This window comes from Mytilus galloprovincialis, chromosome 7 (assembly GCF_965363235.1).
Source record: "Mytilus galloprovincialis chromosome 7, xbMytGall1.hap1.1, whole genome shotgun sequence".
Lineage (NCBI taxonomy): Eukaryota > Metazoa > Mollusca > Bivalvia > Mytilida > Mytilidae > Mytilus > Mytilus galloprovincialis.
In genome coordinates, this window is record NC_134844.1 from 71,064,373 (window position 1) to 71,136,461 (window position 72,089).

At 31.5% G+C, this 72,089-nt stretch overlaps 5 protein-coding genes and 2 long non-coding RNA genes across 9 annotated transcripts in view; 5 read left to right on the forward strand and 2 right to left on the reverse strand.

The window, feature by feature from the left end:
• Positions 1-4,045, forward strand: part of LOC143084262 (PAX-interacting protein 1-like) — a 48,067-nt gene extending 44,022 nt beyond the window's left edge. Inside the window, exons 26-27 of the mRNA XM_076260671.1 lie at positions 728-803; positions 1,306-4,045. Coding sequence (XP_076116786.1) covers positions 728-803; positions 1,306-1,388 — 159 coding nt within the window. The 3' untranslated portion in view covers positions 1,389-4,045. The remainder of the gene's footprint in view (positions 1-727; positions 804-1,305) is intronic.
• Positions 4,046-8,993: 4,948 nt separating this feature from the next.
• Positions 8,994-13,336, forward strand: LOC143083593 (uncharacterized). Of its 2 annotated transcripts, none has more exons than XM_076259858.1 (2): positions 8,994-10,045; positions 11,737-13,336. In XM_076259858.1, exon 1 carries the CDS (start codon positions 9,030-9,032, stop codon positions 10,029-10,031), a length of 1,002 nt encoding a protein of 333 aa, XP_076115973.1. In that variant the 5' UTR covers positions 8,994-9,029; the 3' UTR covers positions 10,032-10,045; positions 11,737-13,336. The 2 variants fall into 2 exon arrangements, with proteins under 2 accessions (XP_076115973.1, XP_076115974.1); XM_076259859.1 differs by having other exon boundaries at positions 11,740-13,336.
• Positions 13,337-14,274: 938 nt separating this feature from the next.
• Positions 14,275-15,846, reverse strand: LOC143081927 (uncharacterized). Its single transcript, XM_076257568.1, has one exon. It carries the CDS (start codon positions 15,758-15,760, stop codon positions 14,306-14,308), a length of 1,455 nt encoding a protein of 484 aa, XP_076113683.1. The 5' UTR covers positions 15,761-15,846; the 3' UTR covers positions 14,275-14,305.
• A 3,722-nt stretch (positions 15,847-19,568) lies between these two features.
• Positions 19,569-33,164, forward strand: LOC143083594 (uncharacterized). The gene is made up of 8 exons (XM_076259861.1): positions 19,569-19,698; positions 20,468-20,836; positions 25,859-26,287; positions 27,304-27,393; positions 28,474-28,567; positions 29,378-29,569; positions 30,491-30,652; positions 31,905-33,164. The coding sequence occupies exons 1-8, from the start codon at positions 19,629-19,631 to the stop codon at positions 31,906-31,908; spliced, it is 1,410 nt and encodes a 469-aa protein (XP_076115976.1). The 5' UTR covers positions 19,569-19,628; the 3' UTR covers positions 31,909-33,164.
• A 5,321-nt stretch (positions 33,165-38,485) lies between these two features.
• LOC143083595 (uncharacterized) lies at positions 38,486-46,227 on the forward strand. 2 transcript variants are annotated; one of them, XM_076259863.1, is made up of 7 exons: positions 38,486-38,563; positions 39,279-39,647; positions 40,466-40,954; positions 42,033-42,149; positions 43,303-43,384; positions 44,472-44,690; positions 45,876-46,227. In XM_076259863.1, the coding sequence occupies exons 1-7, from the start codon at positions 38,500-38,502 to the stop codon at positions 45,877-45,879; spliced, it is 1,344 nt and encodes a 447-aa protein (XP_076115978.1). In that variant the 5' UTR covers positions 38,486-38,499; the 3' UTR covers positions 45,880-46,227. The 2 variants fall into 2 exon arrangements, with proteins under 2 accessions (XP_076115978.1, XP_076115977.1); XM_076259862.1 differs by lacking the exon at positions 45,876-46,227 and adding an exon at positions 45,598-45,859.
• Positions 46,228-51,570: 5,343 nt separating this feature from the next.
• LOC143081930 (uncharacterized) lies at positions 51,571-66,816 on the forward strand. The gene is made up of 4 exons (XR_012980164.1): positions 51,571-51,683; positions 64,747-64,936; positions 65,869-65,963; positions 66,714-66,816. It is a non-coding gene; the product is annotated as an uncharacterized LOC143081930 (long non-coding RNA).
• Positions 61,121-62,618, reverse strand: LOC143081929 (uncharacterized). Its single transcript, XR_012980163.1, has 3 exons — positions 62,342-62,618; positions 61,531-61,618; positions 61,121-61,177 (listed from the first exon to the last, which is right to left on the reverse strand). It is a non-coding gene; the product is annotated as an uncharacterized LOC143081929 (long non-coding RNA).
• Positions 66,817-72,089: the final 5,273 nt, after the last annotated feature.

Genomic DNA, 72,089 nt, shown 5'->3' on the forward strand with positions numbered 1-72,089 from the left:
ATTCAGAAATGAGCAAAACTCATATTATAATTGAAAGGAAAAAACATGAGTGATTTATTTTTTTAAACAAATATAACAACCACACACAGCAACTGAATAACGTACTCTTGACTTCAGACAGGCACATAAATGGGTTCGTGTTAAAGCATGCATTCTAGGGAGCACTCCAAAAAGCTTGGTTTCAAAGTAAATGGTTTCCTCAATTTTGGGGTAAATGTTTTGTTATATATTATTAATTGCAGTATATCTAACATGCAGGTTTGGCTTTCAATGCTTTTGACCAAGTTTTATTCTGAAAAGCTTTGAGATGTAACAAAATTAACATGTATCTGATAGCAGCTGCCTGGATTTTTATTGAAAATACTAGCATTTCGAATTTATTTACAAAACCATGAACTTGCAACTAATCAAAATTTATCATAACCAATTTTTCGGCACCAGATGCAAATTTCCACAAATCATGTCGCTTAAACCTTACATTTAAATACGGAAACATGATATAACCAAAAATATAATTTGTCAAGATAGACTGATCTATAGCCTACATGCAACCTAAAAACTTGTTCATTAAACTTGTTGAAGACTTTTATGTCGATGTTTAGATATATTGCTTTATTATGGTGTTAATATTCTGCTGTCTCCTTTATGTATGCTGCAGATCTCTATATATTCAAAATTATTATAAAATATATACAATAAACAACCGTTACTATTGATTTTATTTTAGGGAAATCCAACCCATATTGTAGTTACTTGTGAAGATGATGTTCCTATGCTAAGGAATATTATTGCAAAGAAAATCAGTAAGTACAACTATATCCCCAAACATCACTATATTGTGTTACAAACTGTATTGGTCAAATGTTGAAAATGGATTTATCGTAGATACCAGGCTTATAATTTTGTACACCAGACATGCATTGTGTCTACACAAGACTGATCAATAACACTGAAAAAAAAAAACAAAATCCAAATAAAATATATGAAGTTGATACATGATTATTAGTGAGGGCTATTCCAGAAAAAATTGTATGGGGGGGTTGGAAGGCAGTTTTTGTCAGCACCCGCCACCCAGACAATTGTAATTGAGAATTATAGTGCATTATACTGTGAAAAGTTGCTCTGATACCCATCACCCATGTATTATTAATACAATGTGCCTTCCAACCCCCCCCCCCCCCCCCCCCCCATACATTTTTTTCTGGAATAGCCCTCAGCAAGTTTGACTTGTCTCTAGGTTTTGCATTTCAAATGTATTGCCTACTGCAAGATATTTTAATCATTTTATATCATTGTTATTTTCAGCAATCCACAATGCAGAATTTGTGCTGACTGGTGTAATGAGACAAACATTGGACTTTAAAGCTTTTGTGATAGATGTACATTAATGTTATTTACATGTGAATCTCCATTACAATCAGACCTTCTAGTCTTCCAAAGCAGCATGTATATAACATTTTATATAGTGTATCGATTATCAGAGTATCGATTATCAGAAAAAGAAGAATACTCATTTTATATTGATACAGGGTTGTGAGGATGTTGATACCATTCAACATAGTCATGACAGTAGAAAGTTGAGGCCTGTTCCATTGTTAAATGCAAAGGGAATGAAGGAGGCAATGTTTCAGAACCCAAAAAATCAATCATGCAAAATGTTCATATTACCTATGGAGTTAAATACAAAATTATAAGAAATATTTAACCATGACCAACCACAAATTATTGAATTAAGTGTGTCAGATTGTACCTCCCTTTCTGTATCATTTATTTGTCAGTTTCTGTACTGTAAAAAGTTTGTTCTTTGGTTGATAAAGGCTATTTTATTAAAATGAATTTGGGAGGGTGGTTACATTTTCATCCAACCATAATATCGAAATTCATATGTCCAAAAATAAAACTTCCCTTCTTAACCCTCCGATTTATTTAATATTTATTTTAATGGGAAATGCCTGGTATTGTCTGCCTCTTTAAAAACATTTTGAAGGATAAAAAGGAAAATTCTCATTATATCTCTTTGGTATTTGGTCGACTGCAGGTCTTAATTTGACTGCTGCTATTACTCATTATATCTTTGGTATTTGGTCGACTGCAGGTCTTAATTTGACTGCTGCTATTACTCATTATATCTTTGGTATTTGGTCGACTGCAGGTCTTAATTTGACTGCTGCTATTACTTATTATATCTTTGGTATTTGGTCGACTGCAGGTCTTAATTTGACTGCTGCTATTACTCATTATATCTTTGGTATTTGGTCGACTGCAGGTCTTAATTTGACTGCTGCTATTACTAATCACTTCTCATTCTCATTGTTAATATACTTGACTGGGTTATGCAGACATCAATTTTTCAATAATTTTTGTTTTAAGCTCTTAGAGCTGTTCCAGAAAATAAAATATCCATCCCCCCTTTTTTCATTGGTGGGGACGGGGACATAGTTACAGCCCTTAAATCATTGTCCATTTGTTTTTGATGTGTTTTTTTCATTTGATTTTGCCATGTGATTAGGGACTTTCCAATTTGATTTTCTTCTGAGTTCAGTATTTTTGTGATTTTACTTTTAACAAGTACAACAAATTTGATTTACACTTAAAATTTAAACACCTTTCAGATTTATATGGCATTTGTATATCACAACTCTTTTTAAGGGAACAGTCTGTGATACTGGCAAACATCCACAAAAACCAATGCATAGTCTGTTGTTTTGGTATAGCCAGAAAAATCAAACCATACTTCCATTTTATTTTAAAGTTGAGTTATGTCCCTTTAACTGTTTTCTATTTTTGAAGTATAATTTATATTGATTTAAGAGTATAATTCTTATAAGTCTCAAATTAGGTTTGATTAAACAAAGTTAATATGTTCAGTTCTTGATTTTGTATTTAAATAAATTTTTGCCTTAAATAGTACATCTTAATATTGTTCCATGCTTAATGTATGCATATATATAAAGATTGTATGCTTTTTTGTTATAAATCAGGCTCATTTTTGTTTTTGAAAAAGTTTGAATTTTATTCATACATTTATTATTGCGAATCTTCAACAAATGATTTTGATAGTGAACCTGTTTTTCGTTGTAGAAATAATTTTTTATTAGGTTTATCATCATGCATGTTTGCAATAATAAAAACATGGCCTTGATTTCTGAATTTACAAAATACAAGGAAGTATTGTGCACCCAATCCTCAAAAGAGAGTTTCATAGCTATTATTTAGTTTTCCAAATCAATGTTAACTTTAAAAAAAAAATGCGGTGATTTGTTTAAAAGGTGAACCTCTACATATAGTCGCTGGGCTTCTAAAATGTTGTATATCACTTTTTTGGCTAAAAATACTTTTTGACACCAATGTTCTGGGCTGGAGGAAATCTTTGGTATTACAAAATACCATGCAGTTAGACCAATAAAAATGTGTGAAATAAGACATATTACAAAATTGCCAATGTCAGTTGTTTGTAAAGTTTGCTTCCAAAATGTTGTATGAAAACTTGAAAATCGTTGTTGAATTGCTTTGGGAAAAAAATAATTGTACATTTCTTTATTTCTGTGAAAATAATTTAAGTTCTTGGATTATCCAGAAATGTCAAAGTTTTATTTCACTGCTATTTATAAAAAGGTTTAAGTTTACACACAACATTTTGGAAGCATGCATTTTGCCAAAATTTTCAAAGCCTGTTTATGAGATTTTCTTGATAAATTTGTAATTTACAACATTTTAGAAACCCAGCGACGACGATATGACTTTTTTGTTCTTTTCTGTGATGATATATTTGAAGACTTCATAGCTGTCTTTCATGTGATGTATATTATTTTTAACTGTACATGTGTTGATTTTTAGATTATGTTTATGATTTTTGAGCGATTTCTTTTCTACGCTCGCATGAGAAGTAAGCGTTGTAGACGGATTATTATGACTAAATGGAAGATCCAAATATTTGATGCATTTTTGTTGCTTTATTTCAAGGTTGTATTTTGTATTTTATACTATTATTTTGTCATAACAAAACCTCTCATGTAGGCCAATCAAATAAATTCTCAATACTTAATCTTTGTAAATGTTGTATGTTTTCTGCATTAGTATTGTTAAGGTCCTGCTGAAGTCTGCCTCAATGTGTGAGATATTTAACTGTGTTCAAGACCCATTGGTGGCCTTGGCCTGTATTCTTCTCTTTGGTGGGTTGTTGTCTCTTTAAGGTGGTACCCAACACTTTAACTAAAATTAATTTGGCTCGTTTAATTTTCTTAAAATTTTGACAAAGTATTTACTTTGACCCTTTTACAAAAATATAATAAATACAAAAAATTTGAACCAACCGTTTTATCAGAAAAATTACACTGGTTATATAGCAGTTTGTCAAACACTTATTTTGATCATTGAGAAGCTTAATATTCCCTTAACAACACAACGTAATTAAAACGTTTACCTGATTTTACAAAGTTATCTCCCTGTAGTGTTAGGTACCACCTTAAGACATTCCTTGATGATATTCTTATTTCCTTTCTCAATTTTATTTATAACATGTAAGACAAAACAATTAAAATATATTACTGGTAACAATATATTCACAATTTAAAATTTGTTATTTGAGAGTATCTTTCAAACCTCGATTTATGAGCCGTGATAAAGCCTTTTTGTGCAGATGTGGCGTAAATCAATTATCAATCAATCACTATATCAACGATTTATGACTTTTAAACACAAGTAAGTATACTACTGTTGCAGTTATTCATACCACAATATACATGTACTTGATATAGAATAGGGAATGGAAATAGGATCTGTTCAGGGACAACGTGACCTCAGAAAAAACATCACAAGGCCAGCAATGAGTCTTTAATGCAGAAAAACAATCTTGCATCTGCAGGCAGGCTTCAGCTTACCCCTAAACAACAATGTATACAATTTCAGCAAAAAAGACCCCACACTTAACTCTGAAACATACAGATAAACCATAATTGAAAAAAACACTTGTACAGGTTCCTGTCTTTGTACAGGTTCTACATTTGACTGGGTTAAACATGTTAAGTGAGAAATTAACCTTCCCCTATACCTCTAGTCAATGTGGATTAAGTATCTTTATAAAAAATGATTATTCATGCATCTGACACATTTATAATGACTAGTGTCCAATCATTTAAGTTAATCTCTAACAGTGCAAAAACAATTATTTAGTACGACCAGTTTTTTTAAAAAGTCAAATAAAACTTTATAGTCATTAAATAAATATTACTATTTTATAGTTTCTAATTACATAAGAATTGACTGCATTTCTGTTCATTATAGAAAAAGGGAAAAAAATACAATCAATCTTTCCTTCTGAACATGAGTTTTTTTTTATCAATTATTGTGTTATATTCATAGTGAATGCAGTTCTATAAATTGCCTCAAAACAAGAATGTATGTGTTAGTGCTATTTTTATACGTCAATATAATGTTATGTTGTATGTGTTTTGTTTGAAGATATTTTTGTTCAGACAATAACTTGTATAAGTGTATGGATTTCTATAACATTCAAGCGCAAGGTTCCAGTCCACTATAAAATTGTTGTGATTGATTTTGGGGGGTATTGTAGCAGTTTTGTTATTAGTAGCCCAAAAAAGGTAAGTTTTTACTAGTTCATAGAAAATAAATTAGTTTGCAGACAATCACTTTAGTATACGTGTATATATGGATCTACGAAATGAGTGATTTGGGATTGATTCAGTCGCTTGCCAGTGTAACGGTTTTGTTAATAAGAGCCAAGAGTATAGACATCTATGAACTTATACCACAAACTTCCAGGTGCAAATTTTAGGGGGTCATGTTTTGTAGTTTATGAACAATAACTTGAGTATAGGTATATTTATCGCTATTTTATTGTGCCGCAACATATACCATAAATAAAGTTGAAGATTTTTTTATGGGTTATGAACATAATGGTTCAGTTTAAAGGTGTCAAAAATGATTCTTTTGTAAAACTTTGTATAAATTGATTATTTCTTTTTTTAATTTCAATTCAAAGTCTTGAATTCTTGGTTTTTTAGCTCACCTGGCCCAAAGGGCCAAGTGAGCTTTTCTCATCACTTGGCGTCCGTCGTTAGCTTTCACAAAAATCCTCTCCTCTGAAACTACTGGGCCAAATTTAACCAAACTTGGCCACAATCATCATTGGGGTATCTAGTTTAAAAAATGTGTCCGGTGACCTGGTCAACCAACCAAGATGGCCACCAGGGCTAAAAATAGAACATAGGGGTAAAATGCGGTTTTTGGCTTTTAACTCAAAAACCAAAGCATTTACAGCAAATCTGACATGGGGTTAAATCGTTCATCAGGTCAAGATCTATCTGCCCTGAAATTTTCAAATGAATCGGACAACCTGTTGTTGGGTTGCTGCCCCTGAATTGGTAATTTTATGAATATTTTAGTTTTTGGTTATTATCTTGAATATTATTATAGATAGAGATAAACTGTAAACAGCAAAAATGTTCATCAAAGTAAGATTTACAAATAAGTCAACATGACCGAAGTGGTCAGTTCACCCCTTTAGGAGTTATTGCCCTTTATAGTCAATTTTGAACCATTTTTCGTAAATCTTAGTAATCTTTTACAAAAATCTTCTCCTCTGAAACTACTGGGCCAAATTAATCCAAACTTGTCCACAATCATCATTGGGGTATCTTGTTTAAAAAATGTGTCCGATGACCTGGCCAACCAACCAAGATGGCCGCCATGGCTAAAAATAGAACATAGGGGTAAAATGCAGTTTTTGGCTATAACTCAAAACCCAAAACGTTTAGAGCAAATCTAACGGAGGTTAAATCGTTCATCAGGTCAATATCTGTCTGCCCTGAAATTTTCAGATGAATCGGACAACCCGTTGTTGGGTTGCTGCCCCTGAATTGGTAATTTTCTGGAAATTTTACTGTTTTTGGTTATTATCTTGAATATTATTATAGATAGAGATAAACTGGAAACAGCAAAAATGTTCAGCAAAGTAAGATTTACAAATAAGTCAACATGACCGAAATGGTCAGTTGACCCCTTTAGGAGTTATTGCCCTTTATAGTCAATTTTAACCATTTTTCGTAAATCTTAGTAATCTTTTACAAAAATCTTCTCCTCTGAAACTACTGGGCCAAATTAATCCAAACTTGTCCACAATCATCATTGGGGTATCTAGTTTGAAAAATGTGTCCGATGACCCTGCCATTTAACCAAGATGGCCACCACAGATAAAAATAGAACATAGGGATAAAATACAGTTTTTGGCTTATAACTCAAAAACCAAAGCATTTACAACAAATCTAAAGAGGGTAAAATTGTTTATTAGGTCAAGATCTATCTGGCCGTAAATTTTCAGATGAATCGGACAACCCGTTGTTGGGTTGCTGCCCCTAAATTGGTAATTTTAAGGAAATTTTGCTGTTTTTGGTTATTATCTTGAATACTATTATAGATAGAGATAACCTGTAAAAAGCAATAATGTTCAGCAAAGTAAGATTTACAAATAAGTCAACATGACTGAAATGGTCAATTGACCCCCTATGGAGTTAATGTCCTTTATAGTCAATTTTTAACAATTTTCATTATGCCAAGTTCATTATAGATAGAGATAATTGTAAGCAGCAAGAATGTTCAGTAAAGTAAGATGTACAAACACATCACCATCACCAAAACACAATTTTGTCATGAATCAATCTGTTTCTTTTAATTAATATTTACATATACCAAGGTGAGCGACACAGGCTCTTTAGAGCCTCTAGTTTTATATGCTGTTTGAGTATTGTTTATTTTTTAGATTTTGGGTTTGTTGTAAATTGATCCAAGTAAAGGGTCCAAATGTTTTTTGAATTTCTTCAAACATTGGATCAATTGTGTTCTCTGATATGTTGATTCTTATCATGAAATTATATCTAGATTTTGGGCACAGTATTCAAGAAGGTTCAAATATTGGTCCAAAAGATTTTGGGCCCTGTTATCAAATTGGTCCACATTGAGAACCAATGTGTCTTAAATTAAACTGTCAGTGGGGAACTTAGTTTAACAAGGGAACTTTTCTAAAATACATACAAAAGTCTTCTTTTGAAAATCACTGAATGGAATTAAATCAAACATGGCATAACATTGAGAATGGAAATGTGACAAAGAGACAACAACCCGACCAAAGAGCAGACAACAGCCGAAGGCCACCAATGGGTCTTCAATGCAGTGAGAAACTCCGACAGACGTGCTTCAGCTGACCCCTAAACAAAAATGTATACTAGTTCAGGGATAATGGACGTCATACTAAACTCAGAATTAAAAATCGTGCATATTCCTTTTGAAATGCTGAGCAAGTGTTGTTATTATTAGAAATTGGTAGAATTTGAAGGTTCTGGTTCAAGAATTCAGACGTACCATAATGGTCATTAAATAATAATTATTGATTGTTGTTTGCCTAACGTTCGGTGGTAAATGTTTCATGCATGTTCAGGACCAGTACAAATTTAACTACGTCATCCCGTTTCCGGGACCAGATGAGATGTTCGTGCGCATGTGTAGCTTCAGTTCGTAGCTTTATTTCATAGAAGGCAGACGTGGTCTGTAATTGTAGCTTCTATAATGAAATATTTTATCACAATAACTACGAGGTAGTTATTTTTTTTTTGTTGTTTAATATGTAAATAAACTCGAGGGGTTTATTGTTTATATTAATTTTTTTTTATATTTTTCTCTGTTGTAAATTTACGATAAATAGACCGTTTTACGGCAGTTGATATTTTTTGGTTTAAACAATGGCGGATGCCATGCTCTCGAAAACTGATTCAAAATCCTTGAAGAAAGGTTCAAGTGCTTCAAATGAGGCAAAAGGTAAAAATCCTAAAAGAAAATCATCCGGTGATGATTCTCGTTCAAAGAATGACGATACAAATAGTTGTAGTAGTGGTGCAAAAATTGTCAGCTCCGGCGAGGCCGGAACTGTTGCTTCAAGACTTAAAGGTCTGAGTCAAAATACTGGCGAAGCAAGTAAAGAGCCCACTTTAGCTGAGGTTTTTTCAGTTCTGAAGAACATGCAACAGGAACAGAGTTCCCAAAAAACTGATTTTGTGTCTCTCAAGTCGATGGTCGACGAATTGTATTACGTTGAGCCTGAGGGTTACGATGAAAGCCAGGGTGCAGACCCTGAGGTTTATGATGAAAATAATAATGACAATAATGATCATGTTGGTGATACTGAGGTTGCAGAACCTCCAGCTAAAAAACAAAAAACTGTTGACAAAGAGGGTGACAATGTTTTTAAAGCTGCTGCTCAAGCTTATAGGTCAAAAGATAATGTTGATACAAGTGTAGATGACACTTTAGCTGACACGGTTAATGAATTTTTCCGTGAGGGAATATCTGATGAAAAATACAATGAACTGATGAAATCAGTAGCTAGACCAGAGAATTGTGTTTCTCTTACAAGGACTAGAGTAAATCAGCTCATTTGGGATTTACTCTCTCCTCAAACTAGATCTTTTGATTCGGTCATACAACAACATCAAGAGACTGTTGTTAAAGCATCATGTAACATTACAAAATTATTAAATATGTTGTGCAAACTAAAATCTGAATTGGGTGACGACTGTCAACAAGAAATGCAGTCTTGCATAGATTTGGGGATTGATTCCATAGCTTTACTGTCACAATATAACAAGATGACTAATATAAAAAGAAAGGAATATCAAAGATTTGATTTAAGTCCTGAATATCATCATTTAAGTTCACCCTCAATTCCTTTCACTGACATGCTTTATGGTGACAATGTCCATCAAAAGTCGAAAGAAATTCAAGACATGAACAGACTTGGTCGAAATTTAAATAATAATAATAATGCAAGAGGTAGAGGAAATGGTTTTTCTCGAGGAGGTAGTTTTGGTAGAGGACGAGGTTTTGGTAGAGGCCGTGCAGGGTCTCGTCGTGGTGGATACAGAGGTGGTCGAGGCCGTGGTTACGGCGGTAGAGGCCAGTATTCAAATGATCAAGGTGGTTCAAAAAACTTGAGAGGTGTTCCAAGTTTCCTGAGGAAGTAAATTATGCTAAACAGGTAAGTTTAGCGGGTGTCTCTGATATTAAACCTTTTACAGCAGGTAGATTGAAAAATTATGTTGAAAACTGGCAAAAAATTACTTCTGATAAATTTATTTTGGATACAGTTGAACACTGTCACCTTGAATTTATTGATAATTCAATACCCACTCAAAGTCTCACACCATATCAAAGAATTTTTGATAAAGGCCAGGAAAAGATTATAAATGACGAAATAGAAAATTTGAAAAAATTAGGTGTAATAGTGGAAGTTAAATTTGATACAGATCAATATATATCTCCAATTTTTACAGTTCCAAAGAAAAATACAAATGAGCATAGAGTGATTCTTAATTTAAAAGAATTGAATAAATTTATTTTTCCCCATCATTTCAAGATGGACACTTTTGAAATGGCTTTAAAATTGGTGAAACCAAATTGTTTTTTCAGTTCAATTGATTTGCGTCATGCATATTATTCTGTTCCTATAGCAGAGGAACATCAGAAACTATTACGTTTTATATGGAAAAACACTATTTTTCAATATACCTGTTTACCAAATGGTTTGCTATCAGCACCTAGAATCTTTACAAAGTTAATGAAGCCTGTTTTTGCAACTTTACGGCAATTTGGTTATATGAATGTAGCTTATATTGATGACTCTCTTTTGCTTGGAGATACTGAAGATGAGTGCATAGAAAATGTACAAAATACAAATGATTTAATGGAGTGGCTTGGTTTTATAATTCATGAAAGAAAATCTGTGTTCAAGCCTGCTAAACAAATTGTCTTTTTAGGCAATATTATTGATTCTGTATCTATGACAGTTGTGTTGCCAAAAGAAAAAGTAGAAAAAATTGTATTAGAATGTCAGAATCTGATCAAGAAAAACGTAGCTAGTATACGGTTAGTTGCCCATGTTATAGGCTTGCTAATATCCACTCTTTCAGCTGTGGATTTTGGTCATTTATATTACAGAAATTTAGAAATTGAAAAGATTCAGGCTTTAAAATTTTCATTTGGGAATTTTGATCAAAATATGACTATAACATTTGCCATGAAAGCAGATTTAAAATGGTGGGTTGAAAACTTACATTGTCAGAAAAGAGTCATTAATAGGAAAAATCCAGATTTTTCTATGACAACTGACGCCTCATTAAAAGGCTGGGGTGCTTTATTTAAAGACCAAAAAATTCAAGGAAGATGGAATGATGTTGAGCAAACTTATCACATAAATGTTCTGGAATTGTTAGCCATTTCTTATACTCTGAAGGCTTTTTGTAAAAATTATTCAGATATACATGTGAAGATTTTTTGTGACAATTCTAGTGCAATTGCTTATGTTAACAATATGGGTGGTATAAAATCCAAGCAAATGAATGATATAACCAAACTTTTGTGGGTTTGGTGTATTGAAAGAAATATATGGATTTCAGTAGAACATATTCCTGGTAAATATAACGCTGCAGATGTTGAATCAAGAAAAATTGACGATCATTTAGAGTGGATGCTTGATAAGCAAGTTTTCCATAAATTAGTGGAGATTTGGGGTACTCCAGACCATGATTTATTTGCCTCTAGATTAAATTGTCAAGTTAAGAGTTTCTCGTCGTGGAAACCTGACCCTGAGGCAGTATTTGTAAATGCTTTTAGTATTTTATGGTCTGATGAGGTATTTTATTATCTTTTTCCCCCTTTTTCTCTAATTAGTAGATGTTTACAGAAAGTTCAGAAAGACAGTGCAGAGGTTCTGATGATTGTACCATTATGGCCGACTCAGGCATGGTATCCAGTTTTACTAGAAATGTTGATAGACTTTCCAAAAATGTTGCCTCGAAAGAAAAGACTTCTGTCCATTCCAGGAACGGAAAAGATTCATCCTCTTCACAATCAGTTAAAGTTTCTTGCTTGTCGGTTATCAGGAAAAATTTGGAAAACCAAGGCATTTCAGACAAGGCTTCCAAAATCATTTTGGCGTCTTGGCGAGACAGTACGAAAAAGCAATACTCAACTTATGTCAAGCAATGGTTCCGTTTCTGTAGTAAAAGGAAAATTGATCCACTTCAACCAGCTTTAAATGAAGTCTTAGATTTTTTAACAGTGCTTTTTGATAAAGGATTAAGTTATAGTACGATAAATTGTGCAAGATCTGCATTGTCAGCCTTAGGAATAATGTTTAATGGAGTGACAGTTGGCTCTAACGCTACAATCATCAGATTTTTAAAAGGTGTTTATAATTTGCGACCTTCAGAACCTAGATATAGTGAAACTTGGGACGTATCTAAAGTTTTTAATTTTTTACGGAAGTTATCTCCCGTAAAGTATATTTCGTTGAAAGATTTAACATTGAAGTTAGTAATGTTAATTGTTTTATCCACGGCTTGTAGGACACAGTCGTTGTTTTTGCTATGTTTAGACAATTTAGTTAAAGGAAAGGATAGTTATACTTTGTTTTATTCAGGTTTATTAAAACAGAATAGACCTGGGTTTAATGTACATTTTGTTGAACTTTTTGCTTATCCTCCAGATAGGAGATTGTGTGTTTTTACTGTTTTAAAAGAATATTTGATGAGAACAGCTCAAGCTCGTGGTAATAGTCAGAAACTTTTTATAAGTTATGTGAAACCGTTTAAAGCCGTTTCAAGAGAAACAATTAGCAGATGGATCAAAACTGTGATGTCTAAATCAGGAATTAATTTAAAATCTTATTCTTCGCATAGCGCTAGATCAGCAGTTGTTTCTAAGGCTTTCCATAATCTGATTCCTGTGGAATGTATTTTACGAAGAGCTGGTTGGACCAGTGAAAAGACTTTTGCTAAATTCTACAAGAAGCCGATCGAGTCAGATGAACAACGTTTTCAGAGAGCTGTTCTGAGTACATAGAACTTTATTTGTAAATGAACTTTGTATATAGGAGGGATATATTTGTTGTTTTTTTTTTGGAGGTTTTTAATATAACTTTTTGACTTATCTCAGGGCTTGTGCTCTTTGAAGTCTCATCTGGTCCCGGAAACGGGATGACGTAGTTAAATTCCAAAACTAAACGAGACTTACCTTGGTAAAAGTTGAAGTTCAGTTGGAATTTAACGTAGTCATCTTTAGTTGTAGGGATCAGATGCCCTCCCGATATCCCTCCCTCTTTTTTGTGATGTTGTACTTAGTACTTTTGTATGCACAAACCCTTCGACTTTGAAGACTGAAGCTACACATGCGCACGAACATCTCATCTGATCCCTACAACTAAAGATGACTACGTTAAATTCCAACTGAACTTCAACTTTTACCAAGGTAAGTCTCGTTTAGTTTTGGAATTAACCATTAATACAATAAGTAGGTCTTTTAATATGAATAGGGTGAGAAGAGAGCAGAAAATTTAGAATGCCCCTAAAAATGGGAGAATTAAAAATAGGAATAGAAATTAAGCCTTGCTGCATGCCACATAATAAGGACCCTCAAAGAGTTGTTGCTAGTGTTGTAAATAGGTAGCAAGCGTAGTGATCTATGCACAAGAGACATCGGATTCAACATTTTAATTCATATCGGACATGGCTGGTGCAATAGGATTGTATTAATCGAAAAGCTACAAAAACCATTTAACCTCGAAAAGACATACAGCAGTCTTCAAAATCACTACATAGAAGACGTAAAACTAAGGCGATCATTTATACATAATGCAAATCATGGCGAAATGCTGGTATAATTGCATTCAAAACAATTCTCCACCTGATGATGTGGATTTAATGAACTTTATGTTACCGTAAGGCTTTCAAAGTGAATACAAAGTTCATACATATTTCGTTATGAGATGCCCGAAGCGAGACTTCTGATTAATGACACGCACAAAAAACAACCCACAAACAAATATGATGGAAAGAAACCAACAATAAAAAGGGATTATCAAGTTCTTTACTTTAGATAGACACATATAGAATGATTCGGGACTAAACATAGTTGTTAGAACGTGGCTACATCTCAGGTTTTGATGAGTCGGTGATAACATTCTTTTTTATTGACTGTAAATGTTAAGTTTTCTAAATTTCAAAAGTTGCACATTAAAAAATAAGCAACCTTGCGACACAAAGGTTCAAAAAGTCATTTGGCTTCAACAATAGATAAGCACTATACATTAGTTGAGGTATACATAATAAATTAAAGTAAATCAATAATGTTAATCAAAATAGCAGTAACTTAATAATTTCAAACAGAGAATATATGGCTTAAATGACTATATTTGAAAATGCAGCACTTTCAAATTTTATTATACGTTAACGAACAACAGCTAATCATAAATTCTCCGCCTGGTATTTCTGAAGACATCATTAGACATATCAATCAATGGTACGGAGAGTTTTATAGTTGCTTTTCTGTCTGTTTTCCCGGTACCGGTTACTGGTAAATCCTCCAAAAATAAGATGTATTTTGGAATGTATGCGTCCTCCAACATCTTTACTTCTTCGTCAATTTTCATAGTATCCCTGGTGAATTTTTGAAGTTCATCTTCGGTGACGTCGGTTCCTTTCCACGTAAGTACTGACGCACATGGGATATCATTGTCTGTCAGTGGATGTTTGATAGGAAAGACGACTACGTCCTTGACATCTTTATGTTTTTTCATTGCTACCTCGATAACAAACGGTGCAACCTTAGCACCAGATATTTCCATCACGTCAGAAATCCTTCCAGACACTACTAAGGAATTGTCGGCATTAATGTAAGCATAATCGTCAGTTTTATACCAGCCACATGGCATAATAACATTTTTGGTTTTCTCTTCTTTATTAATATATCCTTGAAATCGGACTGGTGTTCGAATATAAACTTCTCCACTGGCTTGTGATTTCACGATCAAACCATTATGGTCAACTACTTTCAAGTCAACTCCTGAAAGTTGTGCAACTCCAAGATATTTTTGCGACAATGTTGATGATGCAGTATATATTTGTCCTGCTCCAAAACCAAGTTCTGTGGCACCATACGCAACAGCTAAACTGTCGAATATCTTACCCAACCCATCAAGACATGTCGATGGAACAGGTTGACCTCCAGTAATAACAGAGCGTATTTTTATATGAATGTCTTGTCGATGCAGTATGTGTTGTAACATCGGCGTACCAAAAGATGCACAGAAAGGACGCTCTTTCTGCAGTATTTCTATCACATAGTTAGTCCCTGCTGACGCTGATGTAGGTGCAAAGGAGCTATACTGTGTTATACGCGTTCCACCAGTGACTATTTCCCAATGTGGATATCCACCCATCCAATAAAAAGGCCGACCATTGAAGTAGACTAATTCTGTTTTATCAAATGATTCAGTTTGCAGTAAGTAATGAATATTGTATCCGTTTAATAAAATGCTGTAGGGACTAAATTCCACTGCCTTTGGAAATCCTGTACTTCCAGATGTTGACAGTATAGCTGCAGTATCATCTGGGTCAATCTGTGGAAGATGAACATCATTTCCATCATTGTACAGGTCCTGCAATGTGAATCGTTCTACTGCTTCCGTCGGTGGTGAGTGCAAAACAGCCAATTTTAAATCCGGAATTTCGCATTGAGTCACTTGACCGTTTTGCGGATCAATTGACAAGAAATTACGAACGATTTTCAAGTGCCTGTCGCCTTCTCCTGGATCAAACATTATCATTTTGCAGTTGCCAACCAGTTGCATCATTCTTTTGAGGTCGGAGCCATCTTTCATATGAAATGTTAGATGAAGTGGTTTTGCCCTTGTCATCTGAATGGCAAATATACAAATCAAAAACTCTGCCGTGTTGTTTCCGCCAACACCAACGACATCCCCTTGTTGAATTCCATAACGAACAAGGCCTTTAGCCAAACTAACATATGAATAGAACGACGCTGATATGATCGATTCATGTGACACGAGACGGTATGCATTGGACTAGAAAATAGAGAACAATCATGAAAAAGCAAAGAATAGAGAAAAAAATTCCTAATCTTTATTTGACATATCATGAGACAATGAAAAAAATAGTCATACAAATCTTTTTCTATCGAAAGTTTCATAGTTAGACTTTGTAAAACCAAGAAAATGCCTGTACCAAGTTGTTATCCATTCGTTTTATGTGTTTGATCTTTTGATTTTGCCATTTGATGAGGAACTTTTAGTTTTGAAATTTCTTCGGAGTTAAGCATTGTTGTGATTTGATTTCTTTTCAGGATGTAGTGTCTGGAGTTAAAACATAGATGAAATACAGTTACCGGTAAAATAAACATTTGAAATTGCAATAGTTTGGGGTTTACAAAATCATTAACAAAATATAGGTAGTATAAAGAGAATATCATTTTGCATGTTCTATATATACCAACACTTTTGTTATTGTAAACATCATATTTGTCTCCCTTTTTGTTTGTGCTAATTAGTTACATTTTCACATGTTTGATATTTTTTTTTATAAAATTGACTTGACACACAATTGTCAATTGCAATAAAACCAGACGATAATTGATCTTACACCTGTCAATTCAAAGGTGATATCAATCACAATACAATCAAAGAATATATTTCAGGGTCACAGAAATGTATGACTCGAATAAAACAAACTGTCTTTGTCAAATATTGATATATTTGCATTGTGAATACATGTGCAATACTTTTTACGTTAATGAGGACTTTACATACTATGACAGTTTATTTTTAATAGAGGTAAGCATATCAATTTAACATCATGAAAGAATATCTAATGCAATTGTTATTCCTTGAAAAAAATTAAACAATATTTCCTCTTTTTTAACATATGTTATTGTACTCAAATAAACTGCGACATTTTCCAGAAAATCTCAGTAAAAACAATACAGGACACAAGAACACGTTCATGAACTAACTATTTTGTTTATTTGTAATAGTAGCACTTTAATGAACTGATTATTGACATGACATTAGTTTCGTTTACACTTTGCACTACTTATGAAGATAGGGGTGTCATTGTTGGAAAACACCCAGTAATTTTTGTTTGATGATTTCTAACAATGACACTCATATCTTCTAAAGTAGAGCAAAGTGTAAACGAAACTAATGTCATGATGAATAGTGCGTGTAGACACAGCTTTAAAGAAGACAATAAACTAAAATTATAAAATCCTTTTACATAGACATGTAAAGTAAGATCAGATTAACATATATTGAAGGTTATTGTTATATACGTTGGTAGGCGTCCACGAGAAAACATGACGTGGAAATATAATTTTGTTATTTAGAAAAATACATAAAAATTCAGCATTATCATAATGCTTTGGGCAAAATTTCGACTTATTGTGAATAAGTGTCATAATAAACATTTATATAATAAGCATTTTGATCAAATCTCATAAATCCATTATGAACATACAAACTAACGTGAGAATACACAAACTACCATGAGAACATACAAACTAACGTGGGAACATACAAACTAACGTAAGAACATACAAAAAATGAAAAAAAGAGTAAAATTCAAAAGGAGCGAGCCTTTTTGCTTAGGCAATATAAGTGTTTCTTGCAATGCATAAACACGCTCAGTCTACTCTCAGTCAATAAGATCAGTGGTTGTCCTTGTAAAACTTCACGAGATCCAGTAGATTGCAATATTTGGCTTTAATCACATGTTTGTTTATTTTTGTGCTTTCATATAAAGACACCAAAAAATTAGTTTTGAGCAAACTGGCAAATATTTAACAATGTATAATGGTTTCATATAGGGTATAACGTACTTGTCCATTGTCTTTGACTCCAGTTACTAATTCATAGGATATGGACCCCAAATCAAAAGACATTGGGTTTTCCTATGATTGGTCAAGGAATATACTTATTTCTAATGAATAAGGAGAGAAAACACTTTTGAAAATCCATGGAGCACCCCGACCAATTATTGGGAAAATCTTTTAGTGTTTCAGACCTAAAACCTTTAGAAAAACTTTGGCCGCCAACTACGATCCAAAATGTGTTGTAACCAAAAGATTCCTATTTTGATACAGAATTCATCAATATATAAACTTTGGGTAGTGGATGGCGGCCAAGATTATTTATGACAAAAATAATTAAAATTATGCGAAATTGACCTAAATTACAAATAATGTTTATTTAAGGGGCCATAGCTTCATACATTTTAAAGGAAGGTGCCAACAAAAATTGTCTTTATAGTATAATCACAGAAATTTTAGGTGAAATTTGTAATATTTTTGCCCGATTTAAAAAAACATTTAGGGCCAATTTTAACCCTTAATTCGTTTACCTTCTCATTTGCTCGAATTAAAATTGTTCCGAACATTTTTTCACATGATAGTTCATAAACCAGCTATTTTCTGATATAGATAAATTGATGTTTAAACAAAGGAAGTTTCACTTACACTCAACCAGCTCTTAAGATCATTCTTATCTCATACATATACATTTAGAAGGTCGATCACCTCGTTATAAGCTATAAATAGACTCAGTATACATACATATATATTATTGGATATCATACAATTAGTGTTATATGCGGATCCAGGGTGGACCCCCCTTTCGTTTAAAAAAAAATCATTAATTTTATAGGGAATAACTGAAGCATGACTGTAGTTGGTCCAGTCTTATTGCAGTCAGTGCAAACCCCCCCCCCCCCATTCTTTAAAAAAATCTGGAAAAATGATTGAATTTTTTATTGTTTTTATCAACTGGCAAGAAAGTGGAAAAACTGGACCGATCTTCAAAGGGTTTTTTGAAATATCTCTTTTTTGAGTGGTGTTATAAGATCTGTCTTCGACTTACCGTAACAAATACACTCATTTAGGAAGCCAAACACGATATGCCTTAAATTGACGAACAACGTATGCAATTGGACAAGTTTTCTTTATCGATTTTTATGTATAAACAAAAAGCAACTGTTTTGCTATATGGTGATTTTCGAAATTTGTACTATATAAAATTGAGAATGGAAATGGGGAAAGAGACAACAACCCGACCATAGAACAGACAACAGCAGAAGGTTACCAATAGGTCTTCAATGCAATATATTTAAATAATGTATGAAGAATTGAAAATTTCAATAACTTTCACCGGGGGCCTTACCAGGTCGCATTTGGACAGTCGTGGATTTTGCTGTGTGGTCTTTTGAGTATTTTTTCTTTTTTCCTCAGATAATGGCCTTGATGTTGCCAGTTCTTTGTCTTTATATCACGATTTATTTGTGTCAATGTTTGACGTATTGAATGTGAAGGTACATTTGGTTTGAAGTTCATAAATGGGTTGAGTTTTTGGCTCCCAAAATTATGGATTTCAGGATTCCTGGTCAAACATGTTCCACAAGAAATAACTGACAAATAAACTGGTATCGGTATTATCATACAAGTTATTCCGAAAATTAACCATTTGAACAAAATAATTATATGATATAAAAAAAATATACGAATTGGCCGTATAAGGAAACGGGAATTCCAATAACATGTGATACTTAAACAAAGCAATTTAATTTAAACAATACAAAACACTTTTAATCTACTTTCTAATCACTTATGCATTCTATTATTAGTAAATGAGATATATTTATATATTCGAAAAAGGATTTATAATTCTAAAGACTTTGTGAAATAATTAAGTGATTTAAAATAGAGATAACCGAAAGAACATGAATATTTCACAGTACATTCATAGTTTTTTTCATACCATTTCTTTTATTATTATATTCAAAATTTACGGTAAGCTTTAATTGTATTTTTTCTTCATCATTTGATATTCCTAGTACTAATCATGTTTTAGTATAGATGTATGCATTTACATAATGACACGTCCCATAAAATTCCATATGGCTTAGAGAGAACAAATTCAGTAGTTTATTTATGTGTACAATTGATGGTTTAACCAACCGCTACACGTTTGATACGAGTTACTGTTTAAATAAATTGTCTTACCCAGCAAGAACAAATAACCTTGTGACCACTTTTATATTTCTGTGTAGCAACATTCCAGCCCGCCTGGATTCGGAGTACATATCTCCTAGTTGATACGATATTCCAGAGGTTGTATTTTCTATCGCGATTTTCCTAGACAGAGGGTTGCTGATAGAGGAGCTTTCAAATCAAGAGTTCTAAGTGGTGAAGTTGAAATCATCCCTTCGTTAATTTTTCGAACGACATCACATGCTGGGTGACCATTATGGATTATCCGTTACACGGATGATAATCGTAATATGTTCAAATTGTCTACAATCCTGTCCCCTTATTCCCGAATGTGACTTACTAAATTAGACTTATAATCGGGTATATACTAACATGAACAAAAAGACGGGTGCAACATGTCGAGCTGGATCATCCAAAATGGTATCCTCGAAAATAAGTTGTTTATCATTGTTTATTGTATTATAAATTTCTGTAAAGACCAAAAACAACCTACTGGTACTGGATCTCTATTCGGAAATAAACACAAAAAGCTTTAAAATGGTTTATTAATTTTGATTTTCTTTTATAGAGTCATATTCCATTACAGTCCTAATTAATAAAAACATATCCGGGGTAATTGGAGAAGGTGGTACACGAGTAATGTGCTCATACACCAGGAACGATGCGACTAAAATTTTTACAATCGAGTTAAAAGCTAACAACGAAACAGTTGCAACATTTTTACCAGATGAGAAGCCTAGGTTGACAACAAAGGGACGGTATTTGGAAGGGAGAGTCACACTGATGAATATAAGTAAAGTTTCTACAGAAGCTGTCATGATATTCAATAATTTAACATGCGATGATCAAACCAACTATAGTTGTTCCATTGTTTTTCTTGGCCAAAACGGTAGAACAGAAGAAAGTCATTCAGGGTTTACAACACTTAATGTGAAAGGTAGTAAATTAATTGTATCATTACAAATAAAAAATTTAAAGCTAACTAAACGAACAAACCAATTACAAAGAATAAACAATTTTAAAAACCAGAGGATTTAATTGTAATATAGGCTATCGAAAATTAGCTATTATATGACCCATGATCATTTATCAACCTCGGATCAATGCCGATCGATCAAAATTTGTGTAAAGGGACCAGAAAGTAAAGCAAAGGCTTTCATCGTATGTAATATATATGCATGCTAATATATATATTATAAAATTTCAACCGCTCGAAACGATCCAGAAACAACAAGGGCAGTCGCATAAACAATTTGAAGATTCCCGTAAAACTATCGAACTGTCTTGGATTAAACGACTTCAAACAGCTTATCCCCTGGGTCTAAATGACAATATACTTGGACAAGGGAACATATCTACTACTTCTTTTATTGATATCATGAATATTATTGATAAAAACAACGAAATAATAGGTCTCATGGGAAACGTATCAATCGAAATCAACGAGTTAAACATCGTATAAATTATACACTTGGTAATCTATCTATATTTAAAAACAATGGTAGGCATCAATTATTATGTAAACTGGATCAAATACCCATTATTAAATTACACGATATTTTCAAAGAATGTGACACCATCTCTTTCTTCAGCCCACTGTATGAATATTCTCGTATAATTACAGCTTTTTACCAACATAGGCTGTTCCCGCGTATCGACAAACCTGAAGACCATAAACGTCTTTTTCTGAAAATTAAATATATTAGCAGAGGTATTGATTTTATCAACTTATCTAGTATATTTAATGACTCTACCGTTCAAAACTTTATACCTCCCTATTTTGATAGCATAGAACCACCTTTAGTTTCATACACAAACAAAAAAACCAGCAGAAGTTTAATTTTTAACCGGATTTTTGTGACAAAAATGTCGGTTATTGATTTGGGGATGTACGGCGGGCGGGCGGCAATCAAATGTTGTCCGTGCATTAACTCATGAACCGTTCAACCAAAGCTTTTAAAATTTTAATACGTTGTTACTGACAACTAAATAAAGGTCAAGTTCAATAATGGTGATTTTGACGTTTACCGTTCAGGAGTTATGGTTCTTGAAAGATTGAAAAATGGAGTTTCCAGTCGTGTCCGTGCACTTATGCATGAACTGTTTTACCAAAGCTTCCCAAATTTTAATATGTTGTTACTGATGACAAAATAGAGGTCAAGTTCAATAATGACGATTTTGACTTTTACCATTCAGGAGTTATGGTTCTTGAAAGATTGAAAAATGGTGTTTCCAGTCGTGTCCGTGCATTTTCTCATGAACCATTCAACCAAAGCCTTTGAAATTTTTATATGTTGTTACTGATGGCAAATCAGAGGTCAAGTTCAATATTGACGATTTTCACTTTCACCATTCATTAGTAATGGTTCTTGTGATATTGACAGGACACAAATAAATATTAATAAATCCGGTTTGCTGTCGTTGTGACAGCCCCTTGTTAATTACACGTCGGTTACATCAGACGTGAATATAGACAATAATACTCCCTTAACTTGAAACTGTGAATCGTCGAAGTTCAGATATGTTCCCTATTGTCATGTTATTACAGGAGACCTAAATACCGTCCAGGATAGAGAGGATAAAAACTTTTTAAAAAAGGACCAAAATATCGTCCTCCATCTAAAATAGATTGGAAAGAGTGTCGTCAAGTCACCAAAGATGCTCTTTCCTCGTTTTGTAAAAAGTGGTGTAAACGGGAAAAATCTGATAAAAAATCTCTTGATTCTTATTTAAATAAATGTTTGAATGTGGTAGATATTTTGAAAATAATTTAGAAGTAAATATTAGAGTACATAATACACCTATTTCCAGAATAAGAAATAAACTTCAAGAACTTTCAAAGCGGTTTGTGTTTGTACCGGCCGACAAAGCAGCCAACAATGTGGTGGTGGTATGCCGTAAATACTACACGGACGTTCTATAGAATGAAATTTTAAATTCATCTACATTCAAGTCCATCCGCTCCACAGAGAGTCATATAGTAAACAAACATATCACTACCACATCAAAGCTTAAGGCTTCTTCTGAACATTTGAAGGTCCCTACTATGTATTGGCTACCTAAACTACACAAAAAAACATTTAAATATCGTTTCATCTCGGCCTCTAGTAAGTATTCTACAACTAATCTTTCAGTGCTCTTAACAAGTTCATTAACTACTATTAAAGAGCTTATCATAAACTATTGTAATAAAATATATGAACATAGTGGAATAAACCATTTTTGGAGTGTAAAAAATTCTTCAGATGTTTTAGATACTAGTAAATGACGTGCTTTTGATGGTCCTTTTGATTCTGTTGACAGTTTTGATTTTTCCACTCTCTACACTACACTTCAACACTATCTTATTAAACTAAAGTTTTCCTATTTAATTAGATGGTCGTCTGGTAAAGCTGAATGCAAGTATATTTCCTGCAACTCATTTAAAGCCTTCTTCTCTAATGAGAAAGGCAAATATGCTAGATATACTTACTGGAGGTGTGATGAGATGATCGAAGCTGTTAATTTTCTCCTTGATAATATTTATGTACGTTTCGGCAACACAGTTTATCGACAGGTTGTAGGTATCCCAATGGATACTAATTGTGCCCCTCTATTAGCAGACTTGTTTTTGTACTGTTAGGAATCACAGTTTATAACAAAACTTAGTAAAGACCCGTCGTAATTGCATTTGATTGATAAATTCAACAACACTTACTTATGCATCACTTATCTTGATGATATTTTTTCGTTAAATAATCAAGAATTTTCTCAATATACTGCTGAAATTTATCCCAAGGAACTTACTTTAAATAAATCAAATTTATTCGGTAATAACTGTCCTTTCCTGGATTTAGATATTTCGGTTTTAAACGGAAAACTCCACAACAAAATTTACGACAAAAGGGACGATTTTTCGTTCCCTATTGTTAATTTTCCATTTTTAGATGGTGATGTTCCTATAGCACCATCTTACGGTGCTTATATTTCACAGCTCGTTTGCTATGCCCGTGTCTGTTGTGACGTTTTTGATTTTAACGAACGTTATCTATGTATTGCTGGAAAATTATTAAACCAGGGATATCGTTACCATAAATTACTAAAAACTAAATTTTTTCATAGATATAAAGTTTTGGTTTTGAAGTTTGGTTGTACCTGTAAAAAACTTATTTCAAACGGGATAGCACATCCTAATTTTTACGGAAATGTTGTTAGCTGTGCCCGGAAATTTAGCAATGATCCATGTCAACTTATCGCTTATTATAGAGAGCCGTGGTGTAGTGGTTAGAGCATCGGACTACTAACACAAAGGTTCCTGGTTCGATTCCCGTATGGGATGAAAATTTCAGGGACTTAATTTTCGGCTCTCCCTTGACACCATTTGCGAGTATGGTCTTTAGGAAACGACGATAGTCCGTCGGACGGGGACGATAAATGGCTGACCCGTGTTAAGAGAGAGCCATGTCTCTTACACGTTAAAGAAACCCTTGTAGATTTCGAAAAAGAGCAGGCTATTGCCGCTACAAGGCAGCACTCGCACCCGCAAAGTGGAAAGGGATTAATATAAGTTGCAAAACTTGTTTCCAAATCCACTATAAATAAATATCACCCCTAGTTTTTGGTGGGGTTCGTGTTGTTTATTCTTTAGTTTTCTATGTTGTGTCATGTGTACTATTGTTTTTCTGTTTGTCTTTTTCATTTTTAGCCATGGCGTTGTCAGTTTGTTTTAGATTTATGAGTTTGACTGTCCCTTTGGTATCTTTCGTCCCTCTTTTAAACTAACTTACCGCTCCTTTAAATAAACTTATTCTAAAAGGTTACATATTCAACACTGTAATAAGATCATTGGATATTGTTTTTATTGGGATAAATATTGATTTTGTTATCATTAAATTAGAAGCAAACTAAATATTACTAGTATGTTATATACATATACACATTCATGGATCTACAATATGTCGATACCTGTAACTTGGCATTGCACAAGGTCATGTTTTTCTCTGGCTGTTTTTGACGTCTTTACACTAAATCCATTGGATGTTGGATGTGTACGGATTGATAGTTTAGTCTTAGATGCATGATTTTTATATTAGTTGTAAGTGGCTTTAAACTAGCAGTCAGATAACTGCAAGTACTCTCAGATCTGTTAATAGAGTCTTTTTTGTCGGGATGTACACGTTCCCGGCCATGTCCACTTGTATTTTTAGACCATCTGATGAGCTACGCCTTTTTCAACTGATTTTTATAGTTCGTTCTTATGTTGTACTGTTATACCACTGTCCCAGGCTCATTGTTGTTAATGTCTGTGTCATTTTTGTCTCTTGTGGATGGACAGTTGTCTCATTGGCAATCGTACTACATCTTCTTTTTATGTAATATAAAATAAACTACTTGAACATAGCATCATTATGGTTGCGTTGTCTTAAAGTTGTCAATATTAAAACACAATAGCTTTAATATAACCAAAAATACCGAAACGCCTTCCAAGAAGCGTATTATCTACATAAGTCTAATCAGTGTCGCTTGAATTAAACCAGGCAGATGACAAATCAGATACGAAGTTGAAGAGCTTGAAAACACAAATTCTCTTAATCATCCCAAATTATGTGACATTGACTGAAAAGGATTCGATCTTAATAAAAAAAAAGTATTTTTTTCAAGGACAATAAGCATGTATACGTATGTGGTAGCTGTCATATAGTGTAGAACAAAACAACATCCATCTATTATGTTTGTAAAGAAAAAAATGAATCTTATTAATTTTGGTATGATAAACCAGAAATTATATTTATCTATCTTAAGAAAACAAGCAAACATGGTACTAAGACAAATGCAGCCCTATAAAAGACTTATTGTATCATAATATGCATTTGATAAACGTACTCCTACTTGTTTAAAGGTTATTAATTTTCAACCTATCTGTGATACGTCGAGCTCATACAAGTTCAAAATGTACTAAAATATTATTATGTTTTTGCAGTTCCACCGTCAAAACCTGAATACGTAGCGATTGTCGATTTACTAGAAGATGAATCAACAACTGCATTGCAGATTCGAAGTGAAACGTCTTCTCCAAATGATACTGAGATTTCCACTGTTAAGCAATCTACAACATCTGCCATTATAAAAGAAGGAGACATCATTACATGTATATGTGCCGGAAATGTTGGAAAGCCTCCAGGGAAGTTGATATGGCAGAAATATCGACATGGAGAAAAAGTTCCAATGAACTACACACATATTTCTACGATAGCGACCGAAGTTACAGACAAGTGTTCCTACTATGGCACCAGTTACCTTCAGCTCCGGGTAACTTCTTCGGATAACCAAGCAATCATTCGGTGTTTCATTGATTCGCCGTTGGCAAAACCATATATGTATGTGGAAATGAAACCAATAGACGTTACGTGTAAGTATTTGTCTAATCTCATAGTATATATGATTTGAAATTAAAAGTAACAGAATGTATAAGCAAACGTTATAAAAAGGCATTTACATGTCAGTTATAGACAATCAGGTGTACAATATCATGACTTTTGACAAGATTAGTTTTGAAACTGGTTTTTAAACCAAATTTAATCTTAACAGATGATAGATAAATTTGCATTAATAACCCCAAAAGCCAACTACGACTATATACACCCATGTATTAATTGAGTAACGGAAAGGACCGTATAAACTAAATTTTAAGCCAAAACAGGAACACGGACCTATTTAGGGTAGTATTCTTTTTGACGAATCGGTATCTTAAAGCGGCATCGACCCAGTGGTTGTTTAATCTTACCAAAACTATAGAATGTGTATAACAAATATGTAACTACAAAACTTGCTTCGATTTGATCACTTAAAACTAAAGTCAGTTGCGACAAAACGATTATCCGAGCTTCTTTATAGATAGTAAACTTCCAAATATTATGTAGATATAGTTCAGCCTGTATAAAGAGTATATACCTCCCAATTAAAAAGAAAGTCCAAAGCTTTCATTTCCCATCATAAATCATGTAATAGGGTGTTGATGCGAACATAGAAACAAGTAAATTAAATTTTCAAGTGGTGTAGTTAAACTAATACCTTCGGATAGTTTACGAGGCCATCACGAGAATCACAAGTTAATTAACTTTTAAAGAATACCTGTTAAACAGATGACGACATATGGCGTTGTCAGTTTGTTTAAGATTTACGAGTTTAAATATATATTTTATATCTTTCTTTGAAATATTTAGTTTGCCATGGCGTTTTTAGTTTTCTGCCACTTCCTGACTTATCAGATTGAATATCCTCTTAGTATTTCCCACCTCTCATTTAAAATTCTGTCTTAATATATCTCAAATTAAATAATATGAATATACTCCTTAATGTCATGAATATGAGTAATGATATTAGTTACCAATCACTCAATCAATCAATCTCAATTCTATTTGACAGCTTTTAGTAAGGATATGACCACGTATACTACCACAATTAGTCATTTTACTGGTTCAGAGGGAGCAACAGAATCACACAGTGGATACATATGTAATGTTTTAATATGTTTTTGCTGGTTTCTTCTGAGTATTTCAATAAAAAGAGTTAAGAAAGGAGAAATGGGAGTAATAAGTACACCTAAGACAACCATACAGAATGAACTATTTAGCATTTGCCATATTGATTGAAATTTGAACTTAACATCAATATACTGGATTAGAACACATTTTAATATGCATTTTTCTGCATTTGGCTTAATCATGTAATCAATATTGTTATAGAATATCGACAGTTTGATCCAAATTTTGACGAAACGTTTACTCTTAAATAAACTAATGTTAAACATTTACAATCTATTAATCTTGACATAATCAATTTCTTTCACATGACTCAAAATGAAACATAACAAGTGTTGCATATTTGTAACTTCTTTGTATATATTGCGTCTGCTTAAAAGAGTACATAATTAGTTTCAAATTGCTGAGAGTGACCATATGGTGTCGTCAAATTCATTTAATCCCCCTCCTCCAAAAAAATCAATAACACAAATTAATATGATATTATGAAAAGGTTCCTTTCAGTTCTTTGTTCTAATATTTGCTATTAGAAAAAGCGTTAGCATGTATAGAAAAACTTCAAATTTTATAGATTGTATTTACCATGTTTATATGGCCATTCGATGCACTGCTTAATCAATCAACTTTTTTTTTAATAATTTCTTAACTAATAAATGGAAATTTTAGTAAGATTTGCTATAAATCATGCCAGTTCCGAGGTTCTGAATACTGAACTGATGATACAGACGTGGACCGATAGTACACAGCAGCGGTATCAACCCAATGTGTTTTATGTATTCATGGTGAATTAATCATGCAGATGTCCTGACAGTATGTACACGTTAGTTCTACTAGTTTTGAATTTTCAAATATACTTTTTCTTCCAGCATCATTAAACAGACGTTGATTATCGAAATAATCAATTGCTGCACTTAAAGTGTGACCGTTGATGAGAATACACATTTGTTCACACACTATCTACTATAATTTGTGGTATGATGACCTTTTTTGTATCTTTATCCTAACAATATATCTTGTTTTGTTAATTTATTCTTGTTATCTTATCTTTTTGCAGATTTTGGTATTGTTATTGGTATTGTTATTGGTGTGTTGGCTTTGGTTTTATTGGTTGCATACGGAATTTATCTGTTCAAAAGAAAGCATACAGAGTAAGTACATTTAATTGTATGTAGATACATGTATAACATGTATAAGCGATCTTAAGTTGAAGACAATCTAATTAAAATACAGAGCATGCGTCTAAGCTTTGCTTACAAGTATTCAACAACTCTTTTTTACTTTCTGTTCTAAATTTTTTTACATCAGCCAATGCAATTTCTTTTTTCAATTGTTTAAGGTTTCAATCAAACCGTGACAAAACAAGATAACCTAAATTAGTCTGTAGAACAGAAAGTAGAATGAGTGTTTTCGTGCAGATCCGTGAAGGCATAGGTTTGAATCTCAGGATTTGTATTTTAATCGGATCGAGTGGACGAATACCTGAAAGAAGCCCATTAAATTGTAGAAAATAAACAAACTTTTTAAGTTCAGGTCTTGCATTACTGTTCGTTTTCTTGAAGCTGTAATCTTTTCAGGAAATATTTTTTGGAAAACAAATAATACGATTCACTTTGTATTGTTTGATTTGCCACGTATTTCTCTTCTTGAAATGAAACAATAAATAGAAATAAATTATAACGAATATAAAAAACACAACAACAATTGTATTAACATTAAAATTCACTAATTTGGTTTAAAGATATAGTCATATATAGCGGCAAAAAATAAAATGATGGTAAAAAACAATTTTAATCTATTTTAAATGAATATATAATTCAATTTTGAATTGTCTCTCAGAGAGAAACATAGTCATACAACATGACACCAATCACCTTCACATATTACAAAGGTATCTTTCAATTAGTACTTTGAATCATATGGTAATTTAAAATACTTAATTATATGCTGTTTATTTTCAGAGAATCAACGAACAGCAATTTGTGCATCATAGGCCCTCCCACACAACAGACAGGTCACTGTGAAATCATTTCTATGACTAATGATATTGACAAAGAGACATCAGTGGGTGCTGCCGTAACTATTGACGACCCAAGATTGCCTACCAATGAAAATCTGGCAAGACAAGAAGATAAGGACAATCAAACCCCGACGTATGTATTTGAACTTGATGTTGTACTATGTATTACTGACTGTGCAAGGGCTGTAATGCCAGTCAAGGTCGTTAAAAACTTCCATATATATATATATATTATGTGTTTTGTTCACTGGCATACAACAATAACAATGCGCTGTCGTGCTCCTGGAAAAGTACGATAGTCAAAACCGTTTGTTTGTAACGACCTTGTATGCTTTTCGCTTTGTAGATCCATCGAAATGAAGTGGGTCAATGATTTATTTTTACTTTTAATATTCTACCAACCATATTTAAATACAAAAGATTTCTACCTGATGATTTCAAGCTGTGAATAATCTTTGACATCCGTTGTTTGTCTTTGTCTTTTTTAGCCATGGTGTTGTCTCTTTATTTTCGCCTCATGGGTGTGAATTTTCCACTACCATTTGTACCTTTTGCCTCTTTTTTTATCCTGATCCCTAATTTTTGATATTCCCATTTAACACATTGAACCATTTCTGTCGAAAAATGTTTTCTGTTGAAATATCGATTCAAACTGACCTCAATCATCAAGACGGCTATGGGTTTATAACATGTTTAAGCAACAGCAGCATAGCTTACTGACACAAGGGTATCTTTGAAAAACATGGCGACTTATAGACGATATTATGGATTCTTCTACTTACCTTGGTATTTTCGTTAGGTTGAGGAATTTCAATGATAATTGTGTTCTCGGTTTGGTAAAGTACGCATACTTACCAATAGAAAAGTTGCAATTCGTCGATAACAAATTTCCGGTATTAATCAGGTTTAACATCCGTCCTTTTAAAACATTTACAGTCTCAGCAAAAATAATTTGCATTTATCTGAAATCAGAAAACTCACTTTCCTGTCATGCATTTAACATTTTATACTTAAAACACCCATTGTATAAATTGATTATATTATAATTTGGCAGCAATACTTCTCCTGTAACTACCGTATGTGTAAATGCCCAATTGAAAGAAGAAAAAAAATCTCAGATGCCAAACAAAGACAACAAAGACCAGAGCGGAGAAAGAACAAACACAAATAATCACAGTATAGAACAGAACATGATAGCAGAAAAGGAATCAAGTTTGTAAGTCTGATTCAATTTGTTGGAAAATTAATTTTATTACACAGAGATACTAATATAAAAATCCAAATATATTCTTGGTGCAGGTCTTAGTCAAATAAAATAATTAAGGCTTTTGTAAATGTAAATGAAAAAAGAAACATAAACCTTACATGAATTATAAATCGAATAGTCTTAAACGTCTAGAAGAACATTAGACATAACCATAAAAAAGTTGTGTATACCAACATTGGTCGAGAGGAAATTCAGATCTGATATCAGCGTTAAGTGAAATAACTTTTATAACGATATATTAATGCTATCTTTAATCCTACTGTTTGTATTAATGTCTTATAAGTAAAAAATATATAAAAAAACATGTTGAAAACAAAACCTACATACGATATATATTAGAGTAAGCGACAATGGATTATGAAATAACAGTGAGAGAGAGGCAAAATATATTAGAGCGACAGCCACACTCCTAGATCGAAAATAAACTGACAACGCCATGGCTAAAAAGAAAAGACAAACAGACAAGTAAAGTTGACAAGACAAAACTCAGAAAACTAAAGACTAAGCAATACGAACCCCATAGTGAATCAAAAAGTAAAATCACAAAAATACTGAACTCCGAGGAAAATCAAAATGGAAAGTCCCTAATCAAATGTCCCAATCAAGTTATTGAGAAATTTCTGTATGTGTTAATGAAGAGATACTCATGTATTGAATACAATTAGAATAATGAAAGTGCAACAGTTCTTAAAACATACGAAAATGTACCTGTTTTTCAAGTTTCTAAAGATCGCAAACGAGCAAAATCATAAATCCTTTGCAATTATTTTCCCATCAAAACAAAATTACTGCAATTGTTTCGTCCATTTCCCCTACCATTTCTCATTGTCTGAGTCTGAGTTATCTCATTTATCTTATAATATTACAAATTTGGTACAATGGTTGCGTCACAATACAAAGTTCAAAGTGTGGCCAGCCTTTCATGATAGCATAAGTGACTGAATCTACATCAACTGTGAAAGAAGTGAGGACACGACTTCGTTATTACATAGAAGCTTTTAAACCAAGATGCACAAGTGATATTATCACCATACTTTTGATTTCTTGACACTTTACCTGATGACGAGAATATTAGCTTACTTTTCTCCGGAAACAACCATCGTTTGTGTTAAAAACCAAAGAAGTACAGAATAAAAACTGTGCAAACATGATTTTGTTTAATCTAACTCTGAAAACTATTTTAATATTGTACATGTTGTAGGTAACAGGAAGGTGACGATTTGCAGAACAATATTCAAAACCAAACATTCATTAACAGGACCGCAGATTGAGTGTGCTCAGCTACGACAAAGAATACATACACAAACATATTGTTTATCAACTGTATTATACTTATACTGTAAACCTCTTTTCGCAGATACTTTTTACTTGTTTAGCATTTTATAGCCATTTTCGCTGCCTTTTAATTTCGCGATTTTCAAATAAACTTTAAGTAGTTAATTAAATGGGAAAAGATCCAAGTGTCTACTTTTCGCTGAAATTGATATTTTCGTACTTTTTCAAATCGCGAAAGCCGCGAAAATGAATCGTTTGCAAAAAATAGTTGGCTTACAGTATTCCGCTCGATTCAAAATTATGGGAAATGAACTAACACAGCTCAAATATTAGTTTTGCAAGCTATTTCTAAAACATTATTTTGAATCAAGGATTTTGTTAAACAAACACCCCGATTGTACTTTGTTAGATCAAAGGTCAATATTGATACAAATGATATTTGGTTTAATAAACCTTCCAATCTACACAGAATTTAATGTGATTTCGTTTTTTCAATATCAAAAATTCAAACTTTGGTTTAATGTTCAGTTAAAACATTAAACACGACCTTACTTAAATAGACATGTAAGATAATGTTTACGTTTTAGTTCAACATACGTTGTTTTGACATCAATTAAAAATTTTATGAGAGTATGAGATGACAAACGTAGGGAAATAAAGCATATATTTTGATTAATTTTGTAGTAAAATAACCATACGATTTTTAGTGCACCAGATCCGCATTTCGACAATACATGTCTCTTCCGGGATGCTCGAGACTGACATATGTATACATATACATTACGAAAATAAACATTTTTTGAGATATATTGTATAATGAACCTCTCTACTTTTTCATACATTTAAAATTGCCTCCTTTTTGTTACCAAGAATTAATAATAATTATACATACAGTCAACATTGTCACCTTTCCGGTTAACCAATAAGCTTTATATATTTTATTTGATTTTGAGTTGGTGGACATCTGTATTTCTGATAAGTTATGTTATGCTTCAATGAACATTTTTATTTCTTTTTTTTAGTCTTATTTGACTTCTTCATATGCCAAGTTATTGAATTATTCAACATTCTATTATTGTTTTTATGTTTTTCAGTCATTATTATTTTGTTGTAAAAATTTATTAATAATGTATTTTATTTAAATGATTTGTTTTCACTTTGAATAAGTAAAATGTCACTATTTACATTTTGTTTCTTCATTACTTATACATTGCTCATGATAATGCCAAATAGCGATTCTTCATGCATTTAGACAAATACTTGTTGAACCTCCGTTTTGTTTTTGTAGCAGAAAATCATGCAAACCGAAAGTCTCGTGTCTGAAAAAAGTATGATTGAATGACTGTAGTTTGCTTCGTGTCCAGTGTCCAGTAATATCTTGTGTGCATATTATTGACGAGATAATTATAGTTGACGCAAACGTAAATAAGCAAATTCTTGGGTTCTAACAAAACGGATGCATAATGATAAACGACTGGGTGCAATATATTGACTATTGCAAGAAAAAAAGCATTGCAATACGTTATCATATACCGATCGAGGAGTCTCTGAAATCTTTTTCTGAAGGAGCAAAAGTTTAATTTCATTTAGTATCTTGTGAGGAGTTGTCTTATTGGCAATCATACCACATCTTCTCTTTATAACTAAAGAAAAAGAGATACCATGAATAATTTGGGTAACCGAAAAAAAACTTTAAGTCGAAGACCCACTTCCCCTTTTCCCCCTAAAAAAGACCTCCAAAAGTCGAAAAAGCATTATTATCGAAAATTAAGAATTAAGCAACACGATAAATCCAAAACTCTAGGGCTGGACACATGTTATCCGACAGAGACAATAGTTCAATTCTACTAATATTGAGCTAATGGGTACTTACATTGACACATTTTTCAATAATTGAACTGAACTTTTTTTTTAAATTTGTAAGAAATCCGCAGAATTGAAAAAGAATCTACACAAAAAATGATACGCGTTAAAATTTAATAACTTAAAACAAATCAGGATATGAATATGTTAGTGTTTTCTATGTTAAAACCATCGCTAAATTTTTTATATCATTGGGCAGTAGGCAGTCGTCTAATTGTAACAACACTAAGAAAGAAGGGTTTTATTCGATAAGCGGGTCTTTACGACACATCTAAATGAAGTTATTAAAATCCGACAAATTCAATTTTAGCTGTTACGTTTCATTTGTGTTCTGGTTAATTTATAAATAGTTACAAAGAAAACAACACTTGAAATACTTATTATTTGTATTTCTCTAAAAATACGTGACTTAATGAATTCAACATGTGCTTTTGTTAACGATTATCTAATTTGGCAATACACACATATTTCCTGATCTCATTCAACACTAGATGTTTCCATCGAAATAAATTAATATACAGTAATTTATTTTTAGCAGAAATATCTATTTACAAGATATGTTACATACATAGTAAATATATATATGTATATCGGAAACTCATTATTTAGCGATAACAAGCATGACAAGTATATGATTAAATTTCATGTTTTATGTCAAACATCCTGTAATGTTGTCTTATGACATGTTTCCATTTTCTTTCAGCACGTGTGTTTGATTCATATCATTGGAAAACCCATGTCACGCTTCTATGAATGCGTATTCAACATGTTCAAAAGATTCCTTAACCATGATAATCTAATTGTATCTTCAACATAGTTTTTGCTATAAGTGTAATACTCAATGAGGATAATGACCTTTTTTGTTTTGTGACAGGGATATAAAACTGTAAAGAAGTGATGTGTGATGAAAAGAAGAGTTTAGAAACTTCCATTAAAGAAATCTTAAAAATCGGACACTTCGCTGATAATGTATAAGATATTCCTTCCTATATCTATATGAGAAAAAGACTTTTACGTACCCACATTTTCAGGCAATAGTTTTGAAATTGATTCCTCTACCATTATAGACATAGTAGGGATACTTTTTATACTAAGGCTTTTCTACATCAGGACAAATTAACCGTAGATGTATTTGACAAAACGTTTAAGAATTTTGGTTCTCAATGCTCTTCAAGCTCTTCTTTATTTGGCCCTTTTACACTTTTTTTGATTCGAGCGTCACTGATGAGTCTTTTGTAGACGAAACGCGCGTCTGTTGCAAATACTAAATTTCAATCCTGGTATCTACGATGAGTTTATTTTTGAAATTATTTTAAATCAAGTACGTTTTCCTTCGTTGAATAGCTCTGATTTATTGTTGGCGTTTTCATATATTGTTGGTCCGTTTTGTTTTAATAACTACGTCAATCATTGCATAATGATGTTGGATTTTAAAATATTGTAGACCTTGAATATTGATAAAAACAGATTAATTATCGAAACTGGCACAACAGTTTAAAGTACAATCAGTTGCGTTAAAGATGTTGCGTTTTAGTAAATTAGTAAATTACAAAATAGTGGTCTATAAAATTTGCATGTCGCATTCAGACATGCATTTATGGGTTCTTTGCATGTGTTTACGAAGAACAGAACAATGATGAAATAATCAATCCTTACATAAAAGATAAACTCTTAATATAAATATGACTTACTTATATTTTAACGTTTCCTTTATAATTTTGAATAAATAATGAAATGCACGCTTGAACGTTCCTAAAAAACGTAACACAAGAAATCTGCTTCTGGCGAACAAGATGTAATGAATATTATTCCAATAAAAATGTTCACTGACAAAGGATCTATGATATTGTTATATATCTCTATTTTTCTATGTCTGCTTGGTTCGCGGGGTTTCTATGCTATATTGTTGTATTTAGTTGATATAACCCAAACAAACCCATCCAAACCCTAAAAAAAAACCAAACAATAAAAATGTTACTGCTTTTCCCATATCATCATTGACTACTCCGAAAAGTGACGTATTAAATTAAAAGCCTGTTACTTTTGATAACTATTCAAACCACTGGGTCGATGCCACTGCTGATGGACTTTTCATCCCCGATTGTATCACAAGCCCAGTAATCAACACTTCGTTGTTGACATGAATATCAATTATATGGTAATTTCTATAGATTTACTGTTTACAAAAGTATGAATTATTCATGATACAAAGACGAAACGTGCGTCTGCCGTTTTGAGTTATAAGCCTGGTACCTTTGAACACTAATTGAATAGCCATAAGCAGTTGTCATGGTCTGGTTACTGATTTCCATATGTTGACAAATTAAACAGGATGCTCAACTTTAAACAATGCTATCATACTACTGTCTATCAGCACAACTCGTGTTTATAAAAGGACAAATTTTGTTCATGTACGCTCAAAACTTATCTCATTCTATGTCTTATAATTTTGTACATTAACACGCGCGTTTCAGCTACATTTGACTCATCTGTAGAGCTTGAATCAAACAGTAAGAAGCCTAAATCAGATAAGTAGTTTAAGAGGATTAAGTTCTGTTTAATGTCAATGCTATCTATGCAAAACCAGATATATATAATACGTTGCGCATCAAAACAAAGAAGGGTCTGATCACGATAACCAATGAGTCTTCTATCAATATTGCGTCAGCTAAATTTTACATTAGTTTGTATCTATCGGCATTTGATGCTGCAATATATATACTGTCTTAATGAACGATGTTTGACATTTTTGTCTTTTTTTCGGCCATGCTATTGTCTGTTTTATGACTATGTTTTTTCGACTTAACGTTTTAGATCGGCTCAATGGTATTCTATCTGCTTATCAACAGGCAACATGTTGGGCTTCTGTCTGATAAACTGTTATCAAATATATTGTATTGTTCTTAAGGATTTCAGCTATTTTTTAAAAGAGGGACGAAAGATACATGTACCAGAGGAGTAGACATATGAGAATAGTCAACATATGAAACTGAGCAACACGAACCCCACCAAAAACTGGGGTTGATCTCACGTCCTCCGGAAGAGTAAGCAGATCCTGCTCCACATGTGTCACCCGTCGTGTTGCTCATTTTCAACCCCGCTAAATATAGTCTAATTCGGTAAGTCCCATTCATCAATAGTGAAGGAGATTGTAGTTACGACATAAGAAACATATCCGATAACATCTGTGAAACGGTTTTTCCATAACGGTCAACCAACTCGTGATGGCGTCCGTTAATTTTACGAAGGGGTTATGTCAACTTCACATTTTGGAACTCTAGGTTTAATAGCTCCATTGTGAGCAGCAACCCTCTATCAAAGATATCATTATAGGAAATACAAGCGTGGGAATATCAAATCAATTGGGAAATATTTACTCCGTTTGCAGGCGCTGCTGGAATGTTGCTACATAGAAATGGAAAGTTGACAATTGGGAAGCTAAAATCATTTCGTTTGTCGTAAAAAAAGTTTTGTTTTCAACCGACCATCATTGTCAATTTTTAGATGTAAGTCAAGGTTTGATAGACAGTAACGTTTTCCCCATAGATTTTTTTCAGTCGAAATAAACTATACCGATGGACATCGTAATGGCATTATGACTCTTCATTTGATATCAATTTCAAGTAATACAGAAAACTGAAAATCTCTTATATTTTGCTTGAATCTGTAGAAGAAAAAAATTCAAAACATTGGTAACAACAAATTTGCATTTGCAATAATCCAAATAAACGTATAAACTATATTTGAGTGTGAATTCACATTACTATAAGACGTGTCATGGTACTTTTCTATCCCAAATTCATGTATTTGGTTTTGATGTTATATTGTTTATTCTCATCGGATTTTGTCTAATGCTTAGTCCGTTGCTGTGTGTGTTACATTTTAATGTTGTGTCGTTGTTCTCCTCTAATATTTAATGCGTTTCCCTCAGTTTTAGTTTGTTACCCCGATTTTGTTTTTTTGTCCATAGATTTATGAGTTTTGAACAGCGGTATACTACTGTTGCCTTTATATAAAAATTAATCTAAATAGTATAAAGTACATCAATAAACGTCAATGAACGGTTAAGGTGGTACCTAACACTACAGGGAGATAACTCTGTAAAATCAGCTCGACGTTTTAAATACGTTGTGTTGTAAAGGGAATATCAAGCTTCTCAATGATCAAAATAAGTGATTGTCAAACTGCTATATAACCAGTGTAATTTTTCTAATAAAACGGTTGGTTCAAATTTTTTGAAATTTTTATATTTTTGTAAAAGGGTCAAAGTAAATACTTTGTCAAAATTTTAAGAAAATTAAACGAGACAAATTAATTTTAGTTCAAGTGTTGGGTACCACCTTGAAATATAACATCATTGATGAAAAAAGATTATAATTTTTTAAAAGTTGTTGGTTCTTTTGTATACAATACAATAAAAACATAAAAAAAATGTATACGTAGTAATCTGATATTAAACTTGTCATGTTAAGATGAAAATAGACGGAAAACCCCAATACTTAAAAATACTTCTTCAATGATATTTATAATGAGTGGTAAGTAGTGGAAATCCGCACATATGATAAATTATGTTATCTATTTTTAATTAAATAGATGTATAAATGAAAAGTAAAACGTTGATATTTCATTATACTAGAAACTTATCAAACCAAGGCAACATGACAATGAACCAGATCAAATTCGTTGTAATTGTGTTTCTTTTAATAATAAGCGAGATACATGGTAAGAGTTCTTTTGGTTTACTATCTTCTTATGTATAAGCTTCCTATCTTAGGAACATCCCTTAATTGGGTAATGGAGAATATTTAATGGTAAAAATATATATAAAATGTTTTTTTTTTAATTTTTATAAGATAAATACAGAATCAGTTTATTATAAAGAATGTGTTTTCTATTATGCAACTCAAACTTCTAAAGTCGGCACGTTATTTGTTATCCTTTTATATTGAAATGTATTGTTGAACAAACCTTTTTAAATGTAACAAATTTAATTAAGACATTTCTGTAACAAAAACAGCATAGAATCCTTACTGGTCACATACGGGGCTACAACAATGTCTTTTTATTATGCTTCATCTTTTAACATAAGGTGTTCCTTTTTTTTTTTTTAAATCAGATTTGTTTTTTTTTCATTTTTATGAAAAAATAAAAAAAAAACTTTAGCTTTTCAAGAGTTGGATAACTTTGTTGTCAAAACTTATTACATGAAATAAATAAGACAGATTTACATACCAGAACTGAATATATTTAAACCGAAAATGTATTCTAACAAAACAGATACTGAAATGTGATAAAAACACTTCAGTATTTATCTTCATTTTATTTTCAATGGACTTCTTACAATGAAATAAATGAAACTTAAATAAAAACTGCATACAACAATGACAATGTAATGGAGTATCTAAATTACAACACTTGTTTATCTTTTATTTTTCAGATGCTTATTCTATTACTGTGCGAATAAATCAAAACATATCAGGAGTAATAGATGAAAGTGGTACACAAATTAAATGCTCATTCACAAGGCACAATGTTATTAAAATATTTGCCATCGAGTTCAAAGCTGAAAATGAAACTATTGTTACAATTTTACCAGACGATAAACCAAGATTTACAACAAAAGGACAGTATTTGGAAGAAAGAGTGACAGTGATGAATATAAGTAAATATTCTACTGAGGCTATTTTGACGTTCGTAAACCTAAACTGCATGGATCAAATTAACTACAGTTGTTCAGTTGTTTATCTTGACCAAAACAGTAAAACAGAAAGAAGAAACTCAGGAATGTCAACTCTTTTCGTTAAAGGTAATAATAATGTAGGCGTAAATAAAAAAGCTTACCATACCGGTGTGAGCCAAGGCTCAGTGTTGAAGACCGTACATTGACCTATAATGGTTTACTTTTTTAAATTGTTATTTGGATGCAGAGTTGTCTCATTGGCACTCACACCACATCCTCGTATTTCTATAAACAATATTTTATAGAAAAGGAAATTAAAATAAATATTAAACACATCTTGAAAATATCAAAATATACTATTCATATAACCACAGACTACAAGGATATGCATTCATAATACTTGTTGTGATTCATTATATGTCTACGATATACAACATGTATCATAATGATAAGATTTGTTTTTTGATTAAAAAAAAAAATAATAAAAAATAATGCTTGTACTTATTCATTATATGTCTACGATATACAACATATATCATAATGATAAGCAAACATAAATCATGGTTGATTTGAACTTTAGAATTTTCAATGGTAATTTTACATAACTTTAGTTGTATTGCTTTTTTAAAATGAAAAAAAAAAGACCAAAAATACGATTTTCTTATCTTTTCATGTAGTGTTTGTTGAACTTGTTTCTAAAAAGCGTGATACATTATGGCAAATGAATTTACAGTTGAATAAACAAAGTAGAGCCGTGCAAGGAAAACCCCTACTTAATTTGAAATAATTTTTTACGGTACACCGTTTTCGGAATTTATGTCATATTGCCTTAAACATTGGATCATTCCTGTGAACTATATAAGTCGGTTAATGTTAGAACAAATGTACGGTTTATATCGTCTGCCGAGAGAAACCAAGCTAACTAGTTATAATTTATTTTGCAGTTCCACCTTCCAAACCTGATGTTTTAACTATAGTTAGTTCACCAAAAGACGTCACAACTACACCGACAACGTTAGAAAATGCAACTTATCCTCATGTAACTGCTCGACAAAATAGATTTAAAACGACTATTAGCCAGATCAATTCGAACCAGCACACAACAAATGACGGGCAGTTTAAACATGAACCGTCATTTAACTCCACCATCTTACAGATAGGAGATGAAATAACATTTATTTGTACTGGAAATGTTGGAAATCCATCAGGTGTATTCATCTGGCAAAAATATAGGCATGGCGAAAATCCAACAAATTATACAAATATCACTACAACTATACAGGAGGTATCTGATATGTGCTCCTACAATGGAACAAGTACCTTGGCAATCCATGTAACTGCTGAGGACAACCAGGCCATCATTCGATGTATTTTAAATTCAACATTAGCGCTACCAAATGTGTATACAGATACAATACCACTGGAGGTTCAGTGTAAGTAGTTGTTCAATTTCTTTTCGATTATTACATTCTGCTACTTTTTTAAAGTAATTGAAATTACAAAAGTGAAACAAAATTGTGAACACTAACTTAGTTTTGTCTAGAAATGCAATATATGATCAGCTGGTATTGTACAATTAGATTATTCAATATGACCGGTTTCATAATATTCAATACATTAGTATGTTGTTTTTAATGCTGAATATGTATAATGGTTTGATTCTGGATTTTTATTTCCGCATATCTGTAAAATAGAAAAGGTTGGAAGATATGTTCTACAAATAAGTATTCTTTTTTTTATGACAGAAACACATTTGCAGTATATAACATGTACAAATTAAATGATTGTATGATATTATGGGAAATGTCTTGTGGTTTTATATCAGAGTAGCTTTCTTTCAATATCCAAATGTAAAAAGTCGTCATCAAAGATACGAGACTTACACTTTAGTACGCCAGACGCGAGTTTTGTCTTCACAAGACTCATTAGAGGCGTTCAAATAGCAATTACCTAGTTTACACTTTGACGTTTATATTAGTCACAAAATAGATAATTATTGATTGCGATCCTGTTTCTACTTTTCATATACAGATACTGTAGTAAATGAATATGTTTACAATGCTCCTTTCAAAAACACATCAATATGATCAAGATACCGAACATTTGTCAAGTGTTTTACTTTATATATAATCATGTCTTTAAAATTTCTTCTCCATGGGTGTTTAAAGTAATTTGATCTATGGAAAACATACATTAAGAACACTTAAATTCACTTATCAGTTCAGAATGTTTATGTATTTGAATCAACACAAACAACTTGATAGAATTAATATAAGCTGCCTTCTTTTATATTTCGAGAGCAGTATTCATACAAAGATTCAGCTAAAATAATGTATGTATGTAGGATATATGGTCTCCTCTACTGACAGCATATTGTTACTTTCATGAGCCTATCCATTGTGGCTGTATAGCACAAGTCGAATTCAACGCATGTTGCGATACATGCATGACGTATTTTCCGCACACTATTTTGGTGTTCATAAATTAATAAAATTCGTCTAATTTTAACAGTTCCTGATTATGATACTACAATAGAATCGAGACGAACAACGTTAGTTACTGCGGTAGGCAATGATGTTACAGATTCAACCAATCAACAAGAATTACAAAGTGCCGGTGGAGACATAGGTAATAATTGTTTTATCATGTTTAACATTTTCTATAACATAAGCATAACAAATGTGAAATTGTGAAAAAAAGTAGGATTTGAAATTTAAGTCATATGATATTTTGTAACCTTTCAAAACAGTTTTCTCTAGATCTTAGAAGTAAAAGAGGAATGTAAGATACCAGAGGGACATTTAAGGTAGCACAATACAAAGATTTTTTTACTTCCAATCACCAACCTTTGAAATGCTGTAACTTTTTTATGAATGCATAGAAAATAATAAAAGAGGTATATATAGATAGATAAAAGATTAATCTTTTAAATGCATGCAATATTTTTATTATGCGATCATTATGTAATCAATTATTATGTAATTAGTGGCAAAATCTGGGTAAGTTCACTTGAATGATTTTAGCTCTATCATCTCTTTACCTATGCAGAAAATTTTAACGAAATCTTAATCAACACATCCTGGGCTTCAAAAGGGTGTTTCAGATTGTCTCTATGGTATTTCATTCTCTCATCAATCTCCAATTAGAGTAAACATCCTAACCACATAAAAGAAGATAATGTTTAATTAGGTGTAAAATTTGTTCTGTACATTCTATCTGAAATCTGAGACACCCTTTTGTAGATAATGGCCATAGGAATAACATATAATAAAATCAACCCTCTAGGGTTACCTATGCAGAAGCTAATTTCATTTGAAAGTGGAAATTTGGTGAAAAATATTTTAGACACAGTTAACATAATAATTGGTTACATAATTGTTGTATACTACTAGCATTGCATTAATTTGAAAGAGTAATCTGTTAGCTATCCAAAACTACCACTTTTATAAATTTTCAAGCATTATTAAGAAAGTTGCAGCAGTTTAAAACTTGGGAGTTGGAGTTATAAAATCTTTGTATTGTGCTACCTTAAACTCACAGATCGAAAATGAACTGATAACGCCATGACTAAAAACGAAAAAGACAAATAATAGTGCACAAGACACAACTTAGAAAATTAAAGACTAAGAAACACGAACCCCACCAAAAATTGGGGTGACCTCATGTTTTCCGGAAGGGTATGCAGATCACGATACACATATAGCACTTATCGTGTTGCTTAGGTTATTACAAAGCCGGTAAATAGTTTTATTATAATATATGATTTTGTCTCTTTTCACAGGTATTGTTGTAGGTTTTGTTATACCTGTGTTGGTTTTGTTATTCATAATTGGAATTTGTTTATACAAACGAACGGGGAAAAAGTAAGTAATTGCACTAGATTTTTCATATTCATGATTAGATTTAAAACCGATACTGGTAGAGAATAAATCATTTACAGCTAAACAGCTTTGACAAGCACCATTTAAAAATTCATTAAACAATTATAAATAGTTGGCTAGACAAATGCATCAACTCATTGAAGGCTTTTAAGCAATAAATATAAAAATGGATGATGCCATGCTTATTTGCTTTTGCAAGTTTTGATTTTTTGACAAGTTTTAAAGTTGTTTTAGACTTATATTACCAACAGACTGTTGGTACCTCAAAGAGTATTGCTGTGAACCCTACTGACCGTTTTGTTAACATTTTCATATGAAGCAGACACAATCTTTTCAAAGACAAACAGATAAATCACTTGTAAAGTTATTTAAATGGTTGCTTATTATTTTATCCAAATGATCTTCAGGTAACGAATGCAACAGAACTATAAGGCCAGTCTCATATCTCGTTTGTTTCTTATCGTTAATGACACACCTGGATGTCACAAAACAGAATCTTTGACAAATTTGACGAATTTAACTTTCAAATTGTCATCCTAACTGTCCAAATCTTAGAAATTAGTTTACCTATGCCCCATTGCATTGCGTTTGAATATCCCAATTAAAACGTCAAGCTCAAACTCACATACATGTTCTCACAATACGTGTTTGAGCTTTCAATTTTGCCATTTTGCTACACGGGACTTATATCCAGGCTTACAAACTGTTTCAAAAGATTTAGTAGGAATCCGGTGTGTTATCGGCTTAACATATAATTTGGTTACCCGCATGAATTGACTGTCCTTTACGTTTGGTTTGTGTCTCCACCCACTTATGACACGTGTTTGCATATTAGACCTTTTTATGTCATAACAGTTTTCCGAAATGCATTTTTACCGACTATGTCTTTTTAATGATTTTGACATTTTCAGCTCCAATCAGTCTATAACCTTTGGGTGTTAATTCAATTTCATCAGTTAATGTTTGTAATCTTTATTTCCATTATCTTAATTGATTGGTGAGATTTGAAAATCAGAAAATTACTTCTACTTAAAGTAAGTAAATTATCATGAAATGAATTTTCTTTCAGGAAAGCCAGTCGATACCAGGTTAATGAAAAAGTTAATATTAGCCAATCAAAACAACCGATCCATTTTAAACAAGTTTCTTTGGCAGATAATTATGAGAAAATTCCGTTGAAAATTGATACTGGAAAAGAGACAACGACGGTTGACATTGATGACATTAAAAAGCAGAATATGGTATACATAGAAACACAGGAAAAAGATGATGAAAATAAATTTTCCACGTATGTATTAGAAACATATTTTTAAAAACGAAGCATGATCACTTTTATAAATAACCAAATTTGATGGGTCAATCTTCTAATACCTGGTTTCCAAATTAATGACAATGTCATTCACAAGATACTTCGGTCACTTATCATGCTAATATATAAAAAAAATGTCATTGATAAGGGCTTTTTTTGTAGCTGAGTAATATAAAATGTGGGTATAGTTTCTTTAACTTAAAGTTAATTGATATTGATTCAATGTTGCAGGTCAAATAGCAATGATCTTATTGTTAATGGCTATTTTAGCATTAGTTTAATTTCTTTAAAGCAATTGGGAGGAAAGACTTTGAATCTACAGCGCTTATCCTTAATGTTGATGTGATAGTTGGTACTTACGTAACGCTTTTAGAAATTAACAAACACTGTGTCAATCTATGTTTATCATGATATGTGTTATCATGTTCAGTATTTAACAACATACATTGTCTATACCAGCTCTTAATGAAGTGTATCAACTTTTTCTAATTTCATCAAATTCTACAAAAATGAAAGCATTGATATTGTAATAAAGATAGCTATAAACACGGTTCCATGCTTATGACAGGCATACAATTGTTGGAGTTAGTCGAGTTTGAGTTCATTACTTCAATGTTAGCTCGATTATATTGATAACAAATGTGTAAAAAAAATTAAATATAATTGGTACATTCAAGGCACGTCACACAAATAACACACATGTGTTAGTTTTTACCTAAATAGTAAACATAATATTTCTGCCAAACAGCCTGGTCTTTATTTCCAAAACGCAATCAGTGTCTAGAATTAGAATATAACAATTGTTATCGTTATGAATGTATAATTCAGGTTTCTTGATTGAACCTAATAACATAATAACAATAAACATTTTTTTACGTCTATTTAGGTTTCGCAGAAATTCCCCATTCCAAAATACAGAATATGCTCAAGTGAACGAAAAAGATAAAACACAGTATTTAAACAATACGCAGACCGAATCAATTTCTATTCAGAAGGGAATGCAATCTCAGGATTCAGAAAAAGACATTAACGACCATTCTGCAGAGAAAATAAACAAACAACACCTTAGTGGTATATCACTTGACATTAAAGAAACAATCGATTCGTAGGTAATCTAAAGGCTTACTTTTATATTTCAAAATCTCAATCTTTTTATTATAACAGATGATCCATGCAGAGAGGCTGTACAATAATTGACCACATGATTGGTTTAACAACCAGTCGGAACTTCTGTTAAACGGCGTCGATGTTGAGTTTTTGACAAACTTTGAGCTCACTTTTAACATAAAGATATGTAAATATGTTGCGAAAAATTGTACACTTATGTTGTTATAATTATTACATGTAAAATTCATTTTGTTTTTGTAACCTTGTAATCAGTCTATTTATCAGGGTTAGTTCTGTTTTGACTATATTCCTATTAAAATAGAATGATGGTGAAATTGGCTTTGGTTTAAATTTGGTAAAATCTCCCAGTGCAAGTTTTCTACCACTAAATCAAAAACCAAATTAATACGATGTGTATGTGTCTTAACTTACTAGCAACATACTTGTAGTTATAGACAGGAAATTAAATAGACATGTGATTTTATCCTATTCCTGAATGCTACATTATGTCTGTGTGTCCATCTGATGATCACGTCGACCCTGATTTGTTCAGGTTCTAGAGTTATGTGATTCCCGATTATTTTTGTTTACTTTGTATCGATAAACAAATAGTATCACTGTATGAATTAATGCATTGGTTACCGAATTTGGTCCCAAAACGAATTCAAATTTGGTTTGTAAAATATATGATTTTTTTGGAATCAGCGCGTTTACCGGCAAATACCATATGTCACAATTTGGCCGAGAGTAGCGGAGTCACCCGAGGATTGCCGATTGCGGCAGAAACATGACTATTGTGTTTTAGAATAATAGTTTGAAATTTAAAAGGACGTAAATCAATTGTATATATAAAAAAAATCAATTTCTATGGATGATTTGTGAAAGTTTTGGCTATTTCTATAGTATTTTATAACAATAATAATCGTCACGATGCATCTTCTAAAAACACTTTGACATTACTTTGTTTTAATTTAAATCATCATAAGAACATATCAAATTGTATATATATATAAACTTTTAAGTTTTTAAAGCACTTTACACATATGAAACATAATGAGTACAAGTGGGAAATATGACTTTAGTCATGACCCGCTGATAAGATATGTCCTATTACCTAATTGCATAGTCACATGCTTTGACAAACAATAATTTATATATAAACTATTTGTAAATACAAAGTGTATTATATCTTTAACAATATAGTTTGCGTAAATTTACATTATTTTTGTTATAAGTTTAAGTAGTTCGTGACCACAAGTCAATAAAACCACACGTGCGTAATTGAAAATAATTGTAGACATTTTCCAATGAAGAGGCGACTGAAAGACATTTTTATCAATACCAAATATATTTATCAAATATGGACTTTTGACGAGGTCAATACGTTATATATGGACCTGTTCAGATTATTTTGACCCAAGACGAAGTCAGAGTGTCAATATAATATAACAGGTCCATACATAACGTATTGACTGAGTGAAAGTCCTTAATTTTTATATTACATCTGACATGTACATACTGTATTAGGAAAAATACAAGACTTTTAACATGTTATAGAGAATATTTTTATTTAAAACTTCATAGCTTGTTGCATTAGGATTCTTATATTTTTATCGTCTGCATTTTACATACAGTTCTTGAAATCTGAAAAACTTGCAAATTTTCTTTTCTGATGCAGCGCTTCCTTTGTGGTTGTTATTGTGACCTCATGACGTCACAAATCTAAATTTAGTAATATTTTCATATAGACCATCAATATACGTATTAATAGAAACAAGGCTTCAAATACGTAAAATAATCCTTAAACACGTGATCGTCATATTCAATAAAAAGAGTAGAATGCTACACCACATGTAATATTGAATTATAAATCTTAATTGGTAACTGGTGCAGTTAATTCGTACCATTAATGAACTATTTGTTGCTTTTGTCATTTTGTCAAAGTGATATTGTTTTGTTCATTATCAGTTGTGTATGTTAATGATAAATATCTTCTTGTTATCTTATATGTTACATATTTATTAACAATCTTTTGTTGTTGTAAATTTTATAAAATAATCTGTAGATTTTCATAATTATTTTCTTACTTTTTTTCGATTTACTTTGTCACTTATGATAACATTTGTGACTTGGATGGATAGTTGTCTCATTGGCACTCATACTACATCTTCTTATATCTATTTCGTTGCTTTAAATTGATTTTGCATTCATCTATTTATAAGAAAAAAGAAAACAAGTCAGCAGTATTCTCTTACTTTACTTTGGTGACTATGTTGAACGCATCTATCTCATTGAACTAGAGATAAAGGATACTACAGATACAGTTAAGTCTGTCTCATATCTTGACTTACACCCAGAAATTGACATTGATTAAAAAAAAAATCTTATTAAGCTATGAAATAATAGATATTAATGCCTGAAAGTGTTAAAATTGATATTTTTTCACTTTAAATTATTATTGGATTTTAAGTCATGTTATCTTTTTGTCTTCCCAGATATAAGAAGATGAAGTATGAGTGCCAATGAGACAGCTCTCTCATTCAAGTCATAATTTGTAAAAGTAAACCATTACAGATTAAAGTACGATCTGCAACAAGGAGACTCGTCTCATATCGAAATATATAGTGGCCCAAAAAAATGACAGGTGTAAAACTATTTCAATGGGGAAAAAACTGTCTAATTTATATAAAAAACAAAAAACGAGAAACAAATACACGCAGGATTTGATATTTACCTTTCTATGTTTTTTTGTACTTATGCAAGTATATATAAGAAAGAAAATGTGGTGTAAGAAAACTATGCACAAGAGACCAAATGATTTTACCAGCATGTATTTGTAATAAAAAAAATCCGTTTCTGTGTATGCTGGCGGTTTTTTTTTGTAGCAGTTCAGTGTTTCTGTTATTCTGTTGTAGTCCTCTAATAGTTGTTGTGTTTCCATCGATTATGGTCTCTGACCAGGATTTGTTTTCACCTTATCGATTTATGACTATTGAAAAGCGGTATACTACTGTTGTCTTTATTTTTTTTACAATATCAGGGGAACACATATTTACTGCAATCCACGATATTATAGTAATACACCAAGACGTAACATAATCGTGTTTTTGATAAAAAAAACTCCAGTTTGGTTATGTTTAAAACGTTACCAGTATTTATATCTCTCTTACTATTGATATGCGCAATTAATGTTTCAATGTAAACGGTTTTATGTTGCTTGAAAGAGGTGTGCAAGATACCAAAGGGACATTCGAACTTATATATCTAAGATGTTGTCGTAACTACTTGATTTTCATGAAAACATGGAGTCATAATAGTATTACGGTAACTGATATAATTGTTTAAAATATCAAATGATTTGTTTTAAAAAATTCAAAATTTATCCTTTCTAAAATTTTCCATTAAGCAATTTATTTGTTCTAATCATGTCATTTAAAGTAAAATCGTTAATTTCGTCATGTTCTTATGACATACATTTTATCGAATTAATGTAAGGCAATGTGACGGCAACCGATCAATCCAATTAACATTCCCGACTGTAGTATTATCCAGTTTATTAAGAGTTGTTGCCAAATAAAAATAGACCAAGACCAATATCGATATTAAATATAGATCTCTATCTGTTGTTCTTAAAATTTAAACGAAAATTTCAAAATAAATAAAAAAATATCTATTCAATTTAAGCTATAAATAATGAAAATCCTGGTAACCTTTAAACCACTTAATCATTGGTATTTTGCCCAAACAAAAAAATATTTTACACAGAGATAATAAACATACTTGACTTTTTCTAAATTTTTATGTTCAATCATTGCCCATTTATTGACAATTCTACTGCAATATTATTTGTTACGACCATTTTTAATTGAATAATTCAATCCATTGTCTAAACTTGTGCAAAAAATAACGTATTAAGGGTCTTGTAAATGCAACACAAAATATCATCAAAACATATCATACCTCCCCTATTTCTGGGAAAATATCCAAGGAGTCTTATTGTATTAGTTTAATCGTAAAACTGCCCAAACAATTTCATTAAAAATAATTTGTTTCAATACAGGTGCAGATAGACAAAGAAATTCAAAGACAATTCCGTTCTCTCGTACTATACATCTCTTGCTTATAAATTTTGCCATAACATAACATCATATTAATGTTTACTTTCCTATTCAACTCAAAAAATATCAATTCGTTTTTTTAAATCAACAATCCACATTTGAGATTAATATTTGTCATAACACAATCACCTGCTTTTTCTTCTTCAATAAAAACAATTATTGTAAATCGTTTATACAATATTCAATAGAAATAGAAATAGAAAGTTTATTGAACATCTCATTCATATCTTGATACGTGTGCTTGTTTTTAAAATCAATGAAACAGATGGTTGGTAAAAAAACATATTTTTGTACTTTACGAAGTGAAGACATTTTGATTGAAACAATATACGTTAAAGAGTTCTTCAATCATGACGATCGTTTGGATTAGCATTTTCGTCAAACACCCGAAGCGAAATAATACAACAAGACTACAAGACAAGAGAGGGGCAAAAGACATCAGAGAGACAATCAAACTCATAGTTCGATAATAAACTGACAACGCTATGGATAAAATTGAAATAGACAAACAGACAAATGATAGTACACATGACACAACAAAGAAAATTGAAGACTAAGCTACACGAAAACCACCAAACGCTGGGGGTGATTTCAGGTGCTTCAGGGTAAGCAGAACCTGTCACATAGGTGGCACCTGTCGTGTTGCTCATGTTAAAAAATCAAAAATAATCTCGGCGGTTGAAGCTGATAAGACAAAATTAGGTCAATTTTTTAAATACATTTTCTGATCATCTAATATAGACTTTCATTGCAACGCCTACGACCTCTATCGTATAATGAATTATTTTCATAAGTAACAAAACAGGTACAAACGGTATAACAAGAACTAATAACTCGTTCAAAGCACATGGTAATCAATGTTATTGCATAGCAATATAATATTTCCCACAGAAAGTAACTAAAAGTTAGCGTGCAATAAATTCTAATATTGCACTAGTGCAATAAATCTTCAAAATTCATGACGTCACTAACGACAAAATCTTAGTTTAAACATGTTTTTACCTTTAAATATCATATTGCTATAGAAAAAGGGTTATTGCATGACACACTCGCAAGCTCGTGCAATATAAAGTTCTACTCGGGACAATATTCCCCAATATTCATGCAATAACCCTATAATATTAAGATAATGATAAAGCATATTCATTAGATAATATGAACACGTTGTCTTTGTGCATCATTTTAACATCTTGGTGTTATCTTAAATCTCTGCAAATGGTAGAACATAAGTTGCGTTGTCTCTGCAAAATTGCTTTTACATTTTCCTCACTCAAGACGAGTAAAATCCAGATATACGACTCTGTCAAATCTGAACTGAAAGCACATCAATAGAGAATGCATTTATATCTCCGTCTACTCAAGAAATAAAGTCTATTTAATCTACATTAAAAATAAATAATATAAATTCGTTTCAAAATGGAAAATTCACATTAAATGAATATTTGTCAAACACAACCATTTTTTTATTTTTTTTTTATTTTAAGAAACAATCCTTTTAAATTCGTCTAAATATTCAATTAAAACACACAGGGTGCGTTGAACTTCCGCCTTCTTCTTTCTTGACACGTGCGTTAATTTGTTATACAATGAAACAGATGGTAGCATGTCACATGAAAAAAATTATGTATATATGTACTTTATGAACAAACCTTCAGATATTTTTTCCTGAAACAACATGCATTACAAATTTATTTCAACATGACGATTGTTTGGATAAGCGTGTTCCTCGTTTTGCTTTTTCGAAACGGTAAGTAATCTGTATCACCCTTCGTTTTTTTAATTCTGAGAATTATTAAATAGTGCAATCATGAAATAGTTAGCTATGTGTCATTTAGGACAACAGATACTCTTAAACTTATTTATTTCAACGACTTTCGTTAATAGAAAATAACGCAAACATAAATCTTCGCTAATATGCTTTATTTGGATATTTACCATATCAAAACAACATTCACAAAGTAGAGACAGGGACCTATAAACGGCCCTTTAAAGGTGTTTTTTTTTTTTGTAAAGTTATTTTCTTTTTTCTAATATCAAAATATATAAACATTTTACAATTACATAGCATACTTGATAAAATTAAGAGATACATAATCAGGATTCTATCAAATTCCGGCTTGTGTTTATATCTTGTCCAAAAACACAGTTATCGCCCTTGATTTTTGGTCACCTCGAATATAGTCCCTACTATGGGAAGTGTGTTACTTGTCAATTGTTTGTTAACCTTCAAAATGTATTTCTTCATGTTTTATGCCTCTAGTCGCAAGTAGGGGATGAAATTACACTGTGGCTCATGAATTTGAAAGTAGAGTAGTGATTTGTTCAGCTGAAAAAGGTACAAATTAGCATTTCGGAAGCTGTCCCGTAGTACTGTGGATTCGTTTGTTTCGTGGGTACCAATTTTTTGGTGGATTAAGGAAAATTTGCATCTTCGGAGAGATTTAAATTCTTGGTATTGCCAAAAACTTCAAACACTCCTATAGAAAATTTGTCTATCATTGAACATTTAATTTCGTGGTTAACGAAAAATAACGAATCCACTGTAGTATGTTACACAAACGTTTACAGGGGCGGATCCAGCCATTTTAAAAAGGGGGGGGGGGGTTCCAGCTATATGCTCCCATTCAAATGCATTGATCGGCCAAAAAAAGGGGGGGTTCCAACCCCCGGAACCCCCCCTCTGGATTCGCGCCTGCGTTTATTTTATTTTTTTTAGAATATATCAAATTTAAGCCAAACATGTTTTAAAAGCAAAAGAATTTTCAAACTAATAACATGAATAAGTAGAAAGAAAAAGGAAAATCGTTTAAAATGAAAACAGCAAACATAGTACTAGTGTGTCACATGTGTGAATGAGATATGAATTTGAAAAACACTTTCTCTAATGTTGTGGGCTTTTATTATTTCCATCTTGTTCAAGCGTGAGAGTATATATATGTCTCGTATCGTACTAAAGAATTATAAGTTATACGCGAACAATTTTGACAATTTTGACAATTTTACCTTTTCTGTTTTGTTCACGCATAGTTGTAAATATAATGGAATTTGATGCGACTGCCATACGAGTAAGAGGTTTAGCGCTATAAAACCAGGTTCAACCCAATATTTTCTACATTTAAAAATGCCTGTACCAAGTCAGAAATGTGACAGTTGTTGTCCATTCGTTTAAAGTGTATAATCATTTGACTTTGCAATTTGATTGGAGACTTTATGTCTTGAATTTTCCGCGAAGTTCAGTATTTTTGTGATTTCACTTTTTTCTGTACATAGTCACAATTGTTATTTGTTATATTTGTCCAAAAAGATAAAAATATATTTGTATGTTTCACACGAAAATAATGTGATTGATTTATTTGATTCCTTTCGGAAAAGAGCAAAATTTTCAAAAGCGTCTTTGTAAATCTTTGACAACGGAATCGGAACTATGACGTCAACATGGTAAACAGTTATCCGTTTTGAATTTCCTCGGATATCAGTATTTTTGTGATTTTTCTTTTTATCCTACATTTCTTTACAATAAGCTCGTTATTTCTGAACTCTTGGGGTTTGTTTATCGTTGGATTTTAACCACTTTGTTGTTTAATTTGATAAATTATAATTCCGTTTTTATCAAATTTAAAAAAACCAAAGTTAAAATCCAGCGATATTCATGTCTTACTTGTTCTGAAACTATTAAGTTCCAACAGATGTATAACATAAAGAGCAAATAACCCCAAGAAAACATAAATATAAAAATAAAGATTACAGAAAAATTTTCCACTTCGTTTCGATTATAATATTGACTATTTATAGAAAAAAAGTATATGTGAACTTCTGCCTGTTTTAATGCTTGTTCTGTTTTAATTAATCTATGAAACAGCTGGTTATGTTATGTTTTTTTTGTTTTTATGTTTTTTAATATTCACTGATATATATAATATGCTGACAAGAATTCTTTGTTTTTGTACATGACTTTTTTTGTACTATTGATTTTATTCTGAAGCGTAAAAGATATCAAAAAAACATAGTTTGTTAATGTTTGACACAGGAAGCTGACTTTTGACGTCAAACCGTTAAGATACAAAAACAAGATCAATGGTTAGTTTACTCTATTTTTAAAAGAAAATAATGTTTACACAAACAACAAATTGATTAAGCACTTTAAAGATTTAGCGCGAGAAAAACGCTTTAATTTATTTACCTTCACAAGTATGCTTAAACGTTAAAATTTGATAGCCATAGATTCGTAAATAGGATGCAACATCAGCATGTTTATGACACAAACAGACATAAAGAGTATAGCAAAATGCATATAAGGTCAACTCATGGAATTGGAACATTTCATGTCTAACTTTCTAATTGTTTCTTTACATGAAATCATAAGAATTGTATATTGCTCAAGGCAAATTCTTTTTAATTTAATTTTAACACTAACGATGAACTCGCCATAGAATCGTTTATAATTACATTGGATTGAAATATATTAATTTGATTTATAAAAGTACCTAATCATTATTCATGCTATAGCACATGTAGTAGACGAATATAAAAATATCAATGAAAAATGTAAATTAAACATATGTTTCTCATTAATTGATTAATACAATCACAGAAGGTTTATTTTTCTACGCATTTTATATAGACAAATCTGCTGCTTTGTACAAATTAACTACTAATAAATGAATAAATGAAACCAGATTATGAAATGTCCCTTTAAGTATTTTTTTAAAGATATTTTCCCTTCCAGTTAGATAAAGTTAATCACTTGACATGCCTTCATATTTCATAAGCAAACTTTTTCAAAAGCGAAAATGAACGATGGCCTGCATTGTTTTACCAAAGGGGAAACATGAATTTGAAAAAGCTAAAATGATCAATTTGCAGGAATAAACTGTTTCATACGTTACTACATTTGTAGTACTTTGGTTCTTACACACTGTTATTGACTTATTGCATTATCAGTTTACCAGTAGTCGTTCATCGATCAAAATATTTTAAATCAAAAATTATTGCGATGTTTTTATTATTACGAAAAATGCAACAGGGTTGTAATCGCAATAGTTTAAACTCGCATTTTGAATTTCTTTTAAGATTTATAATGATTATATACAATTTATTTCACTATCGCAAAAAGAAAAAATGCATTTTAGTCAATTGTGACATTATCACAATAACAAATGTACGCAATAATTTCTGAATTTACAGTACGGTATGCCAGCCAATCTGGAGCCTTTGAGATTAACTCCAGTCTTTGGTAGGGTGAGACCATTATACTGTGGATTCATTATCAATCGTTGGATACACATTTTTGTAAAATTTCTTTGTTAAAGAGAAACCACGAATTTTAATGTTCAACGAATTGCAAATTTTCTGTATGATAAAATGCAGACTTTCGGAAAACAACGAAATCGAATATCCACGAAAATGCAAGTTTTTCCACGATGCACAAAACTTTGTAACAACGAAAGTAAAAATGAATCCCCTGTTTTCAAACTCAAAAGTCAAAATCAAACTAAAAATGTCATGACAAAAAATCAAGCAATCAATCTAAAGACAAATTTTAAGACTGAGCAACACGAAGCACTTCAAACACTGGGATAATATCATGTTCTTATCATGCTTATGAACTGTACGTTAATTCAGCTTCACATGTTGCACGGGTCGCATTGATGAAGCAAGTACAATTTTGCGATGGTTCTCAATCGCTGATGTCACATGTTAGGAAAAGAGAAGCTAAAACATGTAAAAGTGGTTAAATAATCGGAAAACATTGGTCGTTATTTATGAAATAAAGTATTTCTCACCTTTCAACAAACTCATGTTTTTTTTTTCTTTTCTTAAATTTGAACAATAATATTTGGCGATATGTCATCATTTTAGATATTTGACGCTTACATTACATAAATCCATTAATTTTTCAAACTAGGAATAAGTAAGTCGGATGGGGGTTATTCTGTCAAAAACATAGATAGGAGTTCTTCATGTTTTATCATCGTATTTATATCAATCTGCCATGTCAGTATGTAAGCTCTTCATTTCATGAGGAAATCAACCAATCAAATGTTCAATTTATTATAAAACATCCAACACTTATGACATTGTATGATTCCATATACCCAACCATCCCCTACTTCTGGTTCTAAAGCATAACTGTCAATACCAACCATAACATTATTGAGGATTTTTTAGAAAACTTTACATTAAAGTCACACATAATCAAACTAGTTAGGATTTTTATGTATTCGAAATGGTTATTCTTGCTTCCTTAGTACATGTAGTATATGTAGTACAGTTTTCTCCATTTCCATTCTCTGAAATAAAAAAAAATTTAAACATTAAAGCTGACACATAAAAGCTCACAATTTTTGTTCAATTGAAAAAAAATCAATTTGATGAGGCCTCTTGTAACACCTTAAAACTAAAAGTCTATTTTAGTTACATACTATGTAGATTTGCATATTATCAGGAAATTAAGATTCAATTTTTTTTTCTAGAGTTTCATGATATTCTGTTGTGTGGTTTTAGAAGAGTTGTTATGAAAAACTTGCAGTAGTATATTGATGCAAATGAGTTCAAAGGGTCATAACTCCTAGAAACTAGAGACTCTTAAGAGCCTGTGTCGCTCACCTTGGTCTATGTGCAATTTAAACAAAGGACACAGATGGATTCATGACAAAATTGTGTTTTGGTGATGGTGGTGTGTTTGTAAATCTTAATTTACTAAACATTATTGCTACTTAGAATTTTCTCTATCTATAATGAACTTGGCCCTTTAGATACAGAGGTAAATATTTTGTAAAAATTTACAACCAGATGCTCCGCAGGGCGCAGCTTTGTACGACCACAGAGTTCGAACCCTGAACATTGGGGCAAGTATGGACACAACATTCAAGCTTGATACAGCTCTGAATTTGGATTGTGATTAAATCGTTGACACAACACAAGTTTCTGACACATAATGAATGTGGTCTAGAAACTCAAACTTAAAAACTTTAAATTTTAAATTGGACATTACCTATTGTATATATGGTCCAATATCCAAAATCAAAATACATGGTTAGATTCAGCATATCAAAGAACCCCAAGAATTCAATTTTTTATAAAATCAAATAAAGTTCAATTTTGGACCCTTTAGACCTCAATGTGAACCAATTTTTGATAACCAGGCCCAAACATAAAAAATCTAAATACATGGTTAGATTAAGCATATATCAAAGAACCCCAAATATATCCAATATTTGTTGAAATCAAACAAAGTTTAATTTTGGACCCAAATTTGGACCAACTTGAAAACTGGGCCAATAATCAAAAATCTAAATACATGTTTAGATTCAGCATATCAAAGAATCCCAAGGATTCAATTTTTATTGATATCAAACAAAGTTTTATTTTGGACCACGATTTGGACGAACTTGAAAACTGGGCCCATAATAAAAAATCTAAGTACATGTTTAGATTCAGCATATCAAAGAACCCCAAGGATTCATTTTTTGTTGAAATCAAACTTAGTTTAATTTTGGACCACGATTTGGACCAACTTGAAAACTGGGCCCATAATAAAAAATCTTAAGTACATGTTTAGATTCAGCATAACAAAGAACCCCAAGCATTCAATTTTTGTTGAAATCAAAGTTTAATTTTGGACCCGATTTAGACCAACTTAAAACTGGGCCAATAATTAATGTACATGTTTAGATTCAGCATATCAAAGAACCCCAAGGATTCAATTTTTGTTAAAATCAAACTTAGTTTAATTTTGGACCCTTTGGACCTTAATGTAGACCAATTTGAAAACAGGACCAAAAATTAAGAATCTACATACACAGTTAGATTCGGCATATCAAAGAACCCCAATTATTCAATTTTTGATGAAATCAAACAAAGTTTAATTTTGGACCCTTTGGGCCCCTTATTCCTAAACTATTGGGACCAAAACTCCCAAAATCAATCCCAACCTTCCTTTTATGGTCAAAAACCTTGTGTTTAAATTTCACAGATTTCTATTTATTTATACTTAAGATATGGTGCGAAAACCAAGAATAATGCTTATTTGGGCCCTTTTTTGGCCCCTAATTCCTAAACTGTTGGGACCAAAACACCCAAAATCAATCCCAACCTTCTTTTTGTGGTCATAAACCTTGTGTCAAAATTTTAATGATTTCTATTCACTTATATAAAGTCATTGTGCAAAAACCAAGAATAATACTTATTTGGGCCCTTTTTTGGCCCCTAATTCTTAAACTGTTGGGACCAAAACACCCAAAATCAATCCCAACCTGCCTTTTGTGGTTATAAACCTTGTGTCAAAATTTCATTGATTTCTATTAACTTATACTAAAGTAATTGTGCGAAAACAAAGAACAACCCTTATTTTGGCCCTTTTTTTGGCCCCTAATTCCTAAACTGTTGTGACCAAAACACCCAAAATCAATCCCAACCTTTCTTTTGTGGTCATAAACCTTGTGTTTAAATTTCATTGATTTCTATTCACTTATACTAAAGTTCATGTTCGAAAACCAAGAATAATGCTTATTTGGGCCCTTTTTTGGCCCCTAATTTCTAAACTGTTAGAACCAAAACACCCAAAATCAATCTCAACTTTCCTTTTGTGGTCATAAACCTTGTGTTTAAATGTCGTTGATTTCTATTCACTTATACTAAAGTCATTGTGCGAAAACCAAGAATAATGCTTATTTGGACCCTTTTTTGGCCTTTAATTCCTAAACTGTTGGGACCAAAACACCCAAAATCAATCCCAACCTGCCTTTTGTGGTCATAAACCTTGTGTTTAAATGTCGTTGATTTCTATTCTCTTATACTAAAGTCATTGTGCGAAAACCAAGAATAATGCTTATTTGGACCCTTTTTTTGGCCCCTAATTCCTAAACTGTTGGGACCAAAACACCCAAAATCAATCCCAACCTTCCTTTTGTAGTCATAAACCTTGTGCTTAAATTTCATAGAATTCTATTTACTTATACTAAAGTTATAGTGCGAAAATCAAATGTCTTGGACAACGACGACGACAATGGTGCCAACGTGATACCAATATACAACTAACCTATTCTGAGTTACATTGTTCTATTTTTTTAAAGCAAAAAAATGTACTTGAAATACAAATTGCCAAAAAAATATTTCCATACCTAAAAAACTGATCAATCCATCCAAGGCTTCCAGCTTTATGGAATTACAAATAGAAGAATCTAAAGTTTGACTCAAATCAGCTTGCTCACTTTTACTTATTTCCTGACTACATGTATCTTCTAGGATTAACAATGGAACACCTTTCACTGGTATTGTCTGAAATAAAATAAAAATATAAGGAGAAATTACAATAAAAGTATAATTCTTTACTACATATATTTGTTTTAAAGTGTGTAATAACAATGAATAATTGTATTCTTTAAGCTTCATGTTTTTCAATTTAAGTGATATAAATCTAATATATTTTTTTAGAATAAATCATTGTTTTTATTGTTTTTCAGTAAATGGCTTTAAATGCTTGTATTTTGGACATGTAAATTAAATAAATAGGAAATGTGTCCATGGGACACTGATGATGGTTCTGCTTACATATCATATAGCGCTATATAGTAACATAACTGAAGTACAGTAAAAGTGACGCTACCCAAATTTAGTACTTGATCTGCATTTTGTGGTAAAAGGGATTTTGTATCAGTTTCATAACATTTGGTTATGGCAAACTTAAGTTTAAGAAGGGAAACAAAAAATCAGCAATTTTTCCATTTTTAAAGGAGTATAACTCTAGATAAAAGTTTGATAACATTTGGTTTGAATAAAACTAAAGAGAGAACGGACAACAAAAACCAGTAATTTTTTCCATTTAGAAAAAGACATAACTCTAAAAAAATCAAAGTGACACAACCAAAATTTAAATTTCATCTGTAATAAGCATTGTGTATAAGTTTGATTACATTTGGTTAAGGTAAAACAAATTTGGGAGGTAGGTACAGACCGACAAAGGTTAAACTTAATAAGAATTTAGGAATGAAACTTATAGTTTGGGTTTTATTGACTTAACAGTATAATAGATAGTTAAAGACTGTTTAGCACTTTTCTTTGAAATTTTATAGTGCTTTCATGATTAGGATAATTGTCCCTATATTTAAGTTATTTGTTTTAAGTTTTTTGTTTATTCCAATATTTCCAGTTAAGGATATGTATTGCCATGTTTTATTTATTGGATGTTTATTCCAATTGTTCCTGTTAAGTATTTCTGTTTTCCAATTTCAATTGAATTTCCTATGTTCCATTTTACAGATATCTATTCCTTGTTTTCATGTTAAGGACATTTTTTCTTTGAATCCTGTTAATGATATCTATTTCCAGTTTTTATGTGAAGAATATTTATTCCAATGTTTCTTGCTAAAGGTATTTATTGCAATGTTTCATGGAAAGGATATTTTTTTCTATGATCTATAGTCAAGATATTTACTTCTAGATTTCATGTTAGAGATGTTTATTCCCATGTTTGAGGTCAGGAATAGTTTAAGGATAATTATTTCCTTGTTTCATGTAACGAATTTTTATTCCTATGTTTCATATTAAGGATATATATTCCCATGTTTTATGTGAATAATAATTAATCCCAGATTTCATGTTAAGGATATCTATTCCTATGATTTAAGTTTAGGCCTGTACAATATTAGAATGTTTATTCACAATTGTCATTATAAATAACAAAGCTTGTTTGAGTCAGTATTTTTCAGCCTCCTTAATTGACATCAATACTGGTATCAGATCTTAGAGAGTTCAGATTTGAATATTCCAGTGAAGCAGTGCAAGAATTTTGGGGTAACCCCTTGTTTCATTAATTGAGAAGTACTGGGACTATTCTTTATAGTGTACTAGATCTACTTCTGAATCTTAATTACAGCTCTTTTATGAAAGCATGCGAAGCAAACCTTTGATCAAATTGCTTGCTATGTTTGTTTGGATTTATGCATGTATGTTTGCATTAATTTTTGTTTGTAAACAACAGGTATGTAGTCTGTTTCAGTCTGTCTACAATATACTGGAATTTGATGTTAATTTCTATTGTCCAATCAAGTCACAGTATATAAAACAGACTGAAACTCTCCCTACATATTTTTGCAAACATTCAAGCAAATATAGCAAGTAAGTCTATGAAAGTTTTGTTTTGCATGCTTTTATAGAATAGCTGTAACAGTGTTCTGTTATTGTGTTTCCTAGATCTTGCTCTTTTGATTGGACCTGAATCATCTAGAGCTGTGACTTGATCTATTTGAAAAAAAGAAAGAAAGAAAATGCATATTTGGACAGTGAAGATCATAATTAAATCAGTCTGTATTTCTAAATAAAATCCTAAAAAAATAAAACTAATACTAGTATGTGCCTAAAATAATCATACACAAGCCACACTTTAATCAGAACTTTTTCAACTTTAAATATTTAAAAGACAACATACACATGATACATGTATGCAACTTAAGGAAATCCACTGTTGTTCAGTTGCATAGATTTCAACAAAATTAATTCATTTTTATGTCTTCTTCATAATTTGTTTTTAAAGAAATAAACATACATGCAGCAAATGTAAAATCATTACCATATATACTGTATATAATACAAACCTTATTTAAATTAAGAAGTTTAAATGTTGCACTGCTTTGTTTTGGCAATATAGTAACCTTTGTCTACAGTCTTTGCAAATACATGTACCTGGAATTATAAAAGAATCCTTAACTGTTTTACATGAACATTTTTATGGTCATATGTTTTTATAATTATTGTTCAATTAGGATTTATTCAAAAAGTATATACAGTATTAAATTTAGCATGTCACTTAAATGTATGTGGTTAAAACTTGACCTAGTCAGCACAGCATCTTAATTCACATACACAAAAAGGAAGCATAACCTATGTGTGTTATTTTGGTCTCTTGTGGACAGTTGTCTCATTGGCAATCATACCACATCTTGTTTTTTTATACAAACATGTACATCATGTACATATAAATGTGCTACATATGTAGACAATTTTTCATATTTGCATTTTCAAAGAAAGTGACTTAAAACCCACTCAAAAAGGTCCTTATAGAATTTTAAACATGTGGTTGTTAGATATTTTATATTTAATGAAGATAAAAATGTACTTCCCTTGCAAGGAACTGTATACAAAGCAAACATACACTTTGAATAAAATAAATTTGGTCATCATGGTCATGAAAATAGATTGAAAAAGTCACTGAAAAAGTTGGTCAGCATTTCCACCTGGAAAACAAGCTTTTTGCAACTTTCCTAGATCATGAGCAAGGCCTATACAATTTGGACAAAGAAATAACATGGAAAGAAATGGGACAGCCCCCCTTAATGGCTTATGCCTAAAGGAACACATGTCTTTGCAAAAAATAGAAATTTATAATTTAGTTTAAAATATGCTTACCTGTTTCAAGTTGAAGGACTAGTCCATGAAGTATATTTATAGTTTCCACATTAGACAGTGACAGTTCTCTCATTTTTTAGCATCAGACGGTTCATGTCACAGGAGTTGATCAAAACGGAACTTCACTAAGTTTCCCCCTTTTTCTTTTTTCATTGTTTCCAAGTACAATGAACAATGGCTTGAACATATTTGTAAATTTCATGAAGTGACGGGAGCAAGTCACATTCTGTACAAACAGCATCTTGTTCATCATGGTCATCATCAAAATTTTCACATGTTCTCTCAAGTTTATGACTTTCATGTCCTCTGAACATATACTGACATAGTAAGGCAGCAACCATTTGATTTTCTGGGGGGGGGGGGGGGGGGGGCTATGGTTTTTTTTGGAAAAAAAAGTTTGTTTCCAAGTTTTGGTGAAAAAAATAATTTGTTTTGGACCCTGAGTAAAAAAAATTGTTTGTTTCACCCTCAGCTGCCACTATATGTAATGCTAAAATTGAAAGAAAAAAATTGTCTTCGGTTTGTCGCTAAAAAAATAGATTGTTCTTCGCCGAAGGCGAAAAAAAAAAGTTTGCACAGAAAAAAAACCCATAGCCCCCCCCAGAAAATCAAATGGTTGCTGCCTAAAGGCTTATCATTGTTATAAAACTGACCAGCCATTATGAAGCATGTATACAGATATATTTTAGAATTAGATGTAAAGTGTAAAATATGTTGATTTAAAGAAGCAAAACATGTTGCAGACGTCTGTCTCCATTTTTTTTTTGCAGATAAACAAAGACTTTTCTATTTTTAAACTTTGGTGAGTTCTAAAAAGGGAAATAACTCTTGTAGATTTCAGGCAATTTTTGGCATTTTTATCCAATTTTTATAAAAAAAATCTAATGAGCCCCAAAAATGTTTTTGTAGAAATGAGAAATATCAATCTTTTGGAATAAAAGCTATTTTTCAGTTTATTCAGGAATGGATGCGTTTTTTCATAAATTAGGGGAAAAGTTGGTTCATAATTGCATTAGAATATGTTAAAATTCATACAACTAACCTAGATTAAAAATGTCAATTTGAGTTTAATATCAGAAAAAGTGAAAAAATGTCACTGAACAAGTATTTAAAAGAAATTGATATGATATTGTAAGACATAATAGTGTCCTATGAAAAAGTGTCCACATTTTTCATTGAAATTTGGTATTTAATAATGTCCATTGCCATGGAATGGTGTCCATCAAAAGGACAGATTTTTACTGCTAACAATATGAAATAGTGTCCACCCACAGGACAAATTTTCAAAGTAGTTGCTATTAAATTGTGTCCTCCAAGGGAAGTAATACAAAGGTCATTACAAAGTTTTATTATACTTTAATTTTAATTAAAATATGAAGGATTGATGAGAAATTGATCAATATACAAATGTAAACAAATAAATAATGGATGGAAGTGAATATAGAGAAATTTAAGTTCTAAGAAATTCCCAGCAAATGGTAATGACAATGAAAGAATAACAATAAGAAGGAAGTGTAAAATCAAATATGAAGAACTTTATTATATTTATTATGTCAGAGAAGAAGGCAATCGAAAATAAATAATGTCTATTGCCATGAAATATTGTCTCCTACGTGAACAGCATTTTACAGCAACAGTTATGAAATATGGTCCATCTGGAGAACAAATTTTCGTAGTGAATGTTATTAAAATTGTGTCCTCAAAGGAAAATAAAATGGAACAGGATCTAACATATATATAAGTATATTAAAAAATATAGATATGAAGATAAGGATGGTATGTGTGCAAAATGAGACAATTTTTATGTCAAAGTAACAATTAATTCAAGTTCGTAATTAAAGTTAAAATGTGTCCAGTAATAACAAGGCAATGGATATCATTTAATACTTTAATAATATCAAAAAATGCCCTTGCGGACACAATGTCCTGTGAAAAAAATGTCCACCTGGACAATATTATGGTAGTGAATAATGTCCATGCTCATGGACACTTTTTCATACCTGAGGACATGTTTTCATAGGAAATTGTGTCCAGGACACATTTAAATAAGTAAATATTGTCAAAATGTGTCCGGTGGACATTTTTTCATGGAGGACATTATTTAATCCTACAATATAAACTGCACCAAACATATTATGCTGTATATAAGTCACTGTAAGAAAAGCAAAAATCAGCTATTTTCAACATTTTAAAGCCTGTTGCCATGGTAACCATACATAATTCAGGGTGACATGTACAGACTTTTTTCATATTTTATATCAATGTTTGTTGTCAGAAAGTTTCAACAAAATCGGTGACCACCCGTGCCCAACTTTGGTTGACGGTTACAGAGAATGGGTGTTAAATGTATCATATTTATTGAATATCACATATATTCATATTGGATTCTTTTTCTTTTTTATAAGTATTTGGATTGTGTTCGCAACCATGTTACAGACAAAAAACAATTTACGGAAGACTAGGAGACGACGGAAGTCCAGTAATTCCAGGTCTCGTAAGAGAAAATAATCGAACCACTAGTGTTTTTACATTGCATGGAAGACTTCTCTTTTACCAGGAATGTTATGCAAGATCTGGACTTTTCACAGTTATAAGGTGAACATACCCTACTCATTTCTTTAAAATATAATAAACAAATTATTTGAATTAGTCGTTGGGCAGGAAATGCCTCTCCACCATATCACACAAGTTCACATGAGGTGATAACCCTGTTGAATTTTGTTTCCATTTTATAACGAATCACTTTTAACTGCTATTGTACATTATACAGCTTATAATGATAGGTGAATATATGAATTAAGTGACTATGTCAAAATGAATTTCTGTTACGTAATGTACAACGAATATGTTGTTTTGTAAGAAGAATGGTTTTCAGACGAAAAATGAATCTAATCGCAGATTATAAAATTACAAATAAAGATTTTATTGCCATCAGATTATAACTGAAAAATACATGTATATGGCAACTTGATTTGAATTTGATTTCAATTTAATCAGACATTGAAAACTCATAGAATGTATATGTGGTTATAATCAAGCTGAAATGCTTTTCAATATCACAATTAAGTTGTATCGGATGGGCTTATTGACAGTAAATGCCTCCATAGCAATGTTCACGATAGAAAATTTGGAAATTTTAAATCTGATGCAAGCGTTGAACAGTTGATTAAGCAAAAAAAGACGAAGCGAATACTCCACCACTGATCGTCAATCTGTTTTAAAACATGTTAATTACCATTTGTCCAATGTTTGTCTCTTTTGTGGTCTATTTTGTCGTTTGAATTTATGAAAAAACATCAATAAAAACATTAGGTCCATACGATTAAAATACTGTTTTATCATATTAGTTTGTACAAACATGCTAGGTGAGCAATTCACGCTCTCTGTAGCCTAACAGTCTTATGTCGGAAATTGTTGATTGTTGAACATATATGGTCGTAAAACTTCTAAGTTGAAATATGTTAAGACGTTATATACTTTGACTTTTATATATGCTATAGACTGATGAATGGTGTTTATTTTTATAGACGGAATAATGGTACACACGATACATACTCATGCGGTAAAACTGTTGTCACAAATGGATTTCCAGACGTTATAGCGTCATTTGTAACAGATTTAAGTAAGATTTTTTGTTTACGTTTCCCGTAAATGTCATTAAGATACGATTAGTAAATTTACAACTCACCATATTAGATACGAATGGCGTAATGTCTTAAGACATCGTTTCAATGGTGAATTTAAACAATAAATTAAACCTTGAAGAGATCTTACTAGACATGTCACATGTTCTGTTTCCGTGAGTATGAACATGATTATTTTAGTTCCTATAATTAACACACACAGAAACACATAGTACTAGTTGAAAAAAAGGCATAGAAGTGTTCTTGTTGTTCATGTAATTTGGACGATCGTTTCTGTGTTTAATAGGATGTACTGTCCTCGACTTTTGATTTTTGTCATAAGAATACAAGAATTATGAGTTTTTTATTGTCCACTATGTATATTTTTCTTTTTTCTTGCTATTTAAAATTATAATAATTTATTTGTGCTAAAATATGTTTACTGATAATATTTGTTGTAGCATTTTTTCTCTAAAATTTTTAAAATTATCCTACGAAATTTGCTATATAAAAGTTGCTTTTAAAGTTTTCAGATACCGGCTTTCGTCATAGAACATAATTTTTTCCCGACAAATAGCATTGTAATTTGTTTAACAATGATTCTTATCTAACTGTGTTTTATTTATAACATTTTATTGAATTTTATGCTTAGTTGTCAAAAACAGAGATTCTATACGATTTAGATTTGGTCATTGACTGATACATCCAGGCCATATAAGGGATATCATTCAGATTTCTGATAATTTCAGAGACCTTTGAGAAACCCCCTACGATATGTGATGTATGTGATGGTAATTTCATTCCGACTATGATTCTTCGAAAAGGTAAGCGACTTGTACAAATATCGACTTTGTTTTTCACTAAACGCTATTTTTCTACGCATTATTTTCTTTCAATCTCAACTTATATTATCAATTTTACACAATGCATACTAGATCTTGCACTAAATAAATTTTATTTTTTAAACGGATACGATACCCAAGCTATTCATTCTAAAGCAATACCTGTTGTGACAAGAAAAAGAATTAAGAATATAGTCAAATGTCATCTATATTTGTTCATGAATTTCTTCCGAGATAGAAGAACAGTTATTGATTTTGACAACAAAAATTCCCCATTACAGCATATTTATATCAATTCTCATTACTTTCAGATGTCCAAGTCGGTAAGTTTCTTTGTATATTTAAATTTATATATATAAAAAAAAAAGCCACAGAATAGTCAAATAGTATAACTGTTTTAAAAATTTCATTATGTGAACTATATGATTTTGTTTTACAAGTTGAATGAATTGAACACATTGTGTAAACATAATTTTGACTTCTTAGACCATTACTTTATTGTGTTTATTCTATTTTAATGAACTATTGTTTTCTTTCATTTTTTGACGTTTTTTTCACATTTGTCTTTTTTTCAGGATGCAAGATTGGTAAGCATTTGTTTTATTGATATAAATTAACATACGATTTACAAATTACTGAATCTTCATTTCGCATTTATTTAATGCTAACTTTTTAATAGCAAAGCTTAGAAAATGTCAACTTTAGTTACAATCAGACTTTTTTTCTTCTCAGTCCAATATTCCAACAATTTGTCACTGCATTCTTGTTATATTTCATGGAAATAATAAAATGAATTTGGGTTTTTTGTTTGAATAGTTTTTAAAGTCCTTTATAGCTGTCTGTTCGGTGTGAGACAAAACTCCGTGTTGAAGACCGTACTTTGACCTAAAATGGTTCACTTTTACAAATTTGACTTGAATGGATAGTTTTAGCATTGGCAATCATACCAAATCTTCTTATATCTAATTGATGCTCGTATTGTTTGTTTCAGTTGAAATTCCTCAGGGTAAGTTTGTTTGAGTACTTTTACTTTCTTATATAAATTATAGTGAACAAAAAATTATAATGTGAAAGAACGATATACTATTTTGATAAAACGATTATCTTAATTGTTAAATGTGTAACATGCACACACAAACAAATCAAACGATCAATCCATCAATCGATCTAAACAAGCACATGGATCCGCCATTTTTGTCTGCTTTTTAAGTTAATATATTTCTATACTAATGTATCAATTTCAAACAGTCTTTTATATGTTTTAAAAAGCTCGTTTTTTTAAACAGAGTAGCGGACATCTTGAGTAAATGATCAACTACGTGTGTTGGCTTATCAAATAGTTCGTTCGTTGACCTGTTTAATTTTCTTCAATTTATACACTACTTTAAAAAATCTTTTCATGAATGGTCGTCAAAAGTAAGGCTTTATGCAATCGATACAAAATAATCAACCATTGTAATATTATTTTTTAGATCCAGGATGCAATATTCCTGCTGTTTGCCCTGTACAGAATGAACATCAAGTTCAATGTTCTAGGTGCCTTAAAATTCCAAAAGAAGTTTTGAATGATGGTCTTTGCTGTGATTCATAAACTACACTCATCTATCGAACGAAAGAATAAAATAACTTCAAACATAAGATTTTTTATTGTTCATTATACCATATTTTGTTTCTTTTTGTTTATCTTTTAGCTCTGAGTAAAAACATATAATTTAGTATGTTTAAAATTGGTAAAGGATGTACTGAGGTTAAATTTAAAAACAAATCTAGAATTTAAAATTGATAATTTATGTCAGAATAGCATTAGCAAAATGATTAGTTAAGCATGTTAATGTACAAAATAAGCTACATATTGTATAGGTTTTTAAGGTTTTATTTTGTTTTAAATGGCGTTTTTTTTCGGAAATATATATTTAAAGGAAACACATGAAACAGGAGTCAAAGCAATTCTTTAGAAAAGATGAAGAAGAATTTCAATAAACAAGCAAAGTACACTGTCCATCTGATATTTTGAATAGAGTTTCCAATATTGATGATGGTACTTATCGTAGACCAGTCCATCTTTAAAAAGATGTTTTGGGATAAACCCATTTAGAATTATCCAATTGTTGTCATCGACAACTTTACAATATATAAACCCTATATGTGTATTTGCAAAATAAATAGTGAGACACAGCCGTTGATTTTCTTGTAAAATAGAGTTTAGAAACATATAAAAATTGTGAATATGAAAGCATAACTATGACGACGACAAGGAAAAAATATTTGTCGATATTCTATAATTTTTTGTTCTAGCCCCGTTCTTCCTTTTTTTCAGAATGCATTTCGGGGGCATGGGAATAATTTATAAAATGTACAATAGCAAAATTTCCGAACTCCCAGGATGATTCTGAACGGAAATTATCTAATCAAATAGCAAACTCAAAACGAATGGATGACAACTGTCTTCTTTCTCACTAGTACAGGCATTTTCTTATGTTTGAAATGCTGGATTCAACCTGGGTTTATAGCTATCTTAACCTCTTGTTGTGCAGTCGCATAAAATTCGATTACATTGACAACAATCATTTGGCAAAAGTGGCATTCGGACGGTTTTTCATAGTTTTCTGGCAGATTGGCTCTTAAAACAAAACAAACATAAACAGGTAAAAAACAATTTCTTCATTTGGTAGATTCTTATTATGCATGATTCCGTCACATTTTCAACCCCATCACAGTGTGTCTGTATACAAAGTCTATATTTACTCGGATTTCTCTTGAACTGAATTTAAATGTGCGTATTGTTATGCGTTTACTTACTACATTGGTTAGAGGTATAGGGGGAGGGTTGAGATCTCACAAACATGTTTAACCCCGCCGCATTTTTGCGCCTGTCCCAAGTCAGGAGCCTCTGGCCTTTGTTAGTCTTGTATTATTTTAATTTTAGTTTCTTGTGTACAATTTGGAAATTAGTATGACGTTATCACTGGACTAGTATATATTTGTTTAGGGGCCAGCTGAAGGACGCCTCCGGGTGCGGGAATTTCTCGCTACATTGAAGACCTGTTGATGACCCTCTGCTGTTGTTTTTTATTTGGTCGGGTTGTTGTCTCTTTGACACATTCCCCATTTCCATTCTCAATTTTATTACACTGATTGTTCAGTTGTTATTCTTAAAACTAGTTGTTGTCATGATACGGGTTATGTTCTTCTCACATATTTTATGATGGCATAATATCAAACCCCTATCGGAAGGGATTGTTCTTGATTTGCATATGATGCACATGTTATCTTAAAGCAGTTTAATTTAGGTTTGGAGTTGGATGTCAGAAACTGCGAGTGGTCCTTTGTTAATTTTAGCGAATTTTTAATGTGCGTATTGCGCTTTTTTTTATATTCTACATAGAATGTTAAACCAGCCGCATTTCACGTATGTCCCAAGTCAGGAGCCTCTGACCTCTGTTTTTTTTTAAATTTTAGTTCATTTCTATGTTTTTGAGATAAGTGCGACGTCCATTTTCACTGAACAAGTACACAATTTTATTTCGGGTCCAGCTGATAACCACCTCCGAGTGCGGGATTTTCTCGCTTCGTTTTACATTGTTCCCTTTTGTTAATTTTATACACGTGTATCTTGGGGGATTCGGATTTTTAAGAATGGAATGTATAACAATAAAGAGATGTGATGAGATTTCCAACATGGCTAACTGGACACACATTAGCCTTAGACCGAATAAAGACGTTGATTCAGTCACTTTTTCCAAAGATGTGATCTTTCATTTATTTCCAGTGGTAATTCTAGAAATAGTTTTAATGAACTTCGACGTTTATCATCATTGTGTTTATTTGTATTACACACTATACAGACTAGATACGCAATGATAAAATAGCTGAACACATGGCTCTCTTTTTATAAACCCCGTCATTTCGCCATGGTAAATGTTTGTTTATATATGTGTTTGATTTTATAGTGATTAATTTAAAACATAATATTGACTGTTGTACCCCTATTTTGGACATTTTACCTGTTATGTATATTTGTTATGTTCACAAATCTGTGTCAACATTATGGAATTTTATACGACAGTTATAAAAGTGAGGTTTAATTAGCTATAACACTAGGTTTATTTTGATTTTGTCATTTGATGAGATTTTGAATTTTCCGTGGGGTACAGTATTTTTGTGATTTTACATTTTAGGATCATAATGTACATTTGATTTTGGATGCAAAAGCATTAAACGATGTGACGAAGTGGTGCATGTATTTTACATTGTTTATCATGTTATTCGAAGTATAATAATCGTCTTAGTTACCTGGCACGATATTATTTCATAAAGGATCTCTTTTGGTTTTCTTTTGTTAAATTATTGAATTTCGAACTGATTGATTTATGATTAATCCATTTGTTACTTGTATGTCATTACAAAAAAGGACGGTCGAAAATATATGAACTTTCGTACTTAAACCTTGAGGCAATTTAATAGCTTTATCTTTTTCTATTCTTTTTTTTATTACAATTATATATAACGTTTCTATATTTTACAAAGTAATCTTAAAACCAAGGTAATGTATATGTCTACTTTTCAAAAATATTTGTAACATTTTTACACATATTAAATGTGACATTTGAATTTTGTTTAATATGATATGTCTGAAGATGGAATATGACCTTATCGAATTCGTAGTTCAATCTTATTCGTATACGTATATCTTAACAATATTTATGAAACCTATTATGCATATAAAAATATTTTTTATGATATGTTTTTTTTCAAATTGTTTTATCATAAGATGCAATGGTCTTCTTTGAAATTCATGCTTTCATCTTAAACCATATCTTTTTTCAATGTTCTAAATTTTAACATTTCTTTATTCAATATTAACAACTTCTATTTGGTATTAAGTTGGATTAGCATTGGAATGTTTCATTTCCATTTAAATAATCAAGCATCGCTCCGCAATCTCGGTTAATTGATCTAGATATTTTTGCAATGTTTAAATTCTAAAGCAAAGTTTAAATGCTAGAGTGTCGCCTTTGAACTCAAACAATCGCAGTATAGTATTTTTTCTTTATTTAATCATTATACTATATTATACACAGTTACACCCCGACCCCAACTTAAGAATACATGATTAGTATATTAAATGTGACATTTGAATTTTGTTTAATATGATATGTCTGAAGATGGAATATGACCTTATCGAATTCGTAGTTCAATCTTATTCGTATACGTATATCTTAACAATATTTATGAAACCTATTATGCATATAAAAATATTTTTTATGATATGTTTTTTTTCAA

Coding starts and splice junctions, on each gene's coding strand:
- LOC143083593 (XM_076259858.1), top strand. CDS start 9,030: ATGCAACAGGAACAGAGTTCCCAAAAAACTGATTTTGTGTCTCTCAAG.
- LOC143081927 (XM_076257568.1), bottom strand. CDS start 15,760: ATGACAAGGGCAAAACCACTTCATCTAACATTTCATATGAAAGATGGC.
- LOC143083594 (XM_076259861.1), top strand. CDS start 19,629: ATGAATATTTCACAGTACATTCATAGTTTTTTTCATACCATTTCTTTT. Junction 19,699..20,467: donor TATTATATTCAAAATTTACG/GTAAGCTTTAAT, acceptor TTTCTTTTATAG/AGTCATATTCCATTACAGTC. Junction 20,837..25,858: donor TACAACACTTAATGTGAAAG/GTAGTAAATTAA, acceptor ATGTTTTTGCAG/TTCCACCGTCAAAACCTGAA.
- LOC143083595 (XM_076259862.1), top strand. CDS start 38,500: ATGACAATGAACCAGATCAAATTCGTTGTAATTGTGTTTCTTTTAATA. Junction 39,648..40,465: donor GTCAACTCTTTTCGTTAAAG/GTAATAATAATG, acceptor TTTATTTTGCAG/TTCCACCTTCCAAACCTGAT. Junction 43,385..44,471: donor TACAAACGAACGGGGAAAAA/GTAAGTAATTGC, acceptor ATTTTCTTTCAG/GAAAGCCAGTCGATACCAGG.